We start from the raw sequence: 52,900 nt of genomic DNA, 5'->3' as shown, positions 1-52,900 counted from the left end.
TTACCATGTATACTTTATTCAAACCAATGAAGCTAGGAGAATGTATGTATTAAAGAAAAGCTATAATTGAAAAGACAACAACAATTGTGTGAAAATTTCAGCCAATTAGTGAGAAGAAATCTTTCTACTTTTTTAAATGAAACGTCTGACTGTCTCTCTGTTTGGACCAACACTGCTCCGTGAACACAGTGAGTTTAAAGATCTGTTTTGGGCTAAGAGACGCTGAAATGATCCTCCTTTAAAAGAAAGAGAGAACGTCATTAAAGCCTCCGAGTCAATTGGCCATTGTTCAGTTTCTATTCTGGCTCAGATGTCTTGCAGTAGGTTTGGCCTGAAGCCGTTGCCAGCCGTCCTTGTTGAAACACTCCAAAGCTTAAACATTTATCCGCACAGTAAGATGGGACTGAAGCTTCGTCGTCAGCTGAGGCAACAAGTCCTGTAAACTGGAGATCTCCAGCCAGCGGCTCTCCAAGACAGACAAACGAATCCTGCTGTGAAGTCTGACATAAGAACACACGCCACAAACACACCAAGGAGGATTTCTCTCGTCGTTAAAACATTTTGGTTTTATTAAACTAAAACTGCTGCTGTCGGGTCACAACCCTGTTTGTGGCCTTGGAGACTCAGCTAGTGACAACATCACTGGTACTTTGATTTAAACTACCGTAAAACAGTCAAACTGTCACTTTAGAGAACGTTGAGTGACATCCAGGTCCATGTGAGGGGTAGGTCTGACATGTTAGAGACGTCCTTGAGTTGAGGGTCTGGAGGCCAAATGACAGATTTGTTTTATGTTTTATATATTCTTGAGTGTGAAGGAGTCACGGTGCAACAATTACATCACGTTACAAAGTCAAAATTGTGAATTATAATTGTTTTCGGGCCACGCAACTTAAGTCCAGACTGTTGCCTGGGTCGAAATGACATTTTGAGCAGATATATTTATGTTTCCAAAAGGATGAATCCTGTCGATTTTGGTGACTTTTCATCCGACGTCACCATGAGGTTCACATTTGGCACAGACATAAATGTTCCCCTCAGATGAATTGTAATCATTTTTGTGAATTCTAAATAGTAGCGCCTTCAAAATTTAGATTTGGTGTGACGGTGTTAGCTGGAGGCAAAACCAAGTAAATGGTACTTGTTTCAGTTTGGCCACATTTCACTTTCTCGGCTCAGACACAGAGATGCTGCATCCTGAGCTCAGTGTTTTTGTCTCTTTGTCGATAACAAGCACACGTTTATCTACATGTTGTAATCAAACAACACGAGGAAATAGCTACAGTATAGCAGTCTCCCTCCGCAACATAATTATATGTTTGGACAACCAGATTAGCATCTAAACACGGCTATCACAGAGGCGCTGTGTTATCAGACACTCGCCTCCAGTGTGCTTAAAAAATATTCACCGCCTAATGTAGGGCACCTCGATTTAAATATTCCATGCAGTATGCCAGAGCATCAAAAGCAATCCCATTTTACATCGCAGCTAATGTGATTAGAGGCGCTACATTATTAACACAATGGGCTGGAAATGATTCCAGAGAGAGTGCGTTAGTGATCTCCAGAACACTTTCCCATCAAATTTCATCTTCACAACGAAGTGTGATTTCATGGAAGCTCCGGACATTTCTGTCTCTTTTTTTTTTTTTCACGAGAGATTGCCGCTCTTTTCTCATCACGGATGCACGGAGGAGAACTCTGATTCCTTTTCTTTAGTCGGACCATCACGTGTTTCTCCACGTGACTGTCAGCGCTCACGTACGTCTTCCTCCTCTCCTGTGTTGTCATGGACGACAATGCTGTGTGGACGAAAACTACAATCTTCTTGGTAATCCATCTCCACAACAGTTCCACACGGGGGAATAAAGTCTAAGTACATTACTGCAGATCATTTCTCATGTGTTGAATGAGAAATGATCTTAATATACATCTCCAAATCTTTCATCCAGACAGGTAAAAACAAAAACAAACAGCCTGGACTAGATTTACTCTGGCTGGATCACAGACTGGCAGAAGGGAACAGCAACCGGGGCAAAGCTCCCCGTCAGCTGCTGCAGGACAGGAATGGCAGTAACAAAGTATGTGCCAGAAAGTGTGGAGGGGGGAGGGACACCCCCTGCCAGCACCGAATGCATTAAGCATGCTGTTTAGACTCCATAAAGTAGTCCACTTCTGTCCTCGGGGGGGTGGAACACGCAGTTCATCCGGGGACAATGTGGAGTTTCACTCGCTTGAATCGGAGACAGAGAGCTCAGGTTTTCTTTTTTTAGGGGGGGGGGGGGGAGTGAAGACACTCAAAGACACATACAGTAAGTGCTCCAGCTCTGAGGGGGGAGTCGGGAGCGATGCATGATGGTATATGGAGCCTGGTTAGTGACCATCGGTTGTACACAACTTTTCACGATGCATTGTGGGATACTTTGAGTCCCCTTTATAGGGTATAATAATTCTAATAGTACTTTCAGACAGCACTGCCAAATGGTAAACTCACTATATGGTCCATTGTGCAGTGAGTACTGGTTGATTTGGGACGGAGCCACTATCAATCAAACCATTAATAAGAAACTGCTCAACTTCCAATGGCGGTGAACGAGCTAATTAAGAGACTCTACGTAACTTTGGAGAGTCACGAGCCACAAAGGTTGGAAACCACTAGTCAAGCATTTAAAGGATACGTCCGGTGATATTTATATATTTGTCTTATTGTCGACAAACTCCGCACAAAACACCCACACCGACAATGAACTGATCTAATTTCTCTGTGTCCTGATGGAGCTTATTCCTCTGTGCCGTGGAGCCCTGTTGTTGTCCAACATCTAATAAAAACAGATCAATGAGCCACACCGCTGCTCCGGCTGACATGTTCCTTCATTAAACACACGCTGCACTTTATTTTGCTGTGATTTATTTTGAGAAAAATAATCCCCAACAAAATGCACTACTTCTGTTTGAGTAACTACAGTGACAAACCTTTATGGGTAAAAAAGAGGAGAGACGTTTGTGTGTGTTTTTAAAAGCCCTTTCAGGCAGATGTGTTACCTGTAACAAATATAATTATATTAAAGGACATGGATGAGTTTATTTACCTGGAAAAACACTTTTAGAACATTAAATTGTACCGGTAAACACAGTGGAAAGAAAAATATATAAATACTCAGGAAATCTGAATCTCTTAATGTCCGTTTTAGACAATGAGGCCAGACACTTGTGTTAATGAGCCATATGTTAACATCACGTTTCAAAGCAATGCAGCAAAGTGCTTTCTTGATAGAAACAATAAAGCATAACAGAAAGTGATCAGAGTAGTTAAATTAGACGACAACCGGCACAGACAATAAGAGGAAAATATACGACACTGAACACGGCTGCTGAAGCTGAAGGTGTTTTCAAGCTTCGGGACGCCGACGTCAAAGACTCAAAGTCACTTTCGGTGCTCTGGCTCCGGCTCAGTGGGATTCAAACATGTGAGAGATGGAGCTGGGAGTCAGACCAGGAAGAGGTGCATCAAACAAGTGGTCCTTGAGCATGCAGCCGTGACTGGGCAACTGGCAACCGGACGGCAACCTCCAGGTCTGAAAAGTGAAGCCGATGCTGAAGTGTCGTAAAACCTGCATTCTCTCTAGTGTCCATCAGGGGGCGACTCCTCTGGTTGTATAGAAGTCTATGAGAAAATGACTCTACTTCTCTCTTGATTTATTACCTCAGTAAACATTGTAAACATGAGTTTATGGTCTCAATCTCTAGTGTCAAGTCTTCTTCAATACAGCATGATGTTCATTTAGTACATTATGGTCCATTTAGAGTCAAACAGACCATAAAGCAGGGGATGCTTTAGGGCGGGGCTACACGGTGATTGACAGGTCTCTACCACAGCGTTGTCTGGGAGTTGTCCGTGTTTTCGTCTCACAACTTTAACCCTTTCACAGTGTGTCTTCACTCCATGAAACATTTTGGTCGCCTAAAAATTCAGGGTTCAGTTGTACCCCGAGTGGCTACTCTAAAGAAAGCAGGTTGAAGGCACTTCAGCATTGGCTTCACTTTTCAGAACCCGAGGTCTCCTCCTGGCTCAGACTTCAGCACATCACCGCACGTCAAACAGTCTGAAGTGAAATGATTTGCTCTGGTGAGGCTGCTGGGTTTAATGAGTTCCAGACTGTGGTTGTACCGGACATTCCCCCGAGGTGGTTCTACACGGTTGACCTTCCCTCTCCGCCCGTTTGAAGTGAACACCTTCCAGAGAGCCTGTTAACACGGGAAGATATCACCCATCTGTGATGTTCGGTGCCCTGCAGGAGATATTTGAGGGCGTGTTTTTATACTTAGCTTGAACGACTTCCTTTTCACTTAATGATTTACCGATACGAGAAGAGCCGGAGAGGAGTCCTGAACTTGTATCACGCTGTGGGTTACACACAGGAGCCTGCAGGTGGGCGGACACATCTAATAAGTCACACAGTTCGCTCCACATGCACGTTCCTGTCGGGTGTTTTGAAACCTGGTGGCCTGCTCATGGCTTATTATCTGGCTTATTATCTGGCTTATTATACTGAGTTCACACACAGGTCCTCTGCATGGACCGTTTCTGCATCGTGCTTCGCTCTCACCCGACAGAACTACTGGAAACACAGCCTCTCAATGCCTCACTTAGCTTTTTAATCCAAGAAATGTAAATGAAGACATCAGTGTTCGTCCCCTCTAGTCTGCAGGTGATGAAGGGCTGTTTGGTGGAACGTAAAACCCACAGCACAAAAAAACACAGGCGTGAATAACAGTAATTATTGCTGTGACTCGTTTAAGGACCCTGGTGTTGAGGTTGACGGGCCTCCTCGGACACTCAGCCTTCGTTAATATCGTCAGGTCCACAGTCTGTGATTTTCCTGCTTTGACAAGTCAAAGTAACCAAAGTGACTTCTTGTTTTGTGAAACGTAGGAAAGCTTCTGTTTCTCTGTTGCTGCTGAACTTTGCAGAAACACAGTTTATGCAGAAACGGGACCTCTTGGGGGTGAAAGGCTCCATCAGTTATATTTTTTATCATTTAAATTAATGCGTTTACATGTAATGAAAAAAATGAAAAATTAGCATTTTTTCTAAACAGATTATACTTATTAAATATTGCCTGTTTTAGTTATTTTACAATTCGGATGTAAACAAATCAAAGCCCTGATGCTTTTTCCCCATTTAGATTTGTACTATGAATAATTAAGTCTACAAGTTTTCAAATCAACTTTAAATACTTTTGGTTATTTCCATTGAGATTTCTGTCTCTGGTGTTTAGTCTGCGCTCCTCTAAATGGTTTATCAATCGTCATAGTTAATCACATTTAGGGTTTGTTTACGTATGTTGCCATGCAGTTAGTAATCAGCACGCAGTTAAATGTACCAACATGTGGCTGAGCCAGTGGAGCTGGTGGAGCATGTAGGGCTGTGCCACATCCAACCAATTTCAGCAAACATCCCAGAATGATTTAATGCAAAAACATTAAGGTATCAAACACGCATTACTACTTTGCAGTTAAATATTTAACCTTTATTCCAACATGAAAAAAAAGCAGTAAATAACATATATATATCATAGAATAACGTATAATATAATTAGGTATATCATAATATATATATCATATAATAATATTCACTATAATATAAAACACACATGTATATATATAATTATAGCGTCCTCTATTGACCAGCCGCCACTGGGCTGAGCGTTTAAGCCCAGTGTTCATGTAAAATAATGATGTGATCCTTCACTAAGCCCTGCTGGAGCCAATATGAATCCTCCAACATTGACCCAACTCACCTTTAAGCCGTCTCTCACCAAAGAAAACAGAAGATACTTGGCAGCTTAAACGATTTTTCCTCATTTAGACATGAATGTTTCATGTTAGGGACATATTCAACACTTGAAAGCAAGTTCTTAAGATCTTAAAACCTTGTAGAGCAACAAAAAAACATCATAGCTTAGACTTACATGTTAGTCTGGCAGGTTATTCTTAAAGAGCTGCCAGACAATTAGGGAGCAACAGCAGCACCGTCGTTATAAATTCTAGTTCTGGGTCGATCATGTTGGCTTACATTTGGATTGTGGACGGACGGACGTGTGAAATAACCTTAAAATAACGGGTCAGAACTCCACAAACAACCCAAACTTGCAAGTTACAAGTGAATGTCTGTCGCTGTCAACTTCAAGACTAAACGCTGTCTCAACCGGTCCTTTGAGTGCATGTGTCCTTCACTGCAGAGTGAATAAACAGAATACAGTTACCACATTTATTTTAGTCCTTAATTAAATAAGCATGTTTTTCCTCATGAGTTTCAGTAATAGTAACAATCTTGTGTGTGTGTGTATATATATATATATATATATATATATATATATATATATATATATATATATATATATATATATATATATATATATATATATATATATATATATATATATATATACACACATACACACACATTGGTGCCCGATTGTTCCATGTGTGGCTGTTTTATTCATTTAAATTGAGAAAACTGATGTAAAGAAAGGTGAGGATGCTGTTTATCATATTCTATATTATTGCACTGTGTTTGCTGTCAAATTCGTTGCATGTGCAAACACACTTGGCAGTAAACTGTTTATGCAAACAATCCATTGTGAAGCAGGAATCCGGTGAACAAACGACCGGAGCAAAACAAAGGCCCGCGTGCCTCAGGACGCTGACGGGAGGACAGAAATAGCTCCGGGCAGCTGGCAGAGGACGCGTCCACTTCCAGGTTCTGACCAGTTTGCTGCTAAAAGAATCCGACAGTGTGCAGAGTTTAGTTCTGGAGCTGCTTTGCACCGTCGCCCTGCCAGCATCTCAGTCTGCAGGACCCTCGATACCTGCGACTGAAAGAGCCGGTTTCCTCCGTGTCAACACTAATTACGGTTGATGAAAAGAATCATGCACACAACAGACGTTAGCGAGGCGCTTCAGAAAACGATGGGCTGTCAAATTCAGCATTTTTAGCAGCTCTGACCCCAGCAGGAAGCCCTGCGTGTTCAGTCTGCACACGGACAGATGCTGATGCATTACGGCTGCGTGGGCTGCAAGTAGCAAAACTGCAAACACCGTTAAACAGACACAAGATGCTGTTTTACTTTGATAAACGACGTCTGCATCAGCGAATGTAGAGGGCATCTGGTTTAAGTGTATAAAACGGTTGTATGTATTTAATAAAAAATAGCAAAAAATGACAAATCAGCATTCTAAACGCAAACCGTTCAGCCTGAATGAACGGTTCACTTTCTACTTTCTAAGAGCGGCATCACCTTTGTTAAATAACTTAATCAAAATACCCCAAATATCTGGAGCAGTTTTCACCAAAGTAGAGATGCAAATCATCATTTGTATTATAAAAACAAGATATGTTGCTGTTCACAATTCTCCACAGCCCAAGGTGACATACTCACATGACTTGCTTTGAATACCCAACAATATATTTAGTGGAATAGTTTAGAAGACTGAGAAAAACAGCAAATATTCACATGAATAATCTGGCAGGTATTTTATCATAAATCACCGTTAGGATTTGTCCTCCAAGGATCACAAGATAAATCCTTCATAGTTGTTGATATATTGAGTCTGTACCAAAGTGGTGAACCGACCAACAAAAATGACATTTATTGAATTACTTGTAAAAACAAGATAATAAACGAGTGCATGGACACAGAGGGGTTAACGGTACTAAAGCAAAGTTTATTAGAATAAACAAAGAAAACATCACAGAGACAAAATAGCTATAAATCTATCATTTTCCTCCTTTTGTTTTTCACACAGCGTGGTTACTCCAGACTTCAATAACAAACTTGAAAAGCGTGAGTCAGTCAGATTTGAACTGAAGGGTGAGGAGGATATTCTAACTGCTTCGACCCGCCCGGATCGCTCAGAGATGGGTTTTTGGTGAGGAAAATCTCTGGTTTGTTCCTATTTATAGTCACAGATTATTCCACACGGACGCAATCACACACGCAAACACACTCCGACCAAATGTCTTAACTTTGGTCTTTTTGTCGTCCAAACAGGCTGCACTTCGCCCCAGAGACTCTTTGTCTGAATGAAGCGGGCCACTCATCGGCTTCAGGGCCTCACCGGTCGACAAATCACTGAAGTCTGAAGGACGAACATGCACACGCCGTTTATTTATAATTATTTACAAATCTGTAAAACCCATACTGTTCTTCTCCTCGGGACCCTCTGCTCACTCGGGGGAGGGTGGGGGACCGGATGGCTAAGGTTCGGGGTTAGTGGATCCTCGTCAGCTCCTCCACGATCTTAATGACCTCGTCCACTGTGGCCTCACGCTTCATGCCGCTGCCGTCATCGATCTGCAATTGAACAACGACCACACGGTGAGCCTCTGCTGCCGGCGCCACTTTCGTCACCCAGCAGATGGGACAAATAAACGGGAACGTGTGGAGAGGAAGACCTTCTCCTCCTCAATGCTTTCAGACACTCTCCACCTTGTTGTTTTGCTTCAGTTGTTTGGAGGTGAAGATGAATTTAGAAGCTTGTATCTGTTATCTGTATGATTGACGGCTTCATTTTTTAAATCGTGCATTTTATCATCGTATTTGTGAATCACGTTTCTTCTGTGTCTCAACGTGATTTTACTGAACTCAGCTAAAAAAACCTGACCGTCATCTACGGTGGTTGTTTTAGTCTTTTTTCTGCTGTGCACCATCTTGTCCAGTAGGGCTTTATAAACAGGACACAGAACATGAATACAGCAGCAGACAGCTATTGTAACTCCCACCCTGCAGTGCCCCCTCAGGCTAACACTGTTAGCACTGTCAGCACTGTTACGTTGTTAGCGCTGTTAGCGCTGCTAGCCGCCAGCTCAACTGTCATCTTGTTGCGAGCCGTTCAGGGACGATAGAAGAGCTCCCGATCTCGTATTTAGCACTTTCAAAAGGTTTCAATTAAGACTTTTCAATAAAACTGCAAAAAGATTTTACAATTAATCAATTAGTTAACCTTTTGGATAATTAATTCATAGTTAATGCCACGTTTTAAAAAGAAATGTCAAACATTTAACAGTTCCAAGATGTGAGATTATGCTGCATTTCTTTGTCTTTAAGTAAAGTAAATTGAATATCTTCATTTGTTTTCGAGCCCCTACCTCCCCTACTACCTCCCCCCCTACTACCCCCACTACCACCTCCTCCACTACCTCCTCCTCCTCCCTCTCCTCCTCCTCCTCTACCTCCTCCCCCTCTACCTCCTCCTCCACTACCTCCCCCTCCACCTCCTCAACTACCTCCTCCTCCTCCACTACCTCCTCCTCCTCCTCCTCCACTACCTCCCTTCACTGTATGTCTTCACTTTGTTACAAAAAACAATAAATCTGATGGCATCAACTTCTTGGAAACTGTGATTGATTTGTTCAAAGCCGAACAATCAATCAAGCTAATAGTCAGATGATGATTTTGAGAATAATCCTACATTTCAGACATTAAGATTACAAGTACACAATAAATTATTATAAAGGTGCATATTTTCAGCTGCACAAGGATGGAAGTGAGGATGCAGCATATTTTATTTTTAAAGTAAATGTTGGAGCTCGGCTTGAGAAATCTTTATCAGCTGCTCCTGAGAGGCAAACAGGGATTAGTCTTTGTTTATGAGCTAAAAGTGTGATTTCCTTTTTTAATACCTAGAGAGTAAAGAGACACACAAAGCAGAATATGTCTGTATATTTATCTGCCAAGAGTGATGCCGCCACCTGTTATTTATTCCCAGTTCTCGCTCACGGAGCTAATAAAAGTGTCTGCAAGTTGAACAACGCTTCGAGCCAAATACACAAACGACTGCACGGTTCTAGTTTGAGCTCGTTGTTGTGCAGAGGACCAGGCTCTAATAACACGCTCATGTCTCAGGGTCTTTGACTCAACTTTCATATTTTGAGTCTGTTACAGGTCACCATAAGCTGCGCTAACATCCTGGCAATGACGGAGCGGTTGAGTAACATTAACTCTCGTGTCTCACTCGGGACTTTTGGGTTGATACATATATCATACGTTTTGTCCAGTGTGTACGTTTTCAACCTCAGCTCTTATAATAAGTCGAGAATAAAGTGTGTAGCCAAAACACTTCGACCCTTAATGGCGAAAATGTCCTCATTGAATCACATTAAAACCATTACAGTTCAAAATCTTGCATTCTACCATTTTCGGGCCTTCAATCTAAAGCCGTGGCTTCAGAAATTCTAGTTTAAAAAAAAAATCATTTTCTACCCGATTGAACCATTTTCTTATTCGTAGCGTATGTTGCAAACACATGAAACATCGCTGCTGTATGACGGAGCGCTGCCGTGTTTAATCCAATGCATCACAAATCAAAAGCGTTGCTAATCATTGACATATCCAGACAGTGAGAACAGAATATAGCGTACAGTTGAAGTAATATAGATTTCTTTTCGGTGGCTAAATCCTGGTTCCACAAGCTGTACGTGAGTTCGGATGAGCAGGAGCTCCTACCTGTAAAGTGCTGACGACCTCCTGCATCTTGGCTCGACCGAGGTCCAGGAAGCTCTCAATCAGATCCCCGTCGATGAATCCTGTGGCCTGCTCCGTCTTCCGCTCCGTGTGGAAGGACCTCCAGGTGCGCCGGAGTCAAGGAAAAGCACTACAGGTCGTACAGCAACAGGTACGAGACTGGACCGAACATACAGACACAATATCCCATATTTGACCTTTCTTCCGGGCAAAATCGACAGAACGAATGCAGGAAGACGTGTGGGAGGTCTAATAAAACCCAGCTCTGTTCTCTCAGTCCTGGTTCTGGCTCCTCACAGTAGCTTTAAACAATTCAACTCGTGCGATTAGATCTTCTGGCAGAGTGGCCACTACTACGACTACTATTAAATGCATGCGATGTCGATACCCAACACCTTCCCAAGCCAATTAAAGCATCTGCCACCACTTTGCCACTTCACGCTCCGGGTCCACCGCCTACCAACACGTCGCTCAGTGCCGCTCGTGACGGACGGCGAGCGTGAAGTGTAAATATAAGAAGGATATAAGCTGTGCTCGATCTTGCCCACGCTCTTGATGACTTTGTTGAGGCGGTTCTGCAGGTCCAGGAGGAGGCTGTACCAGCCCTCAGACAGGGACGTCACCAGACCTAACACACACACACACACACACACAGTACACACACACACACACACACACGTCAGTCGACAAGAACACGAAGGCGTTATATTCACAACAGATTAACGCCTCGCTGCCTCGCTGCATCAGATGATTTCTCCTCAGCGAGCTTCATAATAACTAAATTAGAATATCATTAGTGTGACTGCAGTTCCTCCCGATGCACGTTTCATGCCTGTATGCTGAGACCGCGTTGGGAGCAGAGTAGTGTGATATTAATAGTTCAAGACTATCCCAAAATGTTGTATTTCGAGAGAGACTCTCCTGAAAAGTCACCGATCTTTCGAGGAGTCGCGTGTTTTTCCTCTAAATGTTAAAGATCTGTGACAGCGGGTGCGTCGTTGAAATTGACAGCGTGCAAAAAGGCAAACGTGTGAACAAAGAAGGTTTGTAACACAGAGCTCGTTTCTCTGCATTGAACCCATGAACGTGTCGGGAACAGTTTGGCTGCAACTAATTCATATTTTCACTATTTATCTGTTGATCATTTTCTTGATTCATGGATTTGTTTCGTCTTCAAAATGTCAAAAATGAATGACAAAGCTGGATTGTTTATAAAACACCTGCATGTTTACATTTTGGTTTGTTTTCATTCAGGTGAACATCAGTGTTTTAATTTTTCATTTCATTGTGTATAATTATCATCATTATTTGCATTTGTACCCAAAGCTACAAAGTATTATTACAAGGTTATATTATTGTCACTAAGTGCGTTCCCATCCTCATATTTCTATTAATATGGACATTTCTAAATTTATGAAAAATATACTGGAGAGGCAAAATATAAAAATATATCTAATAAATCCATAATGTAGAATAAAACTATATCTCAGCTTGGCGGAGGTGGAAGAGTTTGAGGACGGATTAAATGAGTTAAGAGTGAAAACCTCTCATGACACTCATGGGTCCACTGAAGCGTCTGCTTCACTTAAAGAGACACTAAAACTAAAACTAAATATAAACATAGAGGCAAACACAAACATCTGTTGGAGAGGTGAGGAGACAGAAACCGTCCTCTAATCAACACTTCCATGTGTTAAATAACACTTTCATATAATAGTTTTAATATGTTACGTTCTAATCTAAAGAACATATAACTCTCAGGCCGGGTCGCACCAACAGGGATTCATTTATAAAACTCAATAAATCACGATTCAACCAAACTTTAAAAACAGCTTCAAATGAATACAAATTGAATTTAAAGCAGTTTTGACTATTTAATTACATTTTTTTGTACACAAACTTTAAACTTAAAATGTGATCGAGTCCAAACTCTTGTAATTGCAAAAATAATCAAGTACTTCAAATAAAGACAGAGCTGCTGAGCTCAGCATTTAAGGAGCTTTGAACTGAACAGATTAGTTTTTAAATTGTGCATCAGAGCTCCACTTATTTTAAATCTGGTTTCTCTCATTTGCTAAACTCTGATTAGAACTAATCTTGGATTAAGTGAATCATTTTGGTTCAGCCCAGTCTACGAACGTGCCAAAGTAACGAGTGAATGAATCGCCTGCATAAAGATGCAAACAATAGTTTCATCTGAACGTCTCCAGAACAACCTGCAGCAAAATGCTTTTATAAAGCTTTCAGTTTGGATAAAATGAGTTGACATTTTCTCACTCTCGCCTCCTTCACCGTTAATATCCATCACACAACGACAAAACAAGTTTATTAAAGCTTTCTCCACTTGTTGGTTGGGAGACTAAACGTGTGGCCTGCAGGCCACAGAAACATCGAATTTATCACACGCTCCATCTTGATGAGCGATAAGACGAGCGTGCGCTCGGGGGGGGCATTCTTCTTCATTAATCACTGAAGTCCATTTCGGTCTACCTCTGCAGAAAGTTTCTACAACAACGGTGGTTCTCATTTCCTGTTAAACTTTCCTGAAATAATGTGCTGTGCTGTTGGCGCTGCGAGACTGTAAATGCCTTTGTCCAGATGATGATGTGCACTCGCAATGTTTCATCTCCGCCGTCATTACAGCCGGCATGACAGAGACTAGTTTAAATCTGAGCAATGGGGTGCAGAACTACCAGTTCTTCTCTCAGCGCTGAATAAATGGTTCTGGCAAGCGTTTGTGTGTTCTCTAAGTGGTCTCTTAGGGACTGCAGTCAGCTGACTTTTGGGATCGCGATGCACAGATACGGACATCGATCCGACACCGACTCACAGCTGGATTGGTGAAAATGGGGCGAATGATTTGGATAAAAAACAATTCAGTACACTGATATTTATGTATCTCAACAGTTACGTAAGCAATGTTTAGGTCAAGCTCGGTGTTGCCTTCAACAGAACAATAATAATCTCAGTCATAGAGCTTATTAATGAGACACTATCGGACCAGTACTCGTACCGGCCCATAACCAAACACCAGGTGCTGCAATCGGGACTGAAAAACTCCCTATTTTTGGAAATGAGATGCAACAACAGCTGGCGAACTAGTAAACTAGTAAATCTCGTGCTGACTTTCCTGCATTTGCTGACTTGAAGCCAACTTTTTCCTCCACAGGATTTCATGACCAAATATATATTTATTAATATACGTTTGCTCAGTGGGTTTACTGCCGTCACTGTGAACTATTGTCCACCAAAAGAACGAGATGTTTGTGGATCACCCTGAGCAACAGGGACAGTGTTTTTCTAAACAACACCGGAGACGCTGTGAGCTCCACAAACTGTCATTGAATCAAAGAGAAAGAAGTCTCAGCTGCGTACGGCTGGATCGTCCTCGAGGTAAGTGGGGAAATGTGCTGTTCTTGAGTCAACTAACTTCAAGGGCAAAATAGGCTTATTACCTTATAACCACTGTCATTTCTCAGTTAGCGTAGCTTAGCATAAAGGCCGGACACAGCTATCCTGTTTCTGGGTTGTCGTAAGAATGATGATGAGTTATATCGGAGGGTTAAGTGCAGGAATATCTCTTGGCTCTAACCAGTTACCAGGGAAACAGTAGAGAACCCAGTAGATGATTGCTTCCAGCCAAGAAATAGTCCAAAATGCAACATTCACATAAAACCCAGAATTAAAAACAACATAAAAGATGTTAATTAGCGAGCTCTAAAGTGCTCGGAGGGAGATTTTGTTCCCTTTGGACAGAACCAGGCTAGCTGTTTCCCCCCGTTTCCAGTCTTAGTGCTAAGCTAAAGATTCATTTAAACAGTTTGGATCAAATGAAACCCTGTAAAAACTCAAACATAGAGCAGGGGATTTACCTGCAGCAATATTTGTGTGTGTGTGTGTGTGTGTGTGTGTGTGTACATGCTTCCGTGAGTGTGTAATTGTTCGTGCGCCTACCTATCATGCCGTTAACGGTGCCGAAGAGCACGGAGCCCTGGGTGGGCGTGGAGCTCTCGCCGAGGTTCTGCAGCACCAGCGAGCCGTGACAGAAGACGTTCACAAACTCCCCGAGGTGGAAGACCCCCACCTCCTGCAGGTGCTGCCGCTCCTCGTCCGTGGTGGCCGCACTGGTCACAGGAAGGATTGGGGGGGGGGGCACAAGAGGGGGGAGAGGGAGGGGTTAGAAACATTGAGGGAGGGAACATGTGGAAGGTAGCGGGGTCAAGACAGGAGCAAACAGAAAGAGTAAAAACAAAGAGAATACGGTATTTGGGGGGTGCAAGAGTGATAGTAATAGAGAAGTAATGGATAAAAGGGTGAGAAGTGGAGAGAGCAGCAGGAAGCGAGATTGTGGTACAAAAATAAAGGTCAAAAGCATTGAATGGTGCGACCTGATGCATCAGATGCATAATAAGTGGCGGCATGAATGTAACGCGCTCACTTTCAGACCACATCGTTCCTCTCCCATGAAATCAACACTCGTCTCATAGAAAATGACTAAAGTGGGAAATGAAGCAGAGCGGCTAAAAGCTCAGCGGCGAGACGACTCGGGATGATTTCCAAAACAAATGCAACGACAATGCTGCTGAAACACATCGATGATGTCGTCGCCCTAAAGAGCATCGCGGGACTCCGAGTAGAAAGAGCAGCCTCCTAATGACATAATGTTGACTGCGGTGGATAAACGTCGGCGGTGAATTAGACACTCTTTAGCTCGGCGGAGCAGCTCAGGGGACCAAAACGATTACCGGAAAGGTTGAAATTCACTCGCAGAAAAAAATCTCACTGCACTTCAGTTCATGTGTAGAGAATCAGACCTGATGTTCTCCTCACCTGTCCTTCTGGCAGACAAACAGGTTGAACGCGTTCTCCGCCCCCAGGAAGTTGTCGTCGTCCAGGATTTCCACCGCACTCATCCAGTTAGGATTGAAGTCACGAGCAATCTGACCAAAAACATAAATAAAAAGGACACACAAGCAAACACAAGATGTGTTGAATTACACAGGAGCTGTGGCCTGAAAGGTTGGAGGAGCGAAATTGTGACCGGCAGGATAAATCTGGGCGGGGAAAGTGAAAAGCGGCGCTTTACCACCACTGAGGTGCCCTTGAGCAAGGCCCTTAACCCCAGAGAGCATTGCTCCGAGTGAAACTCCGCTCTTAATAAATAAAAAACAACACGGAGGTGTCGGGCAAAAAACAATGTAGTTCTCGCCTCCAAGTAAATACATTATCTATGAGCAGAGAAATGCTGACTGCACACAAGAGCTGAAATGCAAACAGTATGTTTCGGTACAATAGACTTTTTAAAAAACCCTTAAAGACACTCTCATACCAAACTAGAATCACCTCGTGTTGCAGTTCACATGCATGTTTGCATCCATTTTATCCCGTTAGATATTTGTGGTAAATTGTTGTAATTAGGTTGTGATTTCTTGAGTTCAAACAGTTCATCCTTGAATGCAAGTTAAGTGGGTGTTTGTGCCAAATTTGAATAAAGTCCCCCCAAGGCGATCCTGAGATATCGCGTTGGCGAGAATGTGACGGACACGAGGTCACCAACGATCTTGACCTCCAGAATATGAACAGTTTATTCATGGGTCCGTGTGGCGGTTTGTGCCACAGCTGAAGGAATTCTGTCCAGCGTTGCTGAGTGGTCGCGTTCCCAGGAATGACAGGACGGACGGACGGACGGACGGACGGACGGACGGACGGACGGACGGACGGACGGACATCCCGATAACATCACGGCCTCCGGTCGTTGGCGCAGAGACTTAAAAAAAACAAACTTGATCCACACTTTATAATGGATTTCAGCCCTTGTGTGCTGTCAGCAAACAGTCAGTATGGTTGAGAACAAGTACAAGGGCGATAGATTCTTTATAAAATACCCTTGAAGACATTTTAAAAAGGGGAATAAAATCCCAAATAGCCCAAAACATCTGTTTTATCTGTTCAGGTAAGTATTCTGTGAGCATTGTGATCAGAGCCAAAGGAACAAAACCCTCTGAGGTGTTAGAATATTTGAAGTGCAGACCTTTAACGTTCTAGTGTAGCTTATTATGTCACATCACTGTACCCAGTGGGTGATGTATATGCCCGACAGTAATCAGAATCCGACAGTTAAAAGGAATTGTGTTACAGAGTTATACGAGGAGATTGAAACCGCTCAAACGAAAAGAAGCGGCTGGAGAGAGGAGAGGAAAGTTAACTGGCAAACTGATCCACAAACAGCGTTTTGGTCTGAAGGAAATCTCTGGCTCTTCAGCTGCTAAATGCTCCGCCATGTTCACCAGCTGGTTGCTAACTGACTCTGTCTCACAGCTTGTCTATAAGGAGAGGACGTGGTCACCGTGATTAGTTTGTGGACTGACGTTTTGAAGCCACGAGTTCGCAATTTTGACCGTCACCATCTTGGTTTTTTACAACCAGACGTGACACAAGAGGACGGAGTGAAGTACAACGTTGAAACATTAATAGGCCACCAACTTTCATGTATTAATATCACACTGTGAAAGTTGTAAGACGTAAACACGGAGAACTCCCAGACCGGACAATGCTGTGGTACTGACCTGTCAATCAAGGTAGCCCCGCCCTAAAGCATCCCCTGCTTTATGGTCTGTGTGACTCTAAATGGACCATAATGTACTAAATGCACATCATGCTGTATTGAAGAAGACTTGAAACTAGAGATTGAGACCATAAACTCATGTTTACAATGTTTACTGAGGTAATAAATCAAGAGAGAAGTAGAGTCATTTTCTCATAGACTTCTATACAACCAGAGGAGTCGCCCCCTGGTGGACATTAGAGAGAATGCAGCTTTAAGAAACTTCAGCATTGGCTTCACTTCACGACAAGAGGTCTTGAGAATGAGAGCCATAACTGGGCCGCCAAAACATTATGCAGTTTGCTGCAGCAGAATACGAGATTAGCCGTGGACAGACACCGAGGTGCACACTCACTCACTCACTCATTCACTCACTGACGGACGCATGCAAACACACGACCGGCTGCACGATGCTCCTGCTGCACAAAATTAAAAAAAATATATAGATTTTAGCTGCTTCAAGGAGAGAATGATTTAAAATGTATTTTCAACAGTTACAGATTCCTCTTTCCAATCTATCATTCTGAGTTATTTCATGTTTCAGAATAAATTCAAGTCTCTCACACTTATTACAGCGAGCACTGCACCACAGCATGCCATCACAAGAGCCTGCATGACTCGTCCTCAAATCTCTTCATCTCTCCACCACAAATCAATTTTGAACACGCTTATCAAAAGGCGAGGGGGGGGGGGTCAGCTACCATGATTCGTAGAGAGAGAGCGAGAGACGGAGAGAGACGGAGAGAGACAGAGAGAGAGGAAAAACATTCATACACCAGCGAGAAGCTAAAACATGCAAGTGTGGATAAACAGACACCAACCAAATGTTCGTTTGATGTGTGACAGCATCACTGTATAATATAAACCTACTACGTGTTTCCACAACCAGCAGCCTTCACCAGAGGGAGAAGAAACCTGATTTATGTCTCCACCGCCTCTTTTGATGGAGAGCACCGACATATAAGCCCTTTAACTTGTTCGCCCTTCGCAGCTCTCCTCACTAAGTCTTCCTCACCTCTTCAAAGTTGCCCTCCATGGGTTTGTACGCCAGCAGCAGGACGGACCTCATCAGGTCTCCCACCAGGATGAAGTCTCCTTTGGTCTTGAGGTAGAGCGCCATGATGTTGTTGTAGTGGTTACACTCGGTCCTCAGCTCCTTCTCGGCCGTCCACTCGTACAGACGGACCTGAAACAAAACAGATGAGTTATCGTTCGCTGGATCGGCAATTACAGCTCCAGGAGCGGTATTGATTAACGGGCTGACATTTTTAAGTCCCGCGTTGCTCTCAGCGAGCATTGATTAACAGTCTGAGTTATCAGCTGCCACATTACATGATGAGTTAACGGCTAATTACGTTAGCACGTTACACGCGAGCCGCGTAACGATTCTTTAAAAAAAAAAAAAAAAGGGATTTGAGGGATTCGATGAATCCGTGTCTCTGCATCTAATTGCTGTTCACTCGACGTTGGAGTGATGTCGAGAACACCTCAAAGACTGTTCATCAAAGAGTCGGATGATGCCAGATGTTCAGAGCTCAGCGATGTTCGAAAGGACAGCACGGCCATTAAAAGTAAAAAGCGCATCTTCCACTCGATCTCAGGAGAAGCTCAGTTTAAAGTGGTATTTTATTTAATGAAATGGAGCTTTCATACGTTAGTTTTTCTTCATGTGGCTTTCATTTTTCTGAAGTTCTTTCAATTCAACCCAGTGTTTTGTTTTTTGTTATACTTAATTGTTTCTCTTTTAACTTTTTGTGTCCACTTTGTTCTAATATTCTTTGTTTTCCTCGTCCTTCAATGTGAAGCATTTTTGCCAGAACAATGCTGCACAATATATATATATATTTTAATACTTTTAATGCTCCTCATATAAACTACCTCATCCAGTGATCGGTCCATTTGTTTATTACACTGTATTGTTACCCAGCAGCAAACCTTATCTCCATGACCTAAAAAGGAACAAACGGTTTGCTTATCGGTTTTCTTTTAGTCGTCAAAAATAATAAGTGTTTTTAAACGTATCAGCCAAGTTTATCAGAGTCAAACAGGCTTGTGGTGTCTCATGCAGCAGCAGTAACATTGCATCTGTGTCCATTTCTACCACAGCTGGGAAATCATTTCATCATATTGACATAAATATGAAGGTTTTGCAAGTGACAGTGATGAAGAGTTCACCATTTTCAGCCAAGAAAATGTCAGAGGAAGGAGAACGACGCTGATGAAATTGTTCGAAAAAAAGTAATTTAAGAAGACATTTCCCGAGCAGCTAATGTCAGATATTGTCACTGTGTTGTATTGTGTTGCACTGAGGCTGCCGCCAAAAAGGGAGAAATGATGGATTAGCCCTTAATGACTGAATTCAATGTGGTGTGTAATAGCGAGTTGAGAGGCAACCGTTGGCTCTCTGATTCAGAGAAGACGGAATAAAACAAATTCAAACGTCTTCTGTGATTAAGCTTTGATGCAGCTGCACCCAGAAAGGCACGGTTAAGTCATTTATAGACAATTTGAAATATTGCTCATGTAATTTAGAGTGAAACGGCTTCTTTAAAGTCCAATTTACTGAAGATAATGTTGAACAGAGGAAGCGGCAGGATCCCATCACTATTTGATTCTCGATATCTTGAGACAAAGCCTCCCTTTCAAGCGTTTAATCCTTTAAATCTATCTATAGCTCGGTGTGGATGAGCGTGGTATTACATCACAGCAGGGGGGAAGCTGTTTCTTTCACACTGTATGTCAACTGATTTCACAGAGCAAATCCATAAGAGACGCTTCCATTTAGATATTGCACTTTGAAATAACTGAGGAGGCACTTTTCTTGCTGAACAGATCACATGCTTCTTAAAGAAATCAAAGAGAAACACACACGAGTCATCCAGAGGAATAGAGTGATAAGTCTCCCAATACTGAAAAACTGGGCTTTAAAAATTGTCGAGTATGTCCAGTTATTTGCATCGACCTCCAGTGAAAACGCAGTCATATGACAACGGACATCCGGGAAGAAAACAGAAGCACAATTGACCCTTTGCTAAGCCCCGCCCCCCCGCTGCTACCCGGTCAAGCTGTCGGCGCTACGTTACCACGGAGCCCACACTGTCACTAACTGCACGTCCTGACAAATAACACGGCATGACTTCAGCAGCTAGCGTAGCACAGATGTGCTAAGGATAGTTAACGATGTGCTAACGTACTCCGCTAATGTTAGCTCCACAGGTTTTTAGGTAGAAACGTAACGTTTCAGAAACGTATATATCTCCTTTCAACCTCTCCGGTTAACGGGTATCACTATTACAAATCGTTTCAGTCCACGACGAGCTCCAAATCCTTAAAAACCAGCCTGAAAAAGAAGAAAATCTGAAAAGATTGGATGAGCAATGGAGCAGAGCCGGATAGTTGGCCGATGCTTCGCTATGATTGGCCGGTCTAAGTGGCCAAGGACTCAGCAAAGGGTTATTTTAGACATGCTGGTTTAAAATCCCTGTCATTTTAAGACTGTCTTTCTTTAATTTTAGTATCATCTGAGGTTCATGTATTTCAAAGTCTACCTTGAAGCAAATCGAGCGGTTCAAACTACATTTTTTCTTCAAGTTTCCACATGAACTGAAGTGCAATTCAGACAGAAAATGCCAAGTGCTCTGTGTGTCTCGCTGAAAAGGTCCAGCAGCATCAAGCACCACTTACTGTGCTATTGATGCTGGCCAGCAGTTTGCCATTGAATTCCACCATAGAATAGACGGCTCCTTTCACCTCCTTCTCAGCCACCGTCTGCAGCTTACCTGCAGGAGAGAGCACAATGGGAGAAGTTAACTCTGCGCTGCGCTCTCAATGTCAACCGTAACCACGAGATCTTAGTTAAGCAGAGGAAATATAACTGTGACAGAGAGGAGAAGGTGGAAAGGAGTGGGTTAAAACTCCACGATGGGTGGATTGGAAAGTTAAAAAGGAGGATAAATGAAAGGCAGTGCACCTTGAGAGGGACAGAGTACGAAAGGAAATGAGGGGGAATCAGTAGCAGCGAGAAGATAAGAAGTGATAAGAACATGATTAAGTGAGGAGGGGAAACAAGAGCACGGTAGGACAAAGTGTCCGTGAGGGAAGGAACAGGACAGAGGGCGGGGAGGAGAAAAGAGCAAAATGAGCCGGGGCGAGAAGACAAACGGGATACGGTCGGCAAACAGGACAAGAGAGTGGGTGTGTGTTTGTGTTTACTGGAGAGACACAGAGGTAGCTACTGACCGTCGGTGTAGTGGAAGACGATGATGCGTCCCTGCTTGGGCTCGGCCTCCTCCGGGTACACCATGGCGGTGCCGACGATAAAGTACACCGACGGGTCTTTTCCCAGACGACATGACACCATGCTGAGGGCGTACTCGCTGGGGAGGAACTGATGGGCGTGGAGGACTGATGGAGATACAAAAAAAAAAAAAAACACAAAATACTTTAGGGAACACAGTGTGAGAGCAGCTCAATACATCTCTCTGCTGATAAGGGTTTTACATTCACAGACATGCGAACATGAAACAAGAGGTTTTACAGAAAACAGATGATCTAAACCAGTGGTTCCCAAATGACCCATTCTCTATCATTGAGTAACATATCTTATTGTTGTTTATTTGCATATATATATATATATATATATATATATATATATATATATATATATATATATATATATATATATATATATATATATATATATATATATATATATATATATATATATATATATATATATATATATATATATATATATATATATATATATATATATATATATATATATATATATATATATATATATATATATATATATATATATATATATATATATATATATATATATATATACACACACACAAATAAACAACAATTATTTTTTTATATAAAAAAAAATAAAAGTTTGTAACTTTTACTGCACCTGTCAGGGAAGATCACCTTTCATTCTCATCACTGGGTTTTGTTTTTATCCCAAATACAGTGAATAAAACAAAGTGGCACCTGGGGAACGGTGCCGCAATGGTTCGCACGTTCCGTGACATCCAGACATGCAGATAATTACGCGGCCATTAAACAAATTTGACACCGTCGATGTTGATTATACAGCAGCTAAAGAAATCAAGGCCCGCACGCTCATTATGGACGAATTATATTAAGAAATAACTGCATATTTCAGTGGAGTAGCGGTAGCTCGATAAATGATTGCCTGTGTACATGAACCCCACAAATAACAGAGTGCCAGAGCGGTTCAATGTCCCATCAATGAACTCAACGTGCATCTGTAAGTACCAGACCCTTCACCGCTGCACTAGAACGTCTCCACATCCGCCAGATGAAATCCCCCCCCCCTGTTAAGAAAGCGCTTATCCGATCACATATTGATGAATTGAAGTCAGCTGTGGACACAATGCTGCTGAACCAGGCCCGTATTTACATACCATTAACATATAACCTACACTAATGTATGCTGGTGTAATAGCTCTTTTACAAGGGACGGCTTGCTGCAGCGAAATCTGCATTGCAAAACAGAATGGAGCCAAAAACCGGCCACATTCAGTGGGCTTCGACATGGAAAAAGGTCTGCATGAAGCCCAACGTGTTCAATCAATAAGTTATACCAGGAAAGGCCTGTTTGTGTGCGTTGGCTATTGAGTAATAATAACAAAAACGAAGTGTTGCCCCCTCTTCTTTTGCCTTTTTTCATGCTGAATGACTTATTTCAAAGAAATTCATGTGCATATCTCTGCTAAACATAATATTTAAAGTGATTCTTTGACTGAATGAACTAATCAATTCTTCAACAAAATTTCAATTTCTTAGGTCGACGACAGCCCTCACAAAATTAAATATCAATCATTTCTTGGAGAACTCTACATACAAAGTACAGATGAATAACTAATAACAGAAAATGAAGGACGATGAGGTTGAAACAGATAAATACAAGCTTGATTGTAAATAAGTGAGAACACATTTTAAAATCAGATTTGAGCTTTTAAAAGCTTGACGGATGGATTTTGGGAACCAGTTTTCTGCACTGACCTGGTTACTCTCCAGGCTGAGCACAATGTTTTACCGTATGAGAAGCGGCTTCGTGAGATCAAATGGAAAACGTGCACTCTGCCGTCTCACCTTCAAAGGTGTGCTGGTCCACGACGAGCAGACTGTGAACCTCCACCTCTTCGCCAAAGGAGGTCTCGTGGGGAGAAGTGCTGCTGGGGAAGAGCTTGCTGGAGCTCACGCTGCTGGAGAGAGCCTGGAAGGAAGTGGAGTTATGAGACAGGACAGGAGGAGAGGTAGTCGCAGGAGAAACCTAATAAAAGGTTATAAAGCAATTCAAATCTTCTATTTCTCAACGGCACAGACGGCACCATCTGTTGCAGCAGATGTGCGGCATTTCAAAATCAGGTAAACATCTTTCTGGTCATCACGCGTTAAGAGGCTTTGTTTCCACAGAACACAAATAAAAGTGCACACCCGTCCCCTTTGGGAACGCTAAAGAGCCAAGCCGAATAGACACCACACAGGCTGCCGCTGTGAATCTGGCTGAGAGGACTCTTTGATGAGCTCTCCAGGTAGAAATCTCTTTTAATTGTTGGTCCTGTTGTTCCGTCCTGCCAGCTGAAACATCGTCAGTACTCCTCGACAACAAATTCAACAAAAGATGATTATGTTTAATGTCATTTGAACTTGGCTTGAACTCGTGCAATAGCTAAATTTAGAGTACACTTCATTCCTACTTCAACGACCACTGCTGTACTGTTTGATTTAATGAATACAACCCACAATTGGCTATATAGTGGGGTTGAATATCAAGTGAAAAAAAGAAGGAAAACCGGCTTAAATAACAATTTCTACACTAAAAAAGTAAATGATCCGTCAAAACACAACAGCATTAACATTTAAATCCTGGTTTAGAAACTCTAGCTCCAGCAGACCTGCTAAGTGACTAACAGGACAAGACATTTGTTTGTCCTGACAAGCTCCCAGTCTCACGCTTTAAATAATGTTCTTAGTCAGCATGCCTGGTTGGATAAGAGTGCAAAACAAACAAGCCCTCGGGTGTTTATTAGCCGAACATAACATAGAGCTACAGCACCTGAGTGCTCGCGCTGGGGCGCACGGCAGATGTGGTGCCGCTCACATCCTGGATCTCCACCCTGCTGGATAGAACCCCGAAACATTGGGAAACCTCCTGGTAACAGATCCGCCTGGTGGGGGGTGAACAGAGGGAGAGAGACGAGGCAAAGGGAAGACGCTGGTAAACATGAAAAGAGCAAACAAGGGAAAGCTGAACAAAAGAAGGTGGCCGGGGAGGCTGGATAGCACAACGGTGAACCTCTTCATAAATTATTGAACAACCTTGAGTCGTGGTTGTCACTTAAACGTGTGAGCACAAAAACAAGGAACAAAAAATTGAATTCTGTGGATGTGCAACAGCACCGACAGGAGCACGAAGCTCGAGTCAGAGCAAACACGAAGAACACACGGCGTGTTTGTAAAGATGATGGGTCTGAAACGTGCATTTCAGGTTAAATTCTGAGCTTCTAAACCCAATATTTGAGGATGGGACTGACCTGGGAGACTCGTAGAGAGGAACGGTGCGAATGTGGAGTTTCTGAATCTCGTCGATGGTACCGATGGTCAGCGTGCTGTTGTTGGCCAAAGCCAGACTGTAATAAAAAATAAAATAAAGCAAGATGCAGCATTAGCACAGGGGCAACACGAAGAAAATACACTCACTTCCTGCAAGTCAAAACAAAGTTAGACTGTTTGCATTTCTGTAGCCAAAAGAGAACACACGTCTGCGCCAACGGCATCTGCTCGAGGATCAAAACTAAAGAAAGTGGAGCTGACGTGTGTTTATGAATATGAACTCCTCGAAGCACCGGGGGAGAAAACATTAAAACAACAGTTTCCAAAGCCGAGTGGCAAAAAACACACGAGCGGCAAAGCGTCCTGCGGCCGACCTGTCGGGGTAGCCCTCGGAGTTGAGCGGGCACATGTAGTTGACCTCCTTGAGGTTGACGTTGGAGAAGACCAGCTTGTGGTTGGAGGAGTAGATGACGGTGGGTCGGTCAGAGCAGGCGAAGACGTTGGAGGTGGACAGGGATCTGAAGGTCCTCAGCACGGTGGGCTGGGTGCCGAGGGTGACCTTCTTACGCTCGCTCAGGGCGCCTGGGGGGGATGGAAACACTACTTTTTCACCAAAAATACATTTTACAAGATTACATTTGAACACATCATGATATGTTACTATTTAACTTTGTCCAATACTATTTTCTTACTGAACAGAACCTGAACGCATCACAATGTGACTGAATGGAGCCTCCGTACGCCGGCGTTACTAACTTTCACCTCGTCTATTTAAACACAATGTAGCATTATCAGGAACCCTCGGTTACAAAGGGTTAATGCCGATGTCCTGGTCGCACATATGTAATTAATCCGCGGTTCAGCGCGCATGTGAACAGCGGATTAATTAAATATATGCGAGGGGGGGGGGGGGGGGGGGGGGATCAGTGGTCCGTAACACCACTAGTGCACGTTATGACTATGAGCTGATCTAAGAAAAATGTATATTTATACAAACGTTCAATATCTTATTAAATTCAGAACAAGATGGAAGAAGGAACATAGAATAACCGGATTAAATTCATATCCCTGTGTGCATGATAATAACGTCCAGGTTTCTCATCACCGCTTGTGTCGTTTTTTTTTTTTTTTTTTTACTGCCTGGACGCTAGAGCTGAAACGATTATTCCGTCAACATAACATCATAACAGGTTGAATAAAGCATCCGGGCTTCTATGTAAAGATCAAGAGAGAAACCCTACAGTCAGCTTTAGTTAGGCGGACGGACAGCTATTCCATAGTGCAGCAATTAAAAGGCTCTTCAGGGGAGAACTACACCGCTTGTAAAAACAGTTGTATATTGTTTTCTGTCGGCCTTAATTTACTTTTTTTATTACATCACTTGGGTGTCTTGACCAGGTGGTGTCATTTCAGTTACATCACCCGGTCTTGGAGACTTAAGATATTTAACAGACCTCATCACGAACTGGAATTGAGGAGCTTGAAGGCATTAAGCAGGAAGGAAGCTTCTAACAGAAGAGACTATGGAGCTATAAAAGCAGGCAAAAGCTTGACCCGTACTTAGGACGTAAAGTCAGGACGTATCGGCCTCTGCTGCTTCCATTTTGAACAGCAATACAGAGCAGAAAGAGAGCGAACACTGGTTTTACGTTCGCCAGATGGCTACAAACACGACTCCAAATGACGACAATAATCCTCCTCGACAGTTAGATGTAAATAAGAAATTGTTTACCAAGAGGTTTGCTACAGGCTGCAACGTTTCTCCACCATTACACCCAAATATAGAGACAGAGCTCCATGAGTCATTCCCTGAAAACCACGCCCAACACTCGCCGCCACAATAGGCAACGAAAGCAGTGAAACGCTAATGAAATGCCTGTAACTAGCTAAAAACATTAGATTTAAGCATGTCGAAGGATTATTTTAGCACCCTGGGTCTACCAGGGGTGCAGTTGGACGACTAAAATGATGAGGTGGAACAACTTAGCAAGCTAATGTTAGCAACTTACTGTCGGTAGCTAAGGCGCTCGCAAACATAATACTGGATAGCTTTCTGATTAATCCACACTTCACTATAGCACAAGTCAAAATGCATTAGCTTAACTTACAGAAATATATTTAAAATATATAAAACCGTCATTTGGACAAAATGCTTGCTGCAGACGTAACATTAGACATACTGAGTGTCAGGAGTCCACCTTTTTAACAATCTTCCTGCTGACGACTCACGTCTTATTGCCTGCATCCTGTTTGGCAGCTTATAAAAGCTTAGTTCTGGGTTCTTTATTCTGTTAGCAGTTTCATCCCACCACACAGCAGCTTTAAGACATTTTTCCATTTTGTTTTTCTGTGGCATTGACAAGAAGGCACCTTTACACAATTCAAAGCTTTGCAAAGGGTCACCTGCTCTCTGTCTCAATAGTGCTGGGCAGTTACGCAAGTCTCCGTGAAATAATATTCTAAAAATATTTTCAGACAGCTGCCCGGAGGCCTGGAGAAGTTTGAGAAAGCTCTCATCGAGCAGTTCCAGTGACGGTGGTGTGAAAGACCTACCGGTCTGCAGGTCCAGACCGAAATAGAAGAGCGCTCCGTCTCCCAGCGCACACAGCAGGTAGTAGCTGCCTTCAAAGGTGGTCATTAGGATGGAGCGAGGGATGATCTCTGAGGGGACACACACACACACACACACACACACACACACACACACACACACACACACACACACACACACACACACACACACACACACACACACACACACACACACACACACACACACACACACACACACACACACACACACACACACACACACACACGTTATTTTTCTTGTACTCTGGAGAAACCAAAGTGATGAATGTCTGCAAAAATGTTGCTGTCAAAAAAATCAATAAATGTTGTCGGCCAGATAACTTTTTTTGGGGAAAAAACAACATTTGAATGCTGCAGGGTAAATATGAAGTCTTCCGTCTTTCCGTTTACCAGACATGAGTTTCTGTGGCTGCAGGCCAATTACATCTCAACAGCATCGGCTGTGATTAAATGCTTGTTGGCCGACTCTCCACAAAGCAGCAACGGTAAAAATAAAAATCTGCAAATTCTTTACCGCGGTAGCGTTGATCCACTATAGGGCATTCAAAACTCATGTTTTAACTAACGTTGCAGTGTAAAAATAATCGGCAGCTAAAAATATCGACAATTAAAACGGCACATTAGCTTTAAATTTGATGGTTTCCTCTTTTAAACCTATTAAAAAAAACGTAACTCCGCAGTCAGACAGTCCTCATTAGGGGAGCCAGCGAGACAGCAGTTTGTAGAGTTTGCGCATTGAGCAGCTGTCAATCAAACGCACTTGGAAAATAAAGTGTGGAAATGTATTATTCGTGGGTGAAGCACTCTAATTGGAAAGTAAGTAAGAGTCCTGCCTGTGCCGCTGCAACGCGTTATGAAACTGCGTCTCCAGAGACCAGTGACTTTTTGATAAGTTTAACCCAAAAAAAAGGTCCTCTCTTGCATATTTAAACATTCTAAGTTTTAAATAATTTTCAAGCGTCTAAATGCTGCACTAAAAGCATTTTGGGTGGGCAGCAAAGTTAATGTTCAAGCACAAACTAAATAATGAAGCACTCGATGGGAGATGCTATTCAACGTTGAACAGAAATGGAGATACAATTCATTTGAGCTACTTTAGACTCATCCTCGGACTTATTTATTGGACTTATTAAAGGAATAGTTCCACATTCTGTCCACTCCAAAGGAAAGAAAATCTGCTCATCAATCAACGTGTTGCAACTTGTTTTAAGTCGCATAAAAAAAAAAAAAACTAAAATAGTTTCTAACCTGGAATTTGTTTTAGTCCTGATTTTCACACATTGTAAACCGGTAACTCATTGGAATTTACTATAAAAGTAAAGAATAAAAGAAATGAATGGAAGTGATACTAATAGCCACATTTATATAGAACAACAAACACGGTAAATTGGTTTTGGCCTTTTCTACTGTTGGGTTATTTTACCTCTGCTATTACCAAATAGACAACTGTTGTCTGAGATGAAAATGATTCACACAGAGCTGTGACACTTGCTGTGTGCTTTCAAACAAAGTACAGTTTGTCAAGGTTGAGAGAGTTTAAACTGTCGATAAATTACAAAATAATAAGCCTCTCCTGGTCTGCATTCAGGCCGTCTCTTGTTAAGAGAAAACAGGCGGTGAATGACGAAAACATTTCGCCCTTCTACTCGATATTTTTCCCCTTTATATGTGACAATGATTGAGCTTTCTTGCTTTCTGAGAGAGCCTGGTTTAGATTAGGAATCAGTGCTTTTGTGTAATCTGTGAAGGCCATTGAGACATTGTACGCGCTACAGAAGAAGAAACTCATGACGTGACATTATATGCGTCTACCAATCTCTCTCCACGAGTCAGTAACGGCTTCCCTTTCTTCCTCTCACCTCCTCCCAGCATTTCCTTGTGCAGGGCTGTGAAGCAGGGCAGTTTGAGCACACGGGCAGAGATGTCGGTCCAGAGTCCCACAGCGCAGAGGGGTGACTCGCCGCCACCCTCCCCCAGAGGCGTGATGTCCAGGCAGGCCACCTCGTGCTCCATCTCCATGGTGCTAAAAGAAGGCGTAGAGAACGGGAGGACATTTATTTGAAACACGGTGGAACAAAATGGTCATAAATGTGTTCGTGATATAATGCAATAATGTGGTTTTTTTTTTTCCTCGCATGAGATTTGAGAAATGCTGCAGTCGTCCACAGCTGGACTCTTTGGTCTTTAAAACATTTACAGACACGTTGTTGCTCTTCCTTGTGTGAGCTCTGTTGTGTGCAGGGAAATTAAGTTCTTGGGAAGAAATGGTCGCATCCACCAACAGGTGAGAGCAATCACATCTTTAACAGACTTTGAATCGGTTTTAAATCGTCAAAATGATGAAGTGACATGAAAACAAATCTGCAAAAAGTCACATTTTGAAGAATTTGACACTGACACAACTCCAATGCCTTGACATTTAATAGTTAGTTTGTGAGTGCATATGTTTGATAGCGACAGGCCGATATAAATTATGTTTTCCAATATCAATAAGGACACTGATTAATTTGAATGCTAAATGTCCGATTACCACTCACTATACAGTACTTTAGAGTTTGGTAACATGACGATACGTACGGTGAGATTAGCAGGCGCTCCGATCGGGATTTTTTGGGGTCGTTCACGGCCGTTCACGAGGTCTATTTCTCTGTGATTCTTAGTATGTGTGCATCACAAACTGTATATAACAAGTGGACGTAGTCGTCTTGACGTCACGCATAGTTTTTTGTGGACTGCTGATTTGGAGCCTCGAGTTTGGCATTTTGACCGTCGCCGTCTTGGTTTTTGCAACCAGTGAGTCGTGACATAGAGAAGACGTATACGTCTCTAGTAGTGGCAGCGACCTGTCAATCACTGTGTAGCCCCGCCCTAAAGCATCCCTTGCTTTATGGTCTGTGTGACTCTAAATGGACCATAATGTACTAAATGAACATCACGCTGTATTGAAGAAGACTTGAAACTAGAGATTGAGACCATAAACTCATGTTTACAATGTTTACTGAGGTAATAAATCAAGAGAGAAGTAGAGTCATTTTCTCTTAGACTTCTATACAATATTCTTTTTTCAACCAGAGGACTGCTGGCTGTATAGTTCAGAGAATATTTTAGATCCAAGAGAAAAAAGTATCTATCTGCTATTTAAGCACCACGGACAGCGCCATGGATTCATCAACACACAGCACAGTTAGGCTGCTGATATTTCAGAGCCGTGGTCGGGGCCACAGAGTCTAACTGTCACCAACTTCAGATAAAAGATCAATGAGTGAGGCAGACCAGACGAACATTCTGCTCCCGCTCTCTCTACTGGGGGATGGAGGCGGCTGGATAACAAGGGGGAAGGCATGTTGGTCAATTTGCTAACGAGAGAGAAAACATCCACCCTCATCTCTGCTACTGCTCATACAGCCAACCAATAATATTGTGGGCAATGCTGCACATCATGGCATCATTGGATTTGAAATGTGTTTTTACATCCATGTTATGTAAAAATCTTGATTTATCAGGCATTTCACTCATTGGATTTGACAAAAACAGACATTTCTGTTCGGCTATTTTATCCACAAACAGGTTCTGAATTGAATTTTCATACAATATAACAATCAATATCTTAAATATGATGAAAAGAGGTCAAGCTGTGATGAAAATGAGCATGAATTACATTTTAAAAAAAGGCCCTGAACCCCTGTGTTGTAATGGAACCAGGCTAATAATCAATAATGCAAATATAATGTGCAGTGTGTGGAGTACGTACACTACTACTAAGAGCATTTCAGTCACAAACACCTTTAATCCAGCTGGAAATATCTCGTATTTACAGATTTTTGTTGCGACTCACAGCAAACCAGCAGCGTATTGACGTCGGCCAAACAATATTTCACAAGTCTGGTGAGACTTTTCACTGTGTTCATTGTTTTTCGTCAGTTACGAACACTCTCAAGGCTGCAAACAAACACTTTGTGCTTCATGCGAGCCTGGTGGCCATTTTTACAAGCTGTGTGTACTGCTACTCTCTCTCTCTCTCTTTTATTTTTTAAGCTACTGAAACAAATAGTGTCCCAGAGCAGTTTTATTGTAATGGTGGCACAAAGGCAGCCACGAGGGTAAACCATCGCAGCAACGTGAAAGAAATACAATAGAATATACGGCTCAACTGCACCATTCCCCTAAAAAATAGGATGCAAATCGCTCACCTCAAACTTCTCCACAGATCAGGAGAGAAGAAATATAAACGAAGGTGAGATAATAATAGGAAAACTAATAATGTGCGTGTCAGAAACAAAGTCGTGGAACTATTGGGAATACGGCAAATAAATGTTTGATTCAAACAGCGGCTCTGTTGGGTATTGTGTATTCAGTATACATACATATGGAAGATTATTCCTTGCTGTGGCATATTGACTGATCTATTAACCTGCAACTCTCGTAGTTTCACTCATTCGTTCACAAAAGCGAGTCAGAGTACAATATCCGATTCATGAATCGTCTCAGTCAACTTTGTCACCTGAAGTAATTAAGTTATAGCAGCCATTTATTAAATGATTTTTCTTCGGCTTTTCTGAACTTGCAAGCTGACCCAGTTAGCAGACGTCTCCCCATCAAACCCCTGGGCAGACATGGTGGGGTTTATATGAATAGTTTGACATTTTGGGGGGGGGGGAAAGGCTTATTCACTTTCCTGCTGAGAGTTAGATAAGACGACTGATACAAATCACTCTCATGTCTGTGCGGGCGAATTTGTACGAGTACACAGAAACTGGCTGCTGGTCTCAATCTTCTTATCTAACTTTCACCAAGAAACTTTAAAGGGACAGTTCACCCCAAAAATCAAAAGACCATATTCCCTCCTTTACCTGTAGTGCTGTGTATCAATCTACACCGTCTTGGTGTGTGAGTTGCTTAGTGTTGACGATATTGTCCGTCTCCTTTTTCTCACCTTGCAGAGGGAAACCTGCATCTACTCCTGGACGAGAGGACAGTAATGCCGTCCTTCTCCGCTGAGCGGTAACGTAAGCTAGCGGTATCAAGTATAGACGAGCGCTTTCCTTCTGGCGCGTGTAGTTCGGTAGAAATAAAAATAGTTCTGTAGGGACTATATTCTTTCAACCAAAATTCCTCCATGAAACTGCTCACAACAGGGTCTGTGGATGATCTTGAGTGACCGGGTCATGAGTTTTTAAGCAGAGTGTGATACTGTACTGCAGAGAAGGCAGACATCTCTACGGCACAAATCTACTAAACTACACAACTCAAACCATCTAGATTGATAAACAGCACTACAGGGAAGAGGAAAGTGAACTGTCCCTTTAAACTATTCTTTTAATGGTTGATCTCTTTTCGTAACGTCATACCAGGAGATTCAGACATCCTGAATTCAGTAACATAGATTTATACAGATAATGTTGTGTGGATATCACAAACAAGAAGCTCTGGGTTTGATACTGTATTCAAAGTGCTGATAAATACGGCCCGTCTGCGTCCTACCTGATCTGTTTGAGCTCTCCGGCCAGGATCTGCAGGTAGTAGAGGGCTCGTCCCACGGCGAGCACCACCTGGGTGTGGTTGCAGGCGGCCACGCTGATGTTCCTGCCCTGTGGCTCCTTCCACTCGCTCACCAGCGCCTTGCTCTCCTGGAGCACCAGGCGCACAGAGCCTGACGTGATCTGCAGGGCACACACAGTTTTACCACCATTTCAAAAAATGTTATTTGGCACAGTATTTCTGGGGAGCGATGTGGAGACCTGGAGCTAGAATGTGGAGCCGTTTCAAAGCAAATCACATTGTTTACGTGAGGTTCTGTGCCAGGGCTGTTTGCAATCAATCATAATGTATTTTAAGTCATTCAAAATAGTGCATGTTCTATAACATTGTCAAAACTGAACAGATGGATCATTCAAGAGATTGTACGACTGTATCTTTCATGGTGAAGACAATAAATCACTTTCCATTTAATCATTTGAGCTCGTTATGTGGCGCATGTACCAGCTTCCTGAGTCCTGGATAAATGTGTAAACGGTTACTGTTCCCGTTCAATCGTCAAGCGAACATTTTAAAAGTGGGAAAAAGAAAAAGACTGTGAATGAGGCACATTTCCATCAACTGGTTTGGAGCAACTAAACTCAGCCACAGTGTAGTTTGGTCCACCAGTAAACAGAGGGGGAGAAGAAGAGGTTGTGAACCAGAAACAAAACAAGTTTGAAGAAGCAATAATAACTAACAGACTGCAGCAGGTGCAAACAGAAGTCAAGCTGTAAATAGAGCTGATGCACTGGTAGAGAACAGGTACTATGGATGTGTTATGAGATGGAAAAATAAAGCATATATTCCAGAGAGGATGCTGGAGTCCGAGACAGCAGCTCTGAAGATCTGTCTTTTAGCTCTGGCTGGGTCTCCAGATCCTCAGCCTTCTTTAGCATTGTTGCAATTTCCGGTTTGTCGGATCTCTGCCTTCAGTTCTGTTGTGCAGATTTAATTAGAGCAGCAAAGCTCAAGCACACAGTCTAAGTGTAGGACAGAGGAGCAAAACAAGCTAAAACAAGGCTAAAAGATGCAAAGAACTGCCGAATCAGGCATTCATCAAAAGCATCCTTAAAATGCCGAAGAACAAATAAAAATGGGATGCTGTAGGTTGCTTTCAGTCCATTTATTCTATTGTCTCAACTCCGTCCACTACATGGTCTTTTTAAGACAACTGAAGGCCGAAGTTTAAACTCTGCAGCAAGTTAACGGACAACTGAGAATGTTTAACATCTGAGTCAGAAAGCTCAAGTCGTGTAAACTATCACAATGGGCCAAATGTGAAATTGTACTCCATGTAAATATCTTAACTCTGAGAGGAAAGAGTTGGTAAAAATATCCCTGCCTTAAAACTCCAGCAGTGCCGACGTAACAACCGGGACTTCGGGGACTAACAGTTGGCAGAAGACCCAGCAGGTTTCATCCTCACTTAAAGAAAAAGAAAAGCTAAAACTTGACTTTAAATTAAGTGCAATATTCATCTCCACCAAGTGTAAAATACATGAAGTCCTTTTTGCACACTTCGTACTCGCAACTCCCCTTTCAATCATGTATGATTCCGCTCCAGCAAAGTACTTCGTATTAAACGGAGAACGGCCACAGTTGAATAAGTTATTTCTAGAATTAATTCAGAATTCGTGAAATTAGATGATGTTTCTGCTTTGAACTGGGACGTAACAATTACTGAGAGTCAGCTAATTCTAGAGATTAAATGAGTGTCGGTGTTAAACTAACCAGAGCATGTTCTGGCACTGACAGCACATGTAACACGAGTGTGTGTACGTGTGTGTGTGTGTGTGTGTGTGTGTGTGTGTGTGTGTGTTGACGAACTTGAATGAGTTGCTGGTGCGCCACGTTGCCGCAGTAAAAGGTCTGCTGGTTGTCCACGAAGCCGGGAAGTTCAGTCTCCTCCACTTCCTCGCCACTCAGCATCAACACTCTAGAGGGGGGGAACACACTCTGGAGATGAGATAAAGGCATCCGGGATCGACTCCACACTTATCCGGCGCGCTCGCGCTGCAAACACTCACCGAGTTTGACCCACGAAAGACAGCACCAGCATGTCGTCCGTGTCCTTGCCTGCCTCGGAGCGGAGCGGCCACAAACCTTCAGGGGATTTAGGGAGAAATGGGAGTTGGAAAGAAAAAGGTTACTTTCTGCACCGTTCTGCAGAGAAGGAGAAATACAATATCCAGCAAGTGTCCCCGCCGATCTTTAGCTACTCCATCTGTCAGATGTTAACAGGAAGACGTACAGGCTACGGATCCCTCTCAGAGAGCCATTGATTGGCTGGTGAATAATTGTCTCTGATCAAGAGGCCGGGGGCAGGAGGCAGCAGCTGAGACGTTTAGGGCAGAGACGGTCGATAAACGGCTAAAGCCTAACAAGTGCGAGCAGACCTCGCCTCACCTGCGTGTCTCCTTTAAGCACCAGAAAACAGTCTCGGGAGACAAACCTCAATTTTCTGGGATTAAGAGGTGTCTGCCGTTGTTAGACCTGATGGGGATTCTTCAACTTGACACTTTGCTAATGCAGACACCTCAGCGCTCACTGGTTTGCCGAATGAAAACAAGTATTTCCAAACATCTCCCCCCCCCCCCCCCTTGTTCCTTTAACCTATGACATCCGCGCCATCCGACGAGCAGCAACAGCTGGGCGTCTCGGCCGGGGCGAGGCCAACAGATGTGCAAGCTGGAGCGAGTCTACGGTCGAGCCAGTAAAAGGAATAAGGTGCAGAGAGAGACGCAGAAGAGAACACACAAACCTTTGATTCCCGGCAGGTCGATGCTGGCGTGCTCGTGAATCCCGATGCCGTTGCGAATGATCCGGAGGGAGCCCTCCTTGAACGCACCGGAACACGTCACCAGCTGAAAGCAGCAGAGACAGACAAAAAGACATTGAATGAGGTTTTGTTTTTTTTGTCCTTTAATAGGTTATTTTTTACTCTTTGCAATCTTGTGATAAACATTTACTTTCAATGAAACTGGTGCATAAGACTACACATAAAAAAATGTTACATTCTGCTTTAAACCTGCATTCTCTCTAGTGTCCACCAGGGGGCGACTCCTCTGGTTGTATAGAAGTCTATGAGAAAATGACTCTACTTCTCTCTTGATTTATTACCTCAGTAAACATTGTAAACATGAGTTTATGGTCTCAATCTCTAGTTTCAAGTCTTCTTCAATACAGCATGATGTTCATTTAGTACATTATGGTCCATTTAGAGTCAAACAGACCATAAAGCAGGGGATGCTTTAGGGCGGGGCTACAAAGTGATTGACAGGTCGCTACCAAGGCGTTGTCCAGTCTGAGAGTTGTCTGCAAACAAAAATTTGGTTCGCCTCCGAGTTGCAAAAGAAAACCAAGATGGCGAAGGCCAAAATGCCAAACTAGAGACTTCAAAACCGTAGTCCACTGTGACCACGTCCACTTCTTATACACAGTGTATAATATTGCTGCACATGGCGACTTACAACGCAGCAAAGACTCAAACTGAGCTGAAATGAAACCAAACTTCCCGTTTGGTTCCGTCACTACATCGATACAGATTTGAGAATCCGTGTCAGTTCAAACATGTCAACAGCGATGAGATCCAACGACCTGAAAGTAAATACTCCTGGCGTCTGTGCAGTCTGACTGGAGAGCATCAGAACGACATGCATTCATCCAGTCATGGTACGCCAACAGGATTAATACCACAGCCCATATAAACTCCGCTTCTACCACCTGCCACCCAACACCTTCCTCATGGAAATAACCACTGTGAACCTGGCAACCCACAAAACTGCTCCGAGTGTTCCCAAACGCCCTCACACGCCCACGGGACTGAATGAATCCTGATCATCTGCATTGTGTTTGTGCATTCGTAATCATTTAATTTCATCCTACATAAATCCCAATCTGGTTTGCATTCACAATCACTGTCCGGTTATAGCTGAACCTCGTGCATCTATCCCGTCTGAAGAGTGTTGGAATGCGTCCGCACCGGTTTACCGGGTCAAATGCTCTGTGGATTTACCGCAAATGGCGAATTAGAACAATTATTGGATTTGGTTTGTGGGCCTGAAATGAGCTGCGAGTGTGTGGCTGATTGTGTGCTGGTCTGAACCCAGAGAGTGGCTCTGTGCTCTCTAGTGGACCGCTGCCTTTGGAATCATATCAAGTACCCCGAGGCCTGGTGTCAAACCCTGCCAACGAAAACCTTCTGTGCTCTCTCTCTCTCTCTTTCTCTCTCTCGTTACCTCGCCGTTTCATCTCCCTCTCTCCTCACTGATTTGACACAAAGACGGATAAACGTTCAAATCAAGAAATGTTTTTTTTTTTGACAAACCATTAAAAACACGTTAAAGAATGAGCCAAAACCGGTTTCATTTCAATATAAAAATAGATAGAATGACATCAAAGGGACAAGACAGAAAACTATTCCTTTAGAAATCGTGTCTGCCTTTTAAACTTGACATTGCAATACGGGTTGTATCGCATCATACTCTGAATGCTGGTTGACGCCTGCTGAAGGTACACACAGCTTAGTAAACAGAAGCGCTAAAGATGATGGATTGTTCGGATACATGCAGACGGGGAACGGCCCGAGACCAAGTCTTCACTGTCAGTTTTAAATCGTGTAAATACTATTAGAGGAAATAACACACCGCAGCAGTTGGGCTTTTTGCAACGGAACAAGACAGCCAATTTACGCCCGTGTGCCAAAGACGCCTTTTAACAATCAGGTGTAACAGCATGAATCATATCTACATGCAAATAGGATGCCGGCCGCACGTCTTCTCATTCTTAATTTTGTGCCTCCTCCATCCCTTCTGAGTTTGCACGTTCTCCCCGTGTCAGCGTGAGGTTTCTCCGTCTTCGCAAAGTCGTATTAGATGCAAAAAAAACAAAAAACGTGATTGCTCCCTTTTTGTTTTTGCTGATCCATGAGCTTTGTGATCCGGTGCACCTCTAGATCTCAGCACTCCCTCTTGAAAGGCGTCCCAATTCCTAGAATGCATCTCAAGGAGGCTTGCCGGAGGAGCTCAAAGCGAGGACACAGCGGTGTTTCCTTTTGTTTCCGTGTTTGCATAAAGGAGACGTGCTAACGGACAGCTGTGCTCCACATCTTATACAATCAACGTCGCTTCAAGCTCCTCGATTCCTCCCTCCTCACGTCTCTTCCTCGCCACCTAGACTTGAATCTCCTCCGGGAGGAGAAAAAACGGGAAAATGGGAAAGGCCCCAAGTGTACAGGGACCACAGTCAACAAAAAGAAATAGACTAGACATCAGAAGAACACCCAGACTGCTTATACAAATAAAAAAAGGCACAGGAAGCCGTGTATTTGATGTCGGCAAGAATCTCCCGAATGCTTTCCCCCAGTTATTCTGGCCAGTGGCTTGTTTGTGCTGTAGTCAAGAAGCCGGCTGCATGAGCCCAGACTCCCTGAAGGTTGTGACAAAGAGGATGATGAAGAGGAAAACACAGGTGGAGACTCACCATGAGCTATAAAGTGCATCCAGCAAGTGTTAAAAGGAGGGGTTTTATTTTTCTCGGTAATCACCGTGTCGTGTCTACATCCGCTGGCGAACGCCCCCAAGAAACCTTTCATTCTATCTGAATCGCTTGCTTTCAATATGTAGCTGTAATGAAACGTGTGCTGTGCCTTTGCTGCTTTGTTGCCGGCAGAAATGATTCACTTTTTCACAGAAATAAAAAAGGATTCGGCCGTTTCTTCTTACCTGTCCCTGGCCCTGCCTCTCCAGGTCGACCACACACATGTCCACGATGGGGCCCAGGTTGGTGAACGTCTCCATCACCCCCACGTACGAGCCCTGGTCGTTGCTGTCCACGTTGAGCTGCCGGGGAAACAAACACAAGCCTCGTTTTAATAATCGGTGACAAAAGGATGAGAGTACAGAAGTGATACACGCTGTATAGACTTCTGTGAACAGATCATCGAGATTAAAAGCTCAAGATATCAGAAGGCAAATGTAAAAAGTCTTGAAAACGATTTGCCATCCCATTAATGAAATCATTTGTAACCCGCAGTTGAGAATTTTACTGATATAAAAGCTTTATTAACAATTTAAAGATTAAACAAGGAGTTTGTCACAGCACAGAAAAATGTGTTCTTAACCAGCCAGACAAATTTGAATCAGCAAGTATATGGAAATTAAGTTTCAAAATCATTAAAAAGATAATCTGTATTCTCTGCTCTGAAACCACGGCCGGTCGTGGGTGAGCGTTGATTACATCTGTACAGTTACATTATATACGACATCTCACTGTTCGCTAACATGTTCGTTATATTGACGGCTTGTCCACAAAGTGCCAAAAAACAAAAGTTGTTGCCGTTTTTAAGTGCTAAAAAAAGAGAGAATTCCAGCTGCTGATGACGATCATGTGATATGATAAGAATGTGATAACAGCTGCTAAATAAACCTCGAGGTGAGATTGTTTTGTCAATAAACACTACATGACTTAACACCGTTTTGACAAACATTACATTTTCGACACTACTTTTGCAGAATGCCGACGTGCTCTTTGGGCACCAGAGCCGAGACGAACAGGCTAACGTCCGGTTTAGCTCAATGCTAACTTGTGTGGGGATCAAATAATTAAATCAAAGCGGCTATTCCCGACTTTGTAAATGTTATCGGACCAAGTTGATTAAATAATAATGAACCGTGTCATTTATACTCGTTTTTATTGTTGTACTTGTACCGCACTTTTCTAGTTTTCCGGCCACTCAAAGCGCTTTAACACTACATGTCATCATTCACCCATTCACACACGGATGACCCGAGGACACGGAGGAGCCGGGGATCGACCCGCTCTGCGTCTGAGCCACAGCCTCCCGTTACTACTCTATTGTTTACACGTGTTTGCATTTTTACTATATTGGTTTTCTTATTCCTCAGTCGCAGTCTTTGATGAATCTCAGGCACAAGGACTTCCTTTGGGATCAATAAAGTTATTACCTCATCATTTATCCGCTGTTCAAACAGTAGCAACGGAGGCTAAGAAGTTAGCACAAGTTTAACTGGAACACGAATGCAAAAAGCTTTCATGTCACCTCAAAGATGGCGGGAAAGAGGACAAACAGGCCGGTAAAAACATGGATGTATTTATTGTTCTGGTCCCACCAGGATTTGTCCCAGACGGTGAGGACACCACTGCTACCTAGAAAGCTGTGGTGAGCGAGTGTTGTAAGTAGTTGATATCTAATGTTCGGGGAGAGGGTGACGATAAGAACGAGTAAAGTTGGCGGGAAAAAAACAGTCTATCTCCACATTCTTTTTCAAGTTTTCTACCAGTTTAGAAACAGATCTCAGACGGTGTTGAACTGTCTCTTGCTGCTTACCTTCACCAACTGGGAGTCTCCCAGTCTGGAGCCCACGAACACCACCCCGTTATCCAAGTAGGTCAAACACTCAGCGATGGACGTCTGTCATCGGAGAGAGAGACACAAAAACATCTCAGTCACAGAGGCCACGCCCACACTCGGCCTGCAACTAATGGCTAATTAATATGACTAATGTATATTAATCAATTCTTAAAACAGTTGCTGGTTATTTTTCTGCCAATCACCTTATTCACACTAATACAGATACATCTGTATGTATGCATTTTACCTTTAAATCACATGAAGTCAGCATTTACTTTGTGTTCATGAATTTAGTAAAGTTAATAAAGCCGATCACACAAACACATGAAACAGTGATCTCACTACAACAAGCAGCACTTCTGAGACACAACTTTGCACTCATGCGCAGTGCTTACATGATTCATTATCTTTAACATAAACTTTTGCATCTGACTGCAGTTATCTGTGTGGAAAAGTAGGAGTTGTGGTTGAGACTTGTGAGAGTCGGCCTGAGATCCACTTCCATCCAAACCTCCCGAAGGCAATTAAAGAGCCGGGAAAGATGTCCAGGATTTGGAGGGGGAGGATATAACTAGTCTTCATTTATATAATAAAAAAAAGTGGCATAGCTGCGCGTGGCTATTAGCGCTGATCTTTTGCGACTCTTTTTGCAGTGAGGCTCATTTGCATAGAAATGGGTCAATTTTGTGCCAAATCTCTGCATATTACCTCATCTAAAGAGGCCATTTTGAAGGTTTTCATTGAAATGAATGTCTGTTCAGTCACTAACTATCGCCAAAGGAGGTAAAACTGTGGCCCACTGATGGAAGTATTGCAATATCTATATATTAGCAGTATTACAAACCGGGTGTCTGTGATGATATTCCAGGGGGAGAAATATGCTGTATTACAGTTTCTGTTGTATAAACACCAACAACAAAAAATGTAGCCATGCAGACAATCTTAAAACACTTGAAACGCACGTATCAACTAAAGGTCTCCAGACTGCTAAACCGAAATCTTACGGATCGACACTTTAAATACGTGCAGTTAGTGACTCGTTTACACGGTTTATTTTTGTCCTATTTGTGCAGGTTTAACCGTATAATACTTTGTTTGTCTTTTAATTCGCCGGCTGAATTATTTTGTTTTTGTTTTTGTCCAAACAAAACGAGCAATTATGAGACATCACTTGAGGCTCTGGTCGTTTCAGAAGGGAAGCGATTATCATTTTTGACCTTTTACATTGCAAACCATTAATTCAACCATTAAACCCGACTCGTGCGATTGACGGCAACAACAGAAATGTCACGGAGGACGACTCTGTTCAGAGTTCACAAATTAAGCCACAACAGTGAGAGCAGTTAATGGTGTTAATGCACCATTTGGTTTGTTGTTTGTCAGATGGAAAAGAAAAAACTTCACTTTTGGGCCTTTTACTTTGTATTAAAGTGGTAAAAACAGACAGAACTCTGTTGACAGATCGGTCTGTAGATTCACCCTCATCAGTGTGAACACTTTAAGGTATTACTGATGCACAATAAAGAGGGTTTTTCTGTCTGACACATTAATGTGCGGCTGCCGATGCCTGTAAAGTTAGCGTGATTGTTTCTCACCTTCCTGAACTCCTCGGCGAGTCATTAGAGGAAGGAGCCACAAGCTGTGTGCCGCTAACATGTGATTTAGCTTTGAGCTCAGTATTGACATTGTCTGAATCAACTAAAAAAAGAAAAAGTGATAAGCGACATCTTGGCAAGCTGGCAACGGAGACGTGGGGTAATTTTTTCCTTGTCTTCTCTACAAGTATAGACGGATCCATTAGCTCCCGTCAGGGCTGCAAACCATTAACAACTCAATCGTAACAAAGAGAGGAGTGAGAGGAGAAGGCAGCAGGAGGAAAATAGTCTCAAAAGAGTCACAAATGTGTCTCACATGATCTACAAGTGAAAAACAAGTTTCACAAACGCACACATCACGACCTTCCTGTGGATCCAAACGTCTACAAATGTTTGTGACATTCTTCTGTATTTATTTACAGATTGTTAAATGTGTGCACACAGATCAGGTTACATTTGCGTTTGGAGATATTATTATATTTTTTTGTAATGTCACCGAAAGCCCAGATGTCCCAGGTTTCTACCAGCACTTAAACGCAGCACGTATTCGTGGTTGTGTGTGGAGCCGGAGATCGTGAGTAGAGTCTCTAAACACGCAAATGTAACCGGATCCGTGCGCACACATGAACAATCTGTGAATACATCAATAAACTAATATTCTTATAATTATATGGCACCTTTTAAACAAATTAAATGCAATTTGAATTGATTCACAAATGAGTAACAATACGAAACACAAGACGAAGAGAGTGATGAGACCAACCAACTTAACCAAATTAAGTTAAGAGAAATAAATAAAACACTGAAAATGTAATTAAAATTAAAAAAATAAAATATGTATAAATACTAAAAACACAGCATAAGAAAGCTTTTACGAAAGTGAAGATGAAGTCGAAAAAAAAATGTATGTAAAATACGAATAATTATTCAGGTTGTGATGTGTTCAAGTCACTTTGTATCCGAGTGTAGATTGGAACACACGTTTGTGAATCGCGATAATGGCGCTAAAATGAATCTCCACATTTGTAAATCTTATTTATCTTATTTTGTTGATCATGTAAAACACAATTGTGATCATTTTGAGACACATTTCACTCCACAGAAAATCAACAAGCGACAGAAAGGGTGAGAGAAAGGTGGATAAACACAGTGAAGAGACACAGAGAATAAGACTTGAGGAACCTCTCCCAGCAGCTCCACATGCAGGTCTTTGAGCGCCACTGTGCCGTCCATTAGCTCCTCCTTCTCCAACAGAAGCATAAACAGGCGTCCCTCCATGTCCCCCAGCAGGTAGCGAGAGCCGTTGGGGTCCACCCGGTTGTGACAGACAATGGTGCTTTGCTGCAAACGAGAGTGGAACAAAATCAGTAAAATAACACTCCCAGTGGAGGAAGTAGAGGAGCTGCAATCAAGCTGCTCCTTGAACTACGCCAGCACAACCTCCATCGTCCATCTATTATAAGCAGGAGAGACCGTCCTTCACAATGTTGTATTATGAAATCATACTCTGAGGAGTTTACCTGACGAGCATCCTAAATCTGACTCAAAAGAAAATGTGCTTTGTTCAAGACCCTTCTCCGTCTCACGAGATCTGACAATTGATGTTTGATTGATGCTAACAGGTTTTTAGGAGTACAATGCATCATAAAACTCAAGGTTTGCATTGTTTACGGCTTTGAAAACATCTTTCAAACAACTGTATTCATTCAAGTGTCTTGCCAAAATCTACATTTTACAAGATTACTTTTGAAAATATCATGATGACAATATAATTTACATTCGTAAAATTCATGTTTGTGATCTCAACGTGTGGGGTTGGCGAATAGAAAGCATTAATCTCCCGATCGCATATTTTTACTGAATATTGGTCGATAATGATCAGTTTATTCAACAATATGATGGTAAACTGTGAAATTAAGCCGCGGCTCACATATGTCGCGAACCGTGAGAGCCACACAAGGTGGCCACAACCAAAAAACCAAGATGGCGACGGACAAAAAACAAGGTGGCCACGACCAAAAAACTAAGATGGCAACGGACAAAAAACAAGATGGTGAGGGACAAAAATCAAGATGGCAACGGACAAAAACCAAGATGGCGACAGACAAAAAACAAGATGGTGATGGACAAAAATCAAGGTGGCCACGACCAAAAAACCAAGATGGCGACGGACAAAAAACAAGGTGGCGATGGCCAAAAATCAAGATGGCGATGACCAAAAAAAAACAACTTGGCGGCGACTAAAAATGAAGGTGGCCACGACCAAAAAACCAAGATGGCCACGACAGTATATGGTTGGCATGTCATAGAGTAATTATATAAGATAACTGCATGCCCACTTTAACAGAGTACAAACGAATACGAATACAAACAGGAGCAACACAACTTCTGTTACTTTCCACTTGAACAAAACCTTTGAGATGTGGTGAGAGTCACTCTAAGCATTCAGTCCTGGTTAGATCTCACCTCACACACAAACATGAGCCTAACCAGACTGAACTACACCAACATGTTTGGTAAAAAAGAAAAGAAAACATCTTCGGGGTTTTGAAGTGGAGCTGCTGGAGAGCGAAAGTCTCCGGTCTCCTCTATGAGCTGGCTAGAACAAGTCATAATTGGAATTGGCATTAAAATCACGCAGTGTGACTGCGCTTCCTCTCCTTTCCCTTCAACAGAAGCCATTGTTGTCGTCTACAGTAAATGCCGAGTCAAATTCTCACTTGATCGAACCTTTACAAAACTCCTTCTCACAAACCCCCCGCCTGCTGCATTGTTTACATGTTCTGTCAAACCGTCGCTCCACTTATCTTTCTAAAGCTCTTTTCTAGCGTCGCTCTCTCGACTGACTGGGAGGTAGTTAGCTTTAAGTGGGCTTCAACCCTGTTGTTGGATTCATTTGGTCTGGACAAAGAGAGAGAATTAGACTTTAGCTGCGTACCAAATGGTATACTTTGATCTTTTAGTACATACTGCAGCTGCCTTCACAAAGTACCAACTATTGCATGCTGTATATATTCAATTAGGACATACTACTTATTATTAATAATAATAATAGTGGGTCAGAATAGCCAGAAAAGCATGCTGGCTTGAATACTGCAAAATGCGACCTGATGCAGTACATCCTGGTATTTCTGGCATACTACATTTGACACACTGTGTATTGGGGCGTACTAAATCCTGTTCTGGCATAGTAAATAGTCTGGTAATATGGGTATTGGAAGGCACAATTTAGTTCTGGTTCGGTTCCTGTTCACGCTGACTTTTTACAAACCAACCAAGAGGAGTAAACAGGAAGATAAACAGACTCACGGGAAGCTCGTTGATTGGACCGTTTTGGTGGTTTTGGCGTCATCCTGCATCGCCAGGAATCTAATTCCATCCATTCAGTGCCGCAAAGCTACGAATTATACCGATTACTGATAATAAGCAGTATTATTGGACTGCAAATATCATGAACAAGGTGGAGACAGGACTTTACAAAACGCTCCCACACGAGGCGTTTTATTCTTGGACTGCCGTCACACACTTTTTAATGAAGTCGGATACAAGCACAGCAGTTTTAACAGCTTTGGACCCAATATTTTGTGCACACGCGTTGATTTACATATTTATATACCCGGCCTTACACAGATTAATAGATCGCTTCCAGATTTCACAATCAACGGATGGATTATTTGGTAGTCAACATTTTAGAAAGTGCTTTCACACCACAAACGAACTGAATCTGAGATCCACGCTGGCAGAACGTTTGCCGTTTGTTTTTTTTCCACTTCTGTGCTCGTGAGTGACAACTTATTAATTAGCTGCCAAAAAATGCTGTTATACATCAAAGCGTATGCTTCTGTTTCCATAACACTGCTGAGAGAATCATGTGTTTCAGCTGAATACCGAAGCTATGTCAGGTGTGTGTGGGGGGGAGGGGAACTTAATTTAGAGAACGGTTTCATTAGTCAAGTAGCACCAACAGATGCACTGAGTAACTCTTCCCTAAATCACCTGCTGTGCAAAGTGGTTGCGATGCTGCTGTGAAATCAGAGGAGTAACAGAGACATGACAGCGTGCAGGCTGTCGACAGAACCAATCAGCAGGATACGAGCCACGTATTTACAGCTACGCTTGTGTTTAGGGAGGCCCCCCCGAAAAACGGGTTCTAAACGAGACCGGTTCTAAATTAGTAGAAACCTGGAGCATCGATGAAGTCCGGAGTTAACGGTACTTTTGAGGTTCCAGAGTGAGATGTCCTCGTCTCAAACCTCCTCTCTCTGTGCTTCACTCTGACACTCCGACTCAGTGCAGCGTGAGACTCGCATCATGGCAGAGAGAAGAAAAAGATCCAAAGTGTGGCTACATTTTACTCCAGCAGATCTGAGAACTCTCGTAGTCACAAAAGCAATAAAACCCTTAAACGTAAGGGAGGTAACAGCAGCAGTGTATCACAACATCTGGCATCAGCCGATTGATGAATCAGCTTCTTCCTGCTCTGAACTATCGTCACAATATCGGCCTTTAAATATCCGCCATCGGTCGACATCAACAGAGCCAATAATCATCGTTATTTCATCACAAAGCCAAAGCTGTGCGACGCTAAATTAAAAGCTGAAACTACATCTGAACAACTTGAAATGTTCTTTTCCAAAATGCATGAGACGTCGGTACCAAAGCAGCTCCCTGATTATAGAAGCAGGATGCCTCCGAGCGGCTGCTTTGGGCCTTGAGCTTTGTTAGATGTGAGCAGACTGCAGAGCGGCGCAGACCGCAACTTAATCTTGATAAGATAACACTAAAAGCAGCGGCGTACGGGGAGCCGAAGTCATCATCACAGTCGTTACGAACCTGCACCTCCATTATCAATCACGAGATTCATAACAAATAAACCCCCAACGCGTAAACCTCGGGGTCTCCTAAATGGAGCAAAATATTAATAATTTGTTCACATAATAGAGATTCTGAACACTGCTTTCATCACCAACACTTTTAATTGACTTGCCGTGCACCTGGGACTCAGTTTCCCACAAAGCATCTGTGTGACTCGACAGCCTCTGAATACTTACTGAACTTTATATTAAAATGATAACAGCCCAATTCTACAGACTATTGGGAAATCTGGCATTACAGATAAGGAAACCTATGACGGTGCATCACATAGACTCTGCTTTATATTATTTAGAACTATATTTTGTGTCCTTAATACAGAAATGTTTATATTTGTTGGGATATAATGGTGTGTAACAATAAAGAAAGTGGTCGTTGTGATGCATAGGGGTGCACCGGATCACAAGGCGCGTTGTATCCTATCGTAGTTTTGAGGGAGCAAATATAACTTTTGGAGATTCTATATCAGTAATTTGCCGCAGATACCAATTACTGATCGGTGCTGATCCATAAGAAAAGATAGAGAGCGTTTTTGTTGATTTGTTTTGTTACAACAGCTGGTCTAATAGGCTCCAGACTATTGTTTTAAAATAAAAAACGTCTGACATCAGAGTAAACCCTCAAAATTATCTTTTTACTTAGTTATAATAATCTATAGAGATTATTTGCATTGAACACACAATTCAAATGATTAGGAAATAAAATATATGCTCATTTTGTCTGAGGGAGCTTGAATGCATCATAATGGAACTGAATGGAGCCTCCGTACAGTAACATTATTAACTCTCCTCCGTCAACTTCAACACTTGATTTGTTGTTAACGATGTAACATTATCAAAGATCAGCGACTAGAAAGCATTGAATCTCATCTCCCGATCGCATACTTTCACTGAATATCCGCCGAATAAACTTTATTTCGCACTATGATGGTTAAACTGTGTAAACAATCCTCTGTTCACATTCACTTTTCTTGTTGCGTTAATATTAATTGAACATTATAACATACTGCATACTGCAACTGAAATATTAATCCATCCTTCCTTTGGACTCCTGAAGGGTTTAGAAAGAACAACTAAATATTCTACTTCTTAATGAGACAGATGAGACAAACAGCATTATCAGGACCCATCATGTGATGTCTTTACCTTGATGGTAGGTGGTGCAATGGCCAAGTATTTGTCTCCGTTGTGGTAGGTGATGGACTCTTGTCCTATGATTATAGCTCCACCAAATGGCTCTGGCACTGAAATATAAGCACACAGGCATGAGAGTCACAGCAGACTACGATTATCATATTCTCATTATGAATTCATCCTCAATACAGAGGGTTCTGAGAGGAGAATAAAGCTTTAAATATACATCACGTAACTGTCTGACAAGCTGCTGACTTGTTAGAACTTCTCACGTCCACACACAGCAGTCACTACCAATCTGAATCATCCCGTTAAAAACAGCTTGTTCAGGGTTCCCTCTCCTGTTCTGGAGATCATTTTACAGGACATTTTCAGCGACGATAGCGCCATAAATGAATATGTTTCAGTCTGTGGACGTCCGATACAACAGACGTGCAGTCTAGTGCTTAGAAACTATACGTCAACTCAAGCAAATGAACCAGACATGCTCAAAGATTCAACATTATCCAATCGTTTAAAACAGGTTGGGAAGAAAGAAACGTGATGTCAAGTCATCCCACCCGCATGTGACAACATGTGAGGTGATTTGTTCACAGTGTTTCCACAATGTGGAAATCTTTTATTTCCAGGTTTTCCAGGATGCGTGGGAAGCCCTGTTTGTGTTTGACTAACGGGTCGAACTAGTTTTAATCAGGTCTTTATTCTGAATCTTTTTTAATGAATAAAAGTAAAAATTGGACGATAAAATTATCATTAGGACTGCTGTGTTTTCAGTTGTTGTACTACCTGATGAATCAACGTATCCCTTCCGTAATGTATATAGTATATATACTCTGATTACCTGGGATGACCATGGATGCCTCAGCCTCCACGTTCTCCTGTTTCCAGGGGCCCTTGTTGAACTCCTTCTCCCTCAGAGAAACCTCGTAGGTCTTCACATGTCGCCCCTGAGGGTCCTAGGATACACAACACGAAACCATGTCAAAGAAACGTCTTCAATGAGGACAGAAGGACATTAAGTTGAGGTTCCCAGTGGAGTTTTGGATCTCTAGCACCATGTAGCTGTTTTTTCTATGAAAAAGGGTAAAAGTTGGAAGACAAAAACACAGACAACGTCTCTGGTAGAGACCTGTCAATCACCGTGTAGCCCCGCCTTAAAGCATCCCCTGCTTTATGGTCTGTTTGACTCTAAATGAACCATAATTTACTAAATGAACATCATGCCGTATTGAAGAAGACTTGAAACTAGAGATTGAGACCATAAACTCATGTTTACAATGTTTACTGAGGGAATCATAAATAGTTCCTACATGAAAATGCTCACAACAAGATCTGTAGATTATCTTGAGTAACCAGGTCAGGATTTTTCAAAAGCATTTTTTGGCGCTTTGAGCAACACAAGCCGAGTTCCATCTAGTCTCATTATATTGGACAGAAGGCCGACATCTCTACGATACGATGTCTCCAAAAATAACACCAAAACAATATCGATTGATAAAGAGCAGTACAGGTAACAGGAAAAATATGCATTTTTGATTTTGGGTTGAACTGTCCCTTTAAACTGCTGTCAAACGATACTACAATACAATATTTTACGATCACTATGGACTTGAGATAATACTTCATCCCACCTGTATGAATTTACCCACATTGTCCGTCCTATTCCTGTAAAAACACCGTCATTACCTGGTAGATGAAGCAGACCGTCGGGGCCTGGCAGCCGTACAGGAAGTGAACATCGATGACCTGCAGCTCCTCCAGTCGGATGTTGAAGGCCTTGAGCTCGCGGTTGTCCCGGTCCAGTGGGATCACCTTAAACAAGCCGTCGTACAGCCGCAGGCCGATCATACGGCATTCTGGGTCCACGATGCCGATGATACCAGTTTCTGATGGACGCCCGATACGATCCTGGAAAAGAGGAATTTGGTTTGGAAAAAAGGTTCACGGCCAGCAGGACAACTGCTGTTAAATAACTAGCAAACATGTATACGTTTTTATAGTTTAAAGTGAGACCTAAGAATCTATTAACACTTGTCGTAAATGTTGAATGATTTTAGCAGTTTAACCGAAGTTTTTTTTATAGATATCAACAGTGAACTGGTGCATTAAACCAAGGTTAGTGAGGAAAAAGGTGAAAATACATTCAGGTCTGCATACGAACAACAGAAACACATGTTTATTGAGAAGATGTGAGAACACAGTGAACTCTGGACCCACCTGGACGTTGCCGTGGGCCCGAGTGATGATGTCGATGCTCTCCCCGGTCTGTTTGTATTCTAGGATGCAGGCGTTGTACTTGGATGTGAGAATGAACAGCAGGTCTTTGCTCTCACCCTGAAGGAAGCAAAAAAAAGGACACCGAAGTCATTAAACATGCAGAGGCCTGCTTTAAATTCAACTCCACGGCCCTGATTAGTATGGGCAGCCTGGACCGGTCTGTGAATCCACGACAGAGTCAATAAAAACTATTCTACTGGGATTAGTGTCTTTGTTTTCTAGCAGAGATGCATATTGTTTCCTTTTCAAGGCTCCCAGAATTAAGGTGACCGCGTACTACGTGGCACAGACATCTGCTCAGCACAAGGAGGAGGAGATCCCAGCTAAGTGTTATAGTTGTGTGAACATCTTGTTTCTTGATGTGCATTCTGTCTCAAAGAAGAAAGTATAGTACAGAGTAAAGAGGGAAACCAAAAACACATGTAACTCTTCAATAAAACGATGGTTCAACAGTTACTCCAACAGACCACCGACTCATTCATTCTGTAAACAAACCCACCTTTGGCCTGAAGAGCTCCATGACGGCGATCTTTCCATACATGCCCACCTCCTTGACGGGCCTCAGCCCCTCCGCTGTCACCACATAGATCTCCAGACGAGTGTTCTTAGCTATGAGCAGGTTGAGGTCATCCGCAGACGTAAAGTGACCTGGAGACACAGCGGCATTTATCGTTTATGTTCATGACGCCGGTGTTTAGTTGTCAGGAGACGACGGAGAAAGGTGGACATAATATTTATATTTACAACAACAGCAAATCGTTTTTATTGATAGAGTGGAGATATTTTGGGGCTTGAATATTGGTGCTACTAAAAGATATTTTATTTTGGTCTTAGTCGACTAAGATGTCTTTATTTGATTCGTCCTTCTTTATTTGTCTTTATTTGTGCTTTTGTGTGATTTTCTGTGGAAAACTAATTTTTAAAGATATGTCACTCGTGAAAAATCCTTAAAAAAAAAAAAATCACATGATTGACAAAGAATGTCTTTGATTGAGGACAACCCTAATATTTGGACTCGGACTAACAATTACTTTCACTATGGATTATTGCATTAGTTATGACTTGAATTTACTCATAACATTAAAAACATAATAAACTACCTGAGCCCTACCTGGCCGTGATGTTTTAAAATCATGTTTTTTGTTAAAGAAAAAAGTATTGTAACTACTAGAACACTATAATAATGTAAAACAGAGAAAGGTAGGAAAAAGCTCAAACAACTAGTTTATTAATCAACTACATGTTAAATTGTAGTGATTCATTAAAAGTCACTTATCAATGAAAACACACACATTTGCTGTTTTTAAAATGTATAAATACAATAGTGAGACCAAAAAAAGCAAATTTAAGATATGACTGAGCTTTGATAACTGATTGGTATTTATTACTTATTCAACATCTTTTGGCTCTTCATTCAATTAAAGAAATTATTGAAATGAGTTATCAGCTGCAGACTTAATATCTGTATATTGTCCATCTATATCCATTTCCATGTTGAGATGTAATGACATTTCTAACAACAGTCCCTGACATACAACCTTTAAAAACAAGGCACATGATCAAAATAATAGCAGTAATACTAGTTTAGCTAGTAGCAAGAACATATCTAAACATGTGCACCTACAAACACATGCATACATACACAGAGATATATGCATTTACATAAACATAGCCACCAACATACACACTCAGCATACCAACACGTATATCCTCCTGCATGTACACACTTTTACACATGTACTGAAAAAGGAATATTAATAAGTGGGGTAAAAAATACATAAATACATTTAAATAATGTGTACAATAAATATATACAATAATAGCCTCTTTAGAATTATAGGTAGACACTGTATACATGTCAAATTAAAAGATGAATGCCAGGTGTTCATGGGGAGAGGTGTGATGCGATTAATAAATAAACACTAAAATCTGTGATTTCAGCATCAGTTTGTCTTCACGTGTCTTTATGTCCCAGAATGCACTCTGTCTGCACGTTTCATGGTCATGTTTGTCAGCCAGAGAGTAAAAAAATAAGCATTTTAACCTGAAAGAAACACGACAACAGCTAACGTCTAATTGCTAAATAAGAAGAACCAGCTAACGGTTCCAACCGTGTGCGTTAGAACAGACATCACATTAAGTAAAAAATAGATGCGTGTCGTGACTTCGTGCAGACAAGTTATTCCTAAACAAGCACGTAAACATTTGGAGTTAGCATAACAACAGCTAGCGGCTACTACAGGCCCCCATTCTGGAGCACTTTGCTGGTAGCGCGGGAGCTCAGCTAGCACGCGCAGGTGGAAAAACGTTCACTGAAGAAGAAGAAAAAAACAACAAACAGCGGATATATTTCTTACCTGTGACGCAGGCGTTCACCGCCGTAGGTTTCTGCGCTGTTACCACGTAGTTGTACGACATTTTTCTTTTGACAACAACAAAAGACAAACACCAGAGCAGTGTGTGTTTTTTAATCTCGCTCAAGTGACAAAATCATTGATAATAAAAAACTTCCGGAAGTAGTTAGCGGATCCGTTTTGAGCATGGAGCGTAGACCGGAAGCGGACGCTGGAGGTAGAGCGCCCCCTGGTGTCGCGGAGGCCGGTTGGTCGCAATGGTTAAAACTACTAGTGGTGGAAAGTAACAAAGTGTAATGTATTTAAGTATACTTTTGAGGTACTTAACTTGATTGTTGTTATTTTCTGCAACTTTATACTTCTATTCCACTACGAATCAGAGTGAAATGTTGTACTTTTAACTAGAATACATTCAGTAGTGAAATAAGTGAGCTCATATCAGAATCAGAATCAGCTTTATTGGGC

At 42.3% G+C, this 52,900-nt stretch overlaps 1 protein-coding gene across 1 annotated transcript; it reads right to left on the bottom strand.

Annotated features, from left to right (window-relative positions):
• Positions 1-7,707: 7,707 nt before the first annotated feature.
• On the bottom strand, positions 7,708-52,595 carry ddb1 (damage-specific DNA binding protein 1). Its single transcript, XM_076078587.1, has 27 exons — positions 52,439-52,595; positions 50,581-50,729; positions 50,022-50,138; positions 49,491-49,712; positions 48,646-48,760; positions 47,817-47,914; positions 42,982-43,140; positions 40,181-40,264; positions 38,556-38,672; positions 35,594-35,696; positions 34,860-34,935; positions 34,660-34,768; positions 32,797-32,975; positions 29,175-29,338; positions 27,277-27,384; positions 25,098-25,305; positions 24,705-24,800; positions 24,227-24,338; positions 23,260-23,383; positions 21,370-21,534; positions 20,815-20,909; positions 18,146-18,316; positions 15,357-15,466; positions 14,481-14,650; positions 11,052-11,154; positions 10,509-10,632; positions 7,708-8,357 (listed from the first exon to the last, which is right to left on the bottom strand). The coding sequence occupies exons 1-27, from the start codon at positions 52,497-52,499 to the stop codon at positions 8,274-8,276; spliced, it is 3,423 nt and encodes a 1,140-aa protein (XP_075934702.1). The 5' UTR covers positions 52,500-52,595; the 3' UTR covers positions 7,708-8,273.
• Between the last annotated feature and the right edge of the window lie 305 nt (positions 52,596-52,900).

The sequence above is a fragment of the Anarhichas minor genome, unplaced genomic scaffold (assembly GCF_050575085.1).
Source record: "Anarhichas minor isolate MPS153535 unplaced genomic scaffold, ASM5057508v1 ptg000067l, whole genome shotgun sequence".
Lineage (NCBI taxonomy): Eukaryota > Metazoa > Chordata > Actinopteri > Perciformes > Anarhichadidae > Anarhichas > Anarhichas minor.
Note: the sequence above shows the minus strand (reverse complement) of the source record. Positions and strands in the feature narration are given on the sequence as shown.

Coding starts and splice junctions, on each gene's coding strand:
- ddb1 (XM_076078587.1), bottom strand. CDS start 52,499: ATGTCGTACAACTACGTGGTAACAGCGCAGAAACCTACGGCGGTGAAC. Junction 10,633..11,051: donor GGCAAGATCGAGCACAGCTT/ATATCCTTCTTA, acceptor ACTCCGGCGCAC/CTGGAGGTCCTTCCACACGG. Junction 8,358..10,508: donor AGGTCGTCAGCACTTTACAG/GTAGGAGCTCCT, acceptor GTTCAATTGCAG/ATCGATGACGGCAGCGGCAT.